Raw genomic sequence first — 72089 nt, forward strand, 5'->3', positions numbered from 1 at the left:
TCAATGGCGGAACGGAAAGACGTATTTCTTCCGTGGCAACAAGTACTGGCGTTTCAACGATGCAAAGCTGTCCGTAGCCAAGGACTATCCGCGCTCCAAGTCCAAATACTGGTCGGGATGCGGTCTTTCGGGCACTCAGGATCTTCCCGCCAAATTACAATTGCGTCCTGAACAACAACCTACCACTATACAGACTGACGGCCAGTAGAGATGTTTTGTTGTGATGATGCATTTTGACTGGAAAATGAAAATGGTTATGAATTTCCGGCTGCATATGTCAAGGAGAAACCAATGATGAGTTTTTATTAATAAACTGCTCTTCTCTTATTCATACTAAATCAGATTATTCATATAAAGTTTTATTTTGAAAGCTGCAAAGACCAAAATATTTTCATCAGAAGCTGATAACCTCCAAACGCTCACGTCAGAGAAGGAGAAAACAAGACTAGTGTTCATTTGGTTTTTGTTTTATAAAACTAAGTAATGTCATCTGTTTTTCTTATGACACATATCTATCAAATCATATCTGCAGTCGTTAAGCCAAGAATTTTGTTTTAAATCTTTCCTCCTTTTTCGGTTTGTGAAAAGGGATCATGAAATCAATGCATTTAAAAAACAGTCTCCATGCAGTGTCGCAATAACGATGTAATGTAATCACACTTTGCAGTGCTCTTAAAACACCGTGGTTAAGCATGTGAGCATCTGTTGTGAATTTAAGCGTAATAACTTACGCATGTAAGGTATCATAAACAATAACACAATAAATGACACGAAATGTGCCAAAAACTCGTCCAGAACGTATTAGTTTTGCCGAAATAGTAGGGTTCTCAGAAAGACAATCGCCCTTTGTTCTCAGATTGCTGTATATAGGGATTCTATGGTTATTCTTGTCTTAAAAAAAAAACACAAACTTGAAATCATTCTAGCTCGTAGAAATAAGTTCGTCGCTTATATTCTTGAACTGACGACCATGACGAAGCATGTCCAGGACACGTATAACTTTCAAAGTTAGGATTCACTCTGGAACACACAAATTTGTTATCATTGTATGAAATAATTCAAAATGCCTTTTGCTGTATTGAAAAAAAAAATGTCACTATATTCTCGTGCTTAGATATCTGATGCCGTAACACTTCAAACCCTGTCTTGTTTGTTAACCTACATGTGAAGTTTTACACAAAACAAAATTTGATATTATCATGTATTATTCTATCAAAATTATCATCATGAAGTTTCTCGTCATGTCAAAAACTCGTATTGAGAATTCATATACATATAATTATAGGCAGTCCGTGTTTCATCATGGATCATCTTCTGTATTTGAGCGAATTCTTTTTTATTTTTGTACATACTCGTTCTTGTGAGGCATTTCCACCAAGCTATCTCATATATTTATCCATTGCTGTTTGTATGGTTGTTTAAAATGAGGAATGGTGATACAATAAAATGGAAATTTATGTATAATAAGAAAACTTATTTTTTCAAAAGACGCAATTTACGATGTTTAATGCGTGCGTGCATGTGTGTGCTTGAGTGCGTGTGTGGTTTATGTGTGTGCGATTCAGGCACCATTTTGATTTTTTTTTCTTTTTTTTTAAACATCGCAACCTATTCGTTCCTGTACCTGCCAGTCAAAGTGAGATTTTTTTTTATTTATGTTTTATTGAAAAATTATACAGAATCACACTATTTACAACAATTAGCATGATTAAAATAACACAATCACTGAACAATGTAGAGTAATTATTGTAAAAAAGAACAAAAAGGCAGAATTTCGATGAGCCGTTTACGCGCTTGAAGTGTAATTTAGTACCGCTTTTGCCAAATGTTCCTGTAAGACATATTACTTCAGTAAAAGAGATCTCGTATATGTAATATGTATATCACTTTTGAGTAATATATACACACTTAACCCCCCCCCCCCAAAAAAAAGAGAAAAAACAAAGAAATGGATTTAATGGGAGACACAAAACTGCTCAATGAAGTATCAGATATAATGCTAAATTAGTTTGTTTTTTCCTTTAAATATCGTTTTGCTGTTGGATAAAGCGATTCTTTATTGTTATCATTAATATGTAATTGTAATGTCTTATTCTTAAAAATCATTTTATATACCTCCTTATATATTCATCGTTGTATCATTTGCTTATATTAGGGAGCTTTAGATTTTAGACGCGCGGACGTTCAAAGGAAAAAAACATGATCTGAGCTTGCGCAGTAGCGCGCGTAAAGTCAATCTATTTTTAGCTTGCGTCGCCTGAGTTGTTTACTACGCGTACTGGGCTGTTTTCACGTCCGCACAGTTTGCGACGTAGAGAGCTTCTTCATGCACTGATCATATGGGGGCGCGATTGCATTTTTTATACGTTGCGTCCCAGCGTAATCTAAAGCTACTTTTCGACACGACGCAGGGAGAGGAGAACGTCCAGCGCACTCGTCGTCTCAAACGTCCGCGCGTCAAAATCTAAAGCTCCCTATTAATACAGTGTAGCGGGGTGAAGAAGGAGGTCTCCGAATATACTGGGTTTAGTCGATCTTTGAGCATTATAGGGAGAATCATGAGGGGAAAAGCCATGCAGGAAGTAGGTATATAGGGAAAATCATGGGGTGACTGAGGGGAAAAAAGGAATAAAATGGAATGTTAAAAGTTCAGGAAGAGGGCTTAGGGTATGGTAGGACATCAGACAAAGGGAATAAAAAAGAGGGATATTTTAGAGACAGCAGGTGATATTTAAAGGAATAAAGAGATATAGAGAAAGGAGGATGTTCATAGGAGTTCATGTTTGACAAGGATTTGACGAGAATGTTGTGGTATCATGAGTTAATTTAGGAATCCCGTTGGAGGAAAAGCTTAAAGGACTCGTACATTAGCTGGGTTTTGTTTTTTAAAGGACAAGTTCACCTTCATAAACATAAGGATTGAGAGAATGTAGCAATATTAGTAGAACACATCATTGAAAGTTTGAGGAAAATCAGACAATCCGTTCAAAAGTTATGAATTTTTGAAGTTTTTTTGCAGTACCCGCTGGATGAGAAGACTACTGCAGTGTATGAATAACTTAGATGTCACATGCGTACAACAATATAAGGAAAATATAAAGAGAATTTCACAAAATTCCATCTTTTGAAAAAAGTACACATTCCCCTGACTCGTTACCGATAAATGTTATGGGTAATATTATTCCCCCTGCCTTTAGAAAGAGGCAAGTCAATTGCTCTTTTATTATGCGAAAAAAGTGAAAACATGTTGAATTTTCTTTTATATTTTCTTTATACTGTTGTACGCATATGACTCACAAGCTGTAGTAGTCTCCTCATCCAGCGGTTCCAACACAAAAATTTAAAAAATTCATAACTTTTGCATCGATTGTCCAATTTTCCTCAAACTTTCACTGATGTGTTCTACTAATATTGTTGCATTTTCTCAATCCTTATGTTTATGAAGGTGAACTTGTCCTTTAAAGAGTATAGGAAGAAAAGAGAGTATCAGATAGAGTTAAATTCGAGACACAGGTAGGTTATACGCAGGTAAGAGGAAGGGGTCAACCTGGGGACAGGTAAGCGGATTGGCTAGTAGGGGTGTCAATGATTGAAATGGGAGAAATTAAAGGTGATGATTGGGCAATAGAATTATTGGAGGGATTTAGAGATTAGTTTAAAAGAGATCTGATGTCAGGAGTTTCAAGAGTTTAACTTTTTGCTAGATACTAGAAACCACTCGTGAAATGTTACACATGTAGCATAAAACTATAATCAAGAGAGGAATTCAAAGTTTATTGCTGAAAATCGGTTTTGAAATGGCTGAGATATCCCCCCCCCAAAAAAAAAAGCAAGGTAAAACAAAACGATCCCAATAAAAAGTTGGTCCCATCTGTTATAAAGATCCCTTTGACTTTGATATCTCAGTCATTTCAAACTAATTTTCATCAGATACACTTTGAATTCCTCTTTCATATTTCTTAAAAAGGTTTCTCAATATCTCACAAAGAAATTGGAAACCTGAAGCCCTATCTCAACCAGGAACCATACCATCCCTTTATAATCCTACATTTTGAAGACACAAGCTGCTTAACCTTCTGCATGCCTTAATTACCTCTCCAGGAATGTGTGTGAATTTTGTGCACATTTGACTCAATGGCACAGAAAGAGTTAAAGGGACATTCCAGACGATTTTCATAATTTCACATCATGTAGTACATAAATCGACAACACCATGTATAGAATTGTGAAATCTATTGTGGTTCTTGAGCAGAGAAACAATTCTTTGAAAAACCTTAAACAAATTACACTGAACAAGGATGATGACATAGGAGGTTCACATATTTCAGAAATGTAGCAGTGTAATTCCATCACAATAACGCTTGCTTGCGGGTTCACCTGTGTATAATCTATGCATGCCCTCTTCTTTTGTTTTGCTTCCTTGAGCCCCAACTCATGCATTCTTATGGTGACTCTGCCATGTCATCATCCTTGTTCATTGCAATTTGTTCTAAATTTTGAAAATATTCTTATTCTTTATCCCAATCATCACAAATTCTGAAACTCTGTCCTCAGTATAACTAATTTATAGTTGTTCAAATGTAAAACTCTGAAAATCATCCGGAGGTCTCCTTTAAAGCGCTCCGCTATCAAAGGCTGCATTTAGTCAAGAGCATTAGCTATAACCTGGACATCAAGTATTTTTTTACAGATAAAGTCCATGAATATGTCTAAAATAACATAATAAAATGACGCCCCAAATGGCCACCATTTTCTGTTCTCTTACAACTTTGCAACTACGTATAGACATAATAGACACTTTAAATATCTACATTCATGTTTTAAGACACATGAATCCAATGAAATATACTTATTCAGTCATTTCGAAACACCTAAGTTCCAATAAAAAAAAAGTCAATGCGTGAGCTATTCACAAAATCGAAAATGGTCTCCAAAATAGCAACCATTTCCCGTTTTCTCACCTATACTTTCCATGGAAGTAACCCCATTACACGCTCTATATGTCTAAAATTATGTTTTTAGACGCAAGGAACTTACTACAAGATACTTATTCAGAGATTTTTAATCACAGAATTCAGGAACGTGTATGAATAATACCGCTTGAGTTTTCTCCTCGAAATATTTTCTACCCGTTAATCTGTATTATCAACACAGTGCATTCTTTGGCCTACAGGAAAATTTAACAAAATAGCAAAGTTATAGATTTAGTAAATCTGAAGTTTTAGCTAATAAATCCTTTTAAACGCGCTTTAAAACATGTATGTGAATAATTGTTTTGGGGTTACCTGCTTGCAAAGTTATTAGAAAAAAAAACAGCAAATAGCGGCCATTTTGGGTGCCATTTTTGGGTTTTCGGGAAGAGCTCATGTTTTATATACTATTTTGATGACCATTTACTTATGTTTCAAACTGTCCAGCCCTTTTTGGTATTTTATTTGCTTCCTTGTATCTCATTCGATATAGACATGCAATCAAAGTTTGTATTGAAGTTGCCTGGTTGAATTGTGAAAAAAAAAAAATCGGAAATGGGGGGGGGGTGGAGTTTGTGGTCTTGTTATGCCTCTTGTGCTCTTCGAAATGACTGATGGGGGTGGGGTGGGGTGGGATGGGGAAAACGCCTTATGGAGGATTTACGAGGACTTATTACTTTCAGTATTATATGTTATTGTAGACATATTCCTCAACTTGTCACGAAAAAAAAAAATAGCTTGTTACCAGAAATGTCAAGGTTTAGGTCTATTTTGACCTCCTAGCCGGGTATGTGCTCCAGTAGTATATATATTCTGGTGGGGGCTGGACAGCTCATAACTGGTGAAGCCACCACGGCTTACTTCGTTTCATCGGGTGATCGCGTTCGGGTCGGGTGGTCGCAATACACGACCTTTCGTAGATTATATGCCCTAATATACGAAAGGTCGGGTGGAGCATTTGAGAATTAGACCTCTATTTTTTACGAAGTATCGGGTACAGCTTACCCGAAGTTTCGAGAAAAAGCCAGTGCAAATTTACGAACGTTCGCGTGTTTTATCTCCGAATACGCGATTGTATTCCTATGTGTTTACACTGAAAAAATTATCACAAGCGTTTGTATACAAGGCTAGCAGCACAGAATACTCGCCGTGCATAACTATGGCAAAGCGATACGCTCGCGTGCGATAAAGTGATCATGCAGGTTTCAATGGACGACCATTCATATTGTACAGTATGTGCGGCGAAAATTTTAGTCGTCTCGACTCGTGGATTACAACGATCTGGTCCTTCCTTTTCTATCTGAACATCTTGACAACATTGTTATCGGCATTATCGTGGTTTCTGTCTCCACTCATTTCTTCACTGCTGGTGACAGCTAGCTCATACCTACTCCATGGACTTTATTGGGCTGAATCGTGATATCGGTCCCCTCTAAGTGCGTGTGTCTTTACCATGTGCAAAGTCTATGGAGGTTGACAGCAGTCACCGGCTGCACTATGACGAAATACAAATTATGTACACTTGTACGTGTAACTGAATGGCGGTGAATGGAGTGGGGACCTATTTCAGGATAAATGTCCTTTATTGTACAAAACCATATAGTATCGATATGGAGACATTCTTTTACATCACTGCGAATTAAAACTTTAGTTGTTTGACTGAAAAGACGGAATTCTTGTCAGATATGATCAGAATCTGGTTACCGGTGCATGAATAGGCCTAATCCCTTCAAAATTTGATAAGATTGTGAAGCCTTCATTTTTAATCCCTTTCTGAAATATTTTTCAAAACTGATTAGTTAGTTTGGTTGGTCAAGGTAGACTCACACAGAACTCTGATTAATTGGTTCAGTTCACGTTCTCTGCTTTACCTGCATGCAATTCTATGTTTTGTCGACCCTAAAGACTGTGCAAAATGCAAACTTTGGGATTGAATGAGCATAGATTCTGTGTAATAATAATAATAATAATAATAATTGCATTTATATGGCGCTTCATACTGACGTTTCTAAGCGCACTTCGCTACTCATACAAATAGATTAGAAAACACAATAACATTAACAAAATCAGCATTAACAGTAACAAAAGAAGAAGAAAGAAAAGAAAAGAAAAGAAAAATACATGTGATACAATGGTACAATAATTGATAACTGTGTGCGCCTCCAGGAGAAAAAAAAAAATTACAACTGATTAAACAGGTGAGTTTTAAGAAGAATTTTAAATGATTCGACAGATGAGGCATTCTGAATATACAGAGGGAGTTTATTCCAAAGAGTGGGAGCAATGGAAGAGAAGGCTCGGTCACCATAACGGGTTTTTGTACGTGGGCCATGAAGTAATTGGAGAGAGGAAGATGAACGGAGGGGTCTGGCAGAAGAGGAGGAGCGGAGAGAGACTAGGTTTTGAAGATATGGGTGCAAGATTACGTGTGATTTTGTACGTCAGAAGTAGGATTTTGAAAGTAATACGGGAATGGACTGGAAGCCAATGTAGTGAGCGGAGAACAGGAGATATATGGTCATGTCTCCTACTAAGGGAGACTAATCTAGCGGCTGAATTTTGGATACGTTGGAGAGGGGATATGTGAGAAAGAGGGAGGCCGGCAAGGAGGGAGTTGCAGTAGTCCAGATAGGAGGTGTACCGTCGTGATATTGTTGCAAACATTTTAACATAATTTAGCAATGTCCATTTATACATGTATCTAGTTGCCATAGCGAGGGTACACTGACAACCATGTCTGTAGGGTTTTTTTTTTTGCGTGTTTTACTGTTCCATCGGACCTAATAGAGGATATTTTCGGAAGTTTAAATGCAGTGTATTCATATTCTCCATCCTGTAACGTTATTGTTTTTATTTAGCCATAAAATTGTTTCTGAGGATATTTTATTCTCTTTCATTTGTTATTGTCATTTTTGTGCTATTTTGTGGTCTGTTTAATGTCTTTTGCTTTGATTTATTCACTGGTTTCGCCGTCGGCCCTGATTCACCCGATACTTCGTCACTTGAATGACACTTTTTTACGTATCGTCGCGTTAAACGATCAGCCTTATGTCAAGGATTATCTGTATTAAATTGCTATTATTTTACCCATCCTTACCCGACCCTTCGTAGATTAAGGCACCTAATCTACGAAATGACGGGTAACGCGACCACCCGACGCGAACGCGAACACCCGAAGGAACGAAGTAAGCCTCCCACCACAGAAGTCCACCCTTCCGAGCTCCACACTCTTTCGTACGATGTGACCTCTTGATCCTTGGTTGATCGAGTCTTTACTTACACGTTATGCAGCGTCAACAAAACGGGTTTCACTAAAGATCGTATTACAGTCTTTTTTCTGCACAACGTGCTCGACTCTGTGCGTGAACGGAAAGGGTGCAAAATTTTTACTCCTATTTGTGCAAATGTTCCCAAAATGAGCAGAGTCATCGTGAAAAATCTTCCAACCGGGGTTTGTATAGACATAACACTTCTTTGTAGATTACATGCAATATTCTCTCTGTCTTTCGCTTTGCATAAGTGCAAAGCGAAGAAGTGAAAGCACAACTGTGTCGACAGTGTCTGGTCAGTCCCATATATTGAAATTCATGTTTCTTCTTATATCTGAGTGCGTGCGCCTGTCTGTTATGTGCATCGTACGTTTCATACGAGCATAGCAAACGTGATGTGATTTGATGTCTGGTGCATGTGCATTGCAATACAATCATATCAGTTATCACTATCGGGGCCCCATTTCATAAAAAGTTGATATAGTCTAATAGCAACTCTTGCTGGAATGGCAATTGACAAGAATCCAGCTTCCTGATTGGCTGGTTGTGTGGTTGTGTTGCTCTTGCGTCTTGCTCTTGGTCTTGCCAGTAAAAGAGTAAAATTTATTGGATTTAGAAGTTGCCATTCGACGAATTCCCACATATTCCATTCCAGCAAGATTAGTATCCTAACATTTTTGTTTTATGGAGCCGTGCCCAGATCATAGATTTTCATGTAGAAATAACTTTATTAAGGAAACGGAAATGTAAAGCCAAAGCCAAAGGGGCAGGGCATAAAATTTATTCATTTAACTCTAGAGAGTCTATTAATTTGTTTTTGGCATTAGAGTCTATTAATTTGTTTTTGGCATTAGAGTCTATTAATTTGTTTGTGGCATTACGTGTGTAATGCGGGCAAGCTGCTTATGATTCGACTGCAACGCTGTCCAAAATGCGACCACCTGCTACACAACACAGTCACAAATGCTTTTGTGCATGGTCAAACTTTGGAACAGAACAGGAGGTTGAACCTTGGTGCGGGTGCACATATGTGCACAATTTGTATGTAATAAAGAGATGCAGGTACAGGCAGGTAGAAAGTAGAGGCCATACAAACAACTCTGTAAAATGCAAGAAAAATTACTGAAGTCAGTGCATGTGCATTACACATTATGCTTGCTCAGCAATTCAGCTTGTGACCAATGCTCTTTTGTTTGGTGGGGGATTGAATGGTTAATACAGTGACAATGAATGAGCTACATGCACATAATGTCAGATGGTTAAATCTGCCTTCAGGAGGCATTACATATGAGACTTTGCAAGATCGGTTTGTATTTTGTACCATATAGGGTGGCCATTTGCCGTGCAAGAACATTTTTCCAGTTAATTTACTCTTTTTGTTTGATCGCTGAATTTAATAGATAAGTGAGGATAGGCTGAGAAATGCATTTGCTGCCAAAGGAGATGTGACGGACGTGCAGCTCAAGTTTACCAAAGGGGGCGTCTTTCGGAAATTTGCCTTTGTCGGATTCAAGACAGATGCAGAGGCCCAGAGGGCAGTGGACTTCTTCAATAAATCCTTTATAGATTCATCAAGAATCCAGGTATGCCAAAATGTAACAATGCCCTCCACTCCTCCCCCCCCCCCCCCCAAAAAAAAAAAAAAAATGAATTAGTAAGCTTACATGTTCTGTTTTTATCATATGAAGAGTTTGTTTGCAAAAACCGATACGTCCATTTTTGAAGATTTTTAAGTATGGTTTCTGTCATAAAGTACAAAATAGTACCTTTTAAATGATATATTGGTCACTACATATAAAGGCACATTTTTGAAGTTATGGTCAAAAGAAGTAAAAATTTTCTTATTATTCTCCTTATTTTTCTTGACTTTTATTGGCAAATATCTCCATTTGGCAAATATGGACTTATCAGGTTTTGAGAACAAACTCTTCATATTATCATGTGCAAAGACGAGACAGTATTTATTTAATAATTGAAGTTGGTGCACTGCACCATTGACAGATGTATGAGTCTTGTGTCATAATAAAGAAAAAAAATCTAGTGTGGATTGATCCTTTTGTATATGAATTGTTTTATCAAATTGTAAACTAAACATTCTACCTACATATGTGTATTCATACCGTTACACATGTACTGTATATCTACACTTGTATGTGCATTGTACTAGTCTATGAAATGTTATCTGAAATACAACAGCTCAATAACTCTGGAAATTGTAACATCTTGTAAAAAATAAAAAATACACAGACATATGTGCACCACTTCTTTTACCATCCCATAGGCTCACCGAGTGATGTCCAAAGGATAAGTGAACTGCCCAACTTGTGTCTTGTAGCAAAATCATCATATAAGTTTTAGTATGCATGTATTCCAAATACTGGTTGACGCAAATAAAACTTTACAATACTCGGTGTCTGGAAATGTGAATCTTCACTCCACTATTGCCCATTAACTTTGCCATTCCACACACAAAACTTATTGGATTGTCTATTCAGGTTCCTATGCTTATACTTATTTGCAGGTGGAGGTAGCCAAGAATCTTGGTGATCCAAATCTAGCCAGGCCTTGGAGCAAGTACTCTGAGAAAAGTTCAGCCTTCCAGAAAAAGCAGAAGCAGAAAGAGGAGAATAACCCATCAAAGAAGCATGCTGAAGTATGTGTTAACTTATAGTTGTTTGCATGAATAGAGGTTTGCATGTAAAAAGTATCAACGCTTCTGTAAAGCAAGATATTTTTGCAGAGTGAAATTTTTCAGTCATATATAAAATGGTACAAAATGACAGTGAAGCATTTATAACATGATGTTGTGATTAAAGCAGTTACGCTTTCGTACCTGTTATCGCATACTAAAGAACGTGATTTGAATACTTTGTGTGTACATATAAATGTTTGTGTCGTTTTGCTTTTTATGACTCTGGAACAGGGAATTCCAGTGTAAGTTATTTTGAATGTCAGAGATCATGGTCCATATAAATGAAGATATCAAACACGTTGTTCTCATGATAGCTAGACTACTAAACCCTTATTCAAAAGGGGAGAGGTGACCCATGGCCTATCAGCACACAGTTTTTTCCAAAAAATTCCAGATTATAAAGTTACCCAGTAGCCTGTTCCAGTGTTACTTTTATTTTATACTGAACACTGCCCAAGAGCTGAAAGCAAAGAGTAACACAACCAACTTCACTGCATTGGATAGCACAACAGTGAAACCCCAGAGGTAGCTTGTGTGAAGCGGAGTAGTCAATATTTGCAGATATTCCTTTATGAAGAAACTTGTGTTCAAATATTATTTGGATTTTTTTGTTCTCTTTTATTTTTTTATTTTTTTCAATGTCAAATTTGATTTCATGATTTGATTCTTATGGATTCTTTCTTTGCTAGGAGAGTGAGGCAGCAGAGAAGTCAAAGAAGAAGGAGAAGAAGAAAGGGACAGGAATCCTAGGGGAGGTAATTTATTACCAGCTTTGTGGTTGTGTTTCTATTTCCATTTGCTTTGTCATTACCTTACAATAAGGTTCACATGTATGTATGTACTGATCCAGTACTATTGGATTGAAATTGTTTCTTTATCTTATTGTAACATGAATGTATATTTGATTTCAGTTATTAGTTTGTTACTCAAATATAAGTATTGGGTGGATGGATGGAGAGAGAGTCCAAGAAATGCATTGCTGAATTACATGCATTCTATCAGTCATTAATTTTAGGTGAACAAATCATTTGTTACAGAGCAAGTATACATAAAGGTTCTGCTTTTGTAGTGGGCTGAAAGGGGTATTTTATTGTGAGTTGTAAAGTTTTTCATCTGAAACCTGTGGTGCCTAGGAGTTGTGTAAATATGTATCCCATCTAGCAAACTTGAGCTGTAGTGAATGTTGGTAGTGTCAAGATTTGTTCCACTTTGATTCATCTTGCTATTTCCTGTGCATTTCCTTTTAATGTCATGTGGAGTTTGATTCCTCTTTGTACTATAGTTGGAAGAAGATCCCCAATTCAAAGAGTTCCTGGAGGCTCACAATGTGAAGGAAGGCAAAGGAATATGGGATAATGATGCTGGGCTGGCCAGGAATGATGAGGCCAAGGAGAAAACGGGAAATCTGAAATCCAAGTCCAAGGTCTCCAGAAGAGGTATGGATTAAACCAATAATGATTTTACATCCCATGTACTTTTGCATTGTACTTTTTTCATATGGCATAGGTAAATTAAACTGGTGCTATCAGAGAAGAATATTTGACTGGTTCAGATTTCAGCATGTTGCATATTTCATCCAAGATGTAGGATAGAAATGGACTTTTTACTGCTGCCAAACTGGGGCTTCCGTGTGTGTGTATGTGGGTATATGCTATTGAAATAACTTGAGGACCACATATTTTATTTTATTTTTTTATTTTTTTATTTTTTTACTAGAAATCCAATATGTAGGCTTTGTGTGTATCCATGTTCTTTTCAGCGTAAATGTCGAGGACGTAATAGGAAAGAAATATTGCAAAGTTGTGTGCATAGTTGGCCATAAAATTGCCACATGTAGTGCCAATATCTAATGACTCATGACTATTAATCCATTGAAGACAGTTTGATTTTGTTACAACACGCATTTCCCATAGACCCTTGCCCGAGTATACTCTGGACTCGACCTCAACAGGTTAAAGTTACTCTTTGTATTGAGAATGCTGTTTTCACTTTTGTTCTTCTTTTTCTTCTGCCATAGTTAGTGTAGATGGTGATGAAGATGATAGCAGTAGTGATAGTGAAGAGGAGGAGGAGAATGAGGAAGATGAGATGGAGGAAGATGTGGCTGCTGAAGATCAGAAGAACAAGGAGGCCAACAAGAAAGAATTATCAGACATGGATGTAAGTAGTATATTTTTTCCTTGTACAAAGTTTCCAAGTGCAAACAACATTCATACTTAGTAATGCAGTACTTTTGTAATCTGAATATTGTCTCTGCATGTCTGCATAGGAATGATAACCTTGTGATAGGTCAAAATATGCTTTGATTGCATAGCCACACATATTCATGTACTCCCGTTATATATGTGTGGTCAGATAGTCGAGGAATGCAGCTGACATTCAAGTATGACCTCTTGGCACAGTTTTACAAATGATGTCACCAAAGACAGAATAACATCTTTTTTGTTAAGGCTCTTCTATCAAAACTGTTTTGCTTGAGGTTAGTATGATAGGCTTCCAGTAATTCTTGGACTCCTGTTTCCTGTTGCCTCATGCAATAGATTTTTGGTGATCATTTCCAGAAGTGACTTTGATACACTCTGTCCTCTTCTATACCAAAAATGTCTTTTACCTTTGTGATCGATTACAGTGCACTCCTGATATAATGAACACGGTTATAACGAAATTCCGGTTACAACTAAGTTAAAATTCAGGCTGCAACATTATCCGCTCTATTTTTTTAATTGTTTATTTGTTCGGTTATAACGAAATTTCGATTTAACAAATGAAAACTGCCGGTCGCAAGGACTGCGTTCTAATGGGAGTCCACTGTATTTGAATCCCTATTAGTAGCAGCAGTGATGCATTTTGATTAGGCGATATTTCAGTCTCGTTTATCTGAGTGGTCAGCCATTATTTATTTTCTCTATGACAGTACCTAAAATCAAAGATGAAGAAGACTGATATGATGGAGGACAAAGAAACACAGGATGATGGTAGTGAAGATGAAGACTCCTCATCTGTAGATGATGAAGAAGAAGAGGAGGAAAGAGGAGAGAAGAAGGATAAAGGAAAGAAAACTGGTCAAGGGACGATCACAAAGAAGATCTCTACAGAGATAGAGAGAATCAGGAAAAAAAAGGTATGTTGAATTTTCTGTTTGTGGTGTTCGAGCAATCACTTTTTCTTTTATTATATATAATTTTTTTGTGCTGTATTCATGTAGATTTCATCTTTAGATGTGCATAGAAAATGTGGTACAGTATTTTCTCCGAACACAGTTGTCGCGCACGTGCAATGTGTGTTTCACAATGCTGTTCATAGAAGGATATCATGACCAAGTGTTAGTTCATGAGTTGATGTCGCTATTTGATGTCAATGCAGAGTTAGTATTCTGATTATATTTCTGAAGGACTGGTCAAAACTGGCAAGTTCCAGCTATATTTCAGTTCATGGTACAAACTGTAAATCTCCCTTTCTCCCCTCCCCCAACCCTGAAACACGATTTGATTCAATTCATTATTTAGATTGCTTTGATTTAAATCCCCAACTTTGCTAAGAACATGGGGAGATCCATTATTTGGATATCTGTGGTTCCAAATACTCTCCTGTTGAAAGTTGAACATCGATAAGTCTCAAATTACACATTGTTTTGGGTTCAGACAAAGCTGATGAGGAGCGTCAGGAAAGATGAAAAGTATGAACGTGGCGACTTCACCGTGAAGGTCAGAGGAGTTCCATTCAACGTCAAAGAGGTGAGGCACTCTGAGGGTGCACCTAAACTACCCTTTTTTAAAGTGTCTTTAAAGGTACTGTTTACCATTGGGTGCGATGATAAAAAAATATTCGAGATATCTCATTTGATGCATATGTGTAGGTCAGTTGTATCACAAAACATCCTACCATATAAAAATTTGCAATAAAGCCTAAACTATAAGGAGATATCACTCTTTTTCCGACTAAACCATAATTGTAGACAGTTTAGTCTAGGAACATTTTTATTTTTACTATTGTTCACATTTTGTTTATTTAACAATTGATTATACAGATTAAAATTTTTGCAGTGGTTGTTTCTATCCCTAACTCACATTTTAGAACTACTTTAAAGCACTAAAGCTGGATTTTTGTTTCATCTGCAAATGGTAAATAATCATAATACCTTAAAGGTGATTCTTTCAAACATGACATCATCAGATCTCCTTTCAGTACTGCTGGAGACATAGGACTTGTAGAGTCTGTTGGTTAAAAACTGTTCTGAACCAGGCATTTTGATTTCTTGCTGTCTTACCCCTGTTCATCAAGATTTGGTCTCTCTATGTTAGTTAGTTCTGTCTGTGAAAATGGTGCTAATCATACATGTACTTCGAAGTCTGTGACTTGCTTTTGGGTTTAAAAAGAATAAAAGGTTGTAATGTATCATCCTTCATTCATGAAAAGTCAAATTATCTTTTACATTCCTTATGCATATGTTTCAAATATTGAAGTGATGACTGCATGATAGAATGTTGGTGAGAATAAGTGCCATTTAATTTTGTTCCAATTCTCACATTAGGATGATGTGGTCAAGTTCTTTGCCCCACTGGAAATCCAGGCCATTCGAGCACCGCTCAATGACAGAGGGCAGCGTACAGGTGAGGAAAAAAATGATGATAATAAAACTGTGTATTTCTGTGGCTCTATGTTAGATGATTAAAAATCACTCCATTGTACTCTATTGCTTTGGTGTGACCAGGGCCCTGTTTTATCAAAAGATATAATCAATTTTAAATTTCCTTACCACACAGGCTGCTATAGACTTACAATAGAAATCAACTAATACGAGACATGAACACTCGTCACATTGAGGACGAGTTAGGTGATACGCTTGTGGTCATCAGATGACAGTCATCTGTGATCGACAAAGAAAAGAATGTGATATAGGCACCTTGAAGTTATATTGAGCGTGCATGCGAAACCGTTTCTGTAACCACTCGGCCACGGGTCATCCACGGAAATGGTAAGACAAAAAAAAAAACCAATGTATAGATATAACAGGGGGGAAGTGAATGCCCACTCAACCAACGTGGCCGTGTGAACATCTATTGCATTGCTAGACGGAAAAGCGGCCTTGTAACGACTGAGGTCGCTATGCCATTTCTGGCAACTTGGGAAAAATACGTCCCGCAGACATAAAACCTATAATCGGCTGGTTTTGATACCTTGCCTTTAATCACAATTTTCAGTGTAATGACGTCATCAAATTACAAAACAATGACATCGTCTTGAAAGACAATTGTTCAAAGTACAACACCTCAGTCGTCGTCATTACATACTATGATCGGTTTGACAAAGTCAACCTGCAAAATTTTGCTGCAGTCGAAGCAATGTGGTCTCCAACACACAAAAAAGAGGGATATGGCGTGTGTGTGTGTCTGTGTGTGTGTATAGGTGCGTTTATATACGAACGTGATTTCTACATGGACGAATATGTAATACAAAATTGAAGAAAAAAAAAGTAAAATAGCTAAGTATTTTGTTTCGTGATCTTGTGGGGTTTGAACCCGCAACCTCAAGTCTCTGAGACGTCGCCTTTATCCACTCGGCCATACGTCTCGACGAGAAAATATGGGGAACGTAAACTTATGTATGTGAAAGATACATGAGGAATCGTTTTGTCCACATTCCATTTTCATTTTCAGTTTTAAACTGCAAAATTGTCAATCTGATGAGAAGATTTCAAAGAATAAAATGCATGATTACTGCAGCTTATTTTCTCAGCTACAACATACCAAAGTTTCAGAGGAAATGAAGCAAAATCAGCTGAGATAAAGGTGCTTAAACGTTGTTAAGTCAATGCATGGTTTTAAAAAAAATCACCTCCCATAGACAATACACGTAAACTTGTCCGATTTTGCGTCTTTACCTTTAATCACAATTTCTAGTATGATGACGTCATCAAATATCAAAAGCATGACATGGACTTAAAAGGCAAATGTTCAAAGTACAACATATCTGAATTCCGGATAATATTGAGCTTAAACAACAGAGATACGAGTAAATGAATGTCAGAAACAGTACCTCAAAAAAATTAATTCCACTTTTTTTATTTCAGATGATGATATGATGACGTCATGAGTTTTCCTGGAAATATTGGTACTTGAAACGTTATTTCCAATTCATATGCTTTTGTAATATGCAATAGAAATATAGGGTCACAGGACGATTTAAAGAGCTATGGCGAAATAAACAAAGACATGTTTTTTCACTATATATGCAGAAAGACGCGCGCGCGGAATTTCAACTTTGACGCCAGTGCATTCCTTTGTTATAGGTCAAAATCGATCGGAAATCAATGAATATTGTTACTCAAAGTATCAGAAATCCAAATCAGTCAAAAAAATTGCATTTTCATGTTAGTTACGCCCTCTGCGCGCGAAATTGCGCGGACGGACGCGCACGCGAAAAAATGTTTGAAACGCTTAAAATTGTCTGAAACTTCGAGATTTCCCATTGGGAAGTCGTTTTGAGCCTTTTAAAATTTTGACGCGCGCGTTTGCGCGCGTAATGATGACCTGGGTAACTAGCGTTAAAATGTAAGATAGAGCGTGACCTGAACTTTATGTCCACCAAAAATGATACAGAAATGATATCTGGTTATGAAGTTATGATCGATCATGTGACAAGGTCCGAAAATCACAAAATGGCGCCTAGATGACGTCATAGATATGTTACTGTCATGAAAACCTTATTGTGGCTAGATATTGTTATGAGACATGTTAACTGAAAATGTCATGTTATTCCGTAATGTCATTGTTGAGATATTGACGACACAAAATGTGGCAGAAAGAAAGAAGAATAAAAAAAAAAAAGAAATTTTGACAATCACAATAGGTGATACGCTGATAGCGTATCACCTAATAATTATAACTCTTCATAAAACGGGGCCCTGAGCTGTGTATCTGTGCTTGAAAGGCCATGGAGCGCTTTCTGTACTCGTTTTCACTAGTGATTAGAAATAAATACAGCAAGACAAACTGTATGGCCAAACAAATACAAATAATGTCACAAGATGTATGCAGTGTTTCAATGAATGTGCCATGGATGTAAACTCATTTAAAGAATTTATGACCATCATGGTATAAGTACAATTATTTCAGTCTGTTGTTGAATATTGTTTTCAACATGTATATGGATGTTTATTTACTCTTGTCTTCCCCAAAGGTGTCATTTTTGTGGAGTTTGGATCTGAGGGAGATGTTACCAAGGCAATGAAGAGAAACAGAGACTACATGGGTAAGTAAATCTTCACATATTTGGTTGCAGCGTACTCTTTAGTATGCACTGGCATGTTGGAGAGGGTCACCACTCGTAATTTTTGCAAAATACAACTCTTATGGGTAGACATTTTCTTTATGAGAGGATTGTGTGATAAAGCTTGATATAAGTCTATGAATAGCACTGCAGAATGACTTCTTGAAAGCTTAAATGAGGAAATCTAGCATCGTTCAGTGCATATTTGACAAATGCATATTATGATAGAGATTTATACTAGATACTGAATGACATGAGAGGGACTGTTTCCTACACATAAAGCATGAATGTTACTTTATACATCATAGCTTCGGCTGCAAGTAAGAAGTTTTGCAATTTGTTTTACTTTGTGGTCACAGGGAGGAGGTATGTTGAAATCTTCAGGGAAGAGGCGTGGAACAAGAATGCTTACACCAAGCACAACGAAGAACCTCCGTGGGCAAAGCAGGTAAGACACTCTGTCCCATAAACTAAGTATCACAGATGTTGCTGCTGATAGAGAAAATATTACTAGCTGTAGACATTTATATATTTGAGATGCTGGTTTGGACTTGTAGAAATGCTGACAAATCATATATGTTACAGTTATATTATGTATTATAGGTCTTGGTTTATGTTCAAATATATGAATTTCTCCATAGTCTCTGTGTCAGAGTAATTTGTGTCCAGTGCATTTTGAAGCAAAATTTTCTCAACATCATGCCATTGACTATTTCAGTCAATTTCAGACATTGTCCACACTGTTAATTAAAATGTGTTCTGCATATCACAGTAGAGGAGTATTTATGAAATAAGTTTAGCATTGTTCCATTTATAAGGGTATATAAGACACAATGTGTCAGCAGCTTGAAATTTGAGAGAGAAAATGCTTCATCTCAACCATGGGGAATGCACCTCATGTGATTAAAATCATAAGACACCCCCTTGCCAGCAGTTGAAAAGCCTTTAGCACATCCCATATGATGCCTAGAAAAAGCTGTACTGGACATACATTGTATACATGTACTTTGTAAAATGTGATGGTACAGACCCAAAAGGTCTGTTGGACTGTCACTATTGGTCAAACGTTTATTTGTGTAATCTTTAAAAAATAAGTAACTGTTTAATGAAATGTAATGAGTGATGCAAGCAGTAGTGGATATGAATATAGGGGTGGTCAGTTGAAGGTGAGCTTTGGCAGGAGCAATGAAAGATGGCAAATGTTTGTTTTTTGGTCAAGCTTGATGCCATAGGCGATGGTGAGTTTTGGCTCGTTGTAAGTTTAGTCTGTAGATGATTTACCCAACGGTAACCCTTTGTGCGCTTGGACACTAAGCTTGATGTGCCAAGCTTTTTTATCAGGATCCTGTAAGCCACCCATACTTAACCTGCTTGTAAAGATTCAGCTCCCTCAAAGTATCAGGGAATCACCATCTCTGTCAGTTTTCCAGAAGTCGTTGAAGACTTTCCTTTTCAATAACTGATTGATTCATTATGTACTTTTGTTTTTCTTTCTCTCCTTGTTTGTTGTATTTTTTTTCTATCTTTCTTTTCTCCTACCTCCCGAGTGAAAGATGGATTTGTGAAGCGCTGTGATACATATGTACTATTTGTAAGAGCGCTATAGAAATACTAATATTGTATTGTATTGTATAAAGATTGGCAAGCCCACCCGGGTATTGCAATGTGCCTCGGTCCAACAAGAAGACCATGGTGACACAATACAGGGATTAGGGGGGATGAGAAAATCTCTATTCATCATTAAGTAGTTTCCAGGCATGGTGCAATCAGCAGAAAGGGTTAAGGGAGCACTAACTGGAGCAATGTGCTGCTACTGCTAAATTTTTGTTCACGCTGATCTTCACACTTTTTTTTTTTACTTCCAGGCAGCAGAACTTGCAAACTCTGAAGACACAGTTGCAGAGGTATGTAACATCAGGTTTTGACTTCACCATTTTGTATTGCAAGTGCAGGAAAATGGGATGAATAGTGTACGTTTCTGAGTCGTAAGGATTGAACTCAAGCGTGCTAGTGCCTTGTTTGATTAGTCTTCAGAATTGACTTGTAAATAAATGAATATAAAATCATGCTGTAGATGTATTAGTGAATCGTTGTTTCCCATTTTATTTCTGTTTTCACATGGTCTCTATACGTATCTTTTGTGTGCAAAGTTTTAAGGCATATCTTGGGTAAGCCTATTTGAGTGGAATTCACCATAGTGAGCCATTGAATATAATGTATAGGGATTGCTGTAGTGTGTGTGTGTGTGTACAAGTGTGTATGTATTGTATCTGTGTATGTATTGTATCCTCAGTGGGTATTTTCAGAAGTCGAAAAAATTACCTTTGATTTCTTATGGCATGGCAAAGACCGTATAAAGAGAAATATTATGTATCAAGATTATGAATTTGGGGGTTTAAGAATGACGAACTTTCGGTTATTTGTTAAGGCACAACGTATTATGTGGCTAAAACGCCTTCTATATGGAGAAAAAGAAGTTGGGTGGAAATTATTTTTTGACTTCTGTTTTAGTACTGTAGGAGGTAGATTCCTGTTTATGTGTGACTTTGATTCATCTATTATGACAGATAATGTACCACCTTTTTATTCGGAAATATTGAAGGTTTGGCTCGATATCTATAAATATAGACAATTGGAAAATGAGGTTGTAAATCCAATAATATTTAATAATAGGAGTGTACGCATAACAGGTAGGATGTTTTTTCATAGAGATTTATTTGATGCAGGAATAATTACAATACAAGATATATTAGATAACGGTCATTTGAGATCTCAGTCACATTTTCAAAGCTTGGGTCTTGGTTTTAAGGTAGAAGAATTGCTTAAACTGAATGATATATTTAATGCTATACCCCAGAAATGGAAGGATTCTATGAGAGCAGGTACACTTCAGCAAGTTGATTCCACAAACTTTGACTTAAAATTGATTTTTTCTGGTCAGAGAGTAAATTTGCAAGTTTTAAAATCGAGAAAAATATATGAGGCTATGGTGGAAGATTTACAGTCATCTTATGTTTTACAAATTAAAGATGACCACAGTAGCTATGATTATACAAACAAAGAAATAAAAGATCTTTTTATTAAACCGAGTAAGTGTACATTGATAAGAAAATATAGAGAATTTCAATTTATGATGTTACATGGCGTAGTTTACACTAAGGAGCGTTTAATGAAGTTTGGTTTTGTAACAGACAGCCTTTGTTCCTTCTGCCAACATGAGCCTGAAACTTATCTGCATTTATTTTTACACTGTGTTAAAGTGAAACCGTTATGGGAATTCATAATTAATTATTTTGATATAAATGAGTTAAGGAATATGAATTGGAGAGATATATTTGGGGGAATTTCTGGTTATTCAAATAGATCAAAATGTGTAAATACTTTGATTATTTTAACAAAATACATCATTTTTAAATCTAGAACGGGAAATAAGTTACCCACTGGAGAAAAGATGCAAAAGATTATTGTTGAATTAATAAATGAGGAAAAAATCCTTGCGACCAAGGCTGGGAAGCTACATGTACATTTACAAAAATGGGAATATTTTGAGACTTCGTTGAATAAACCAGTCTGAAGCTACGTGCAACGTCTGTGACTTTTAAGAAAATAGTAATGTTTCCATAGTATTCCACTCTTTCTTTTCTTCATTTTTTTCCCTTTCCTTCATTCCTCCTCCTCTTCTTCTTCTTCTTCTTTTTTTTTCTCTTGTGTTGTTTTGTATTTTCTCCCCCTCCTTTCCCATGCGTTCCTGTCAGCCTGTTGGCGGGCTGATTATATAACTATATTTACTATATTGTGATGTGTAGGCAAGAGCAGTTAACCAAATTAGGTGCATGTGTATGTGTGTGTGTATGGGTGTGTTTGTGTGTGTTTGTGTGTTGCATGTGTACAGATAGGGGTGGGGGAGGAAACAGGAAGGGAGGGAACTGGTGGGGGTGGTCATAGGGACTCAGTAAGGGATATGAGTTAGTAGGTGTATGGGCGGGTATTGGTTGATAAATAATATGGTTCCATTATTTATTACTGTATAATTTTGCTGCATAATTCATTTGGATGATTATTAAGATTAATGCTAGAAGAATTGAATTATCACTGTTAAATTTAAGCAATTTTTTTGAGAGCATAGGGGAAGTGACTGTATGTAAATTGATAATTGTTCATGAAAATGTAATTTTTGTTATGTCATTATGTACAGCAATAGCAAATTTGCTATTATGATCACAAATGTATATTTTCGTCATTTCAATTGTAGCAAATGAAAATTGTTATTTTTTTTCTATTACTTTGAATGGAACAGAATAAACATCGTTGAAAAACAAAAAAAAAAAAAATCTGTATTTTTTGTGTGCTGGGATATGCATACTAAGAGTCCTCTTAATGCGTCTGTCTCCCATGCTTGTCCGCTTCAGACTGGACGGCTGTTTGTCCGGAATCTTGCCTACATCTGTAAAGAAGAGGATCTGGAGCTACTGTTTAGCAAATATGGTAAGTCTAGATTTAGCATGTGTGTCCTAGGTAATTAACCCATTTAAGACTAGTCCCGAGTATTCTCCAACAGGTGTCTATGTATGTGTTAAAGGGATAGTACAGTATTGGTGGAGATGAGAATTGGGCTTTTAACTTTTTGCAAGATACCAAGAAAACACTTATGATATAGTACAGAGCATACCATTTTAAGAGGAATTCAAAGTTCATTTGATGAAAATCGGGTTTGGAATGACTGAAATATCCAAAAACAAAGTAAAACAAAGCGATCGTAATAAAGTGTTGGTCCCACACTTTATTAGAATCGCTCTTTTTTGGATATCTTAGCCATTTCAAAACCAATTTTCATCAAATAAACATTGAATTCCTCATAGAATTTCATGCTCTTTCACATTTCGTAAGAGGTTTCTCATTATCTCACCAAAAAATGTTAGAAACCTGAAAATAGGTCTCAACCAAAACTGTTCGATCCCTCTAAGCAAAATGAGCTTGCCCTCAGTGTTTCAACACTATCAGGAGGAGCATAGCTGAAATGCTCCCCTAGGAGTCTACTCAGCACAATCTACATGTAAATACAGTCAATCTCGCCCAAGTTGAAATCAAGAATGGAGAAAAGTTCATTGTTTTACCTGAATTTCAACTTACACAATAGAATAAACACATAGCTGCTATATCCATTCAGGGTAGAATTTTACTTGACTTAGCCAATTTTTTAATTATTTGAGGTTGACTGTATTTAAATTTGTTTTTCCCATTTCGAGGTAATTACACTTTATAGAGCACTTTCTGTACCAAAAGGTGATGAAGAAGTGTTCTGTAAAAGTTGTTTTCGTATACTGGTAGAAATACATGTAGTAGTACATGTAGTATCGTAATACTCATTATCCTTATATATGTTACAGGCTACATAATCATCATTATCACTGTCAGTGATTATATTTCAAGATTGGAAGTCGTCTGCTTATACCTTCTAGGTCCTCTGACAGAAGTGAATCTCCCAATCGATACCTTCACCAAAAAGATCAAGGGCTTCGCCTTCATCACATACATGATGCCAGAACATGCTGTAACGGCATACTCAGAGCTGGATGGGATCAGCTTCCAGGTACAGTTAAACCTGCCTTAGTGGCCACCTGTCTTTAAAGGTCACTCTTGTCTCTCTTGGGTGGCTGCTAAAGGTAGTTTTGAGAATAAGAAGCCGTCGAAAAGTTTGCTGGTTACTTTTTTTTGGGTAGGGAGAGGCAAGGGGACAGTTTTAGTCAATTATTAGAACCATTTGAGATTAAAGTAGCAAAATAAATTAATGCATGCATATTTTTTTTTTTCCTACTGGTCTCCAGTCTGCTCTAATTTGTTGTCCTAATATCATCCAGTCTGTTGATCCTTAAAAGTATAATGTATATAGATAAGGCGTTTGTGTTGTCAGGCAGCATTAGTGTAACTTAAATAATCCTGTGTTCTCCATTGATGTATATTATGTTTGCATGTGCATGCGCAATGTCTTGATTTTCTCTATAACTAAAGGATAACTGCATGTCTTGTGTGACATTTGAGGTACTTTGCTACTTGTTAATGTAAACATGTGCCTTCCATGGATGTTCTCATTGTCCTATTACAGGGGAGAATGTTGCACATCTTACCAGGGAAGGAGAAGAAGGTGGAGGAAGAAACTCACAGGGAGGGATCCTCCTTCAAGAACAAGAAGGCAGCCAAGACCAAAGCACAGAGTGCCAGGTACCCCCATGATCTCCTTCCTTCCTTCCATTCTAGCCTCCTCCACCAAGTCTGTTTGGAGAAGTTTGTCTCTTAGTTGTCTGTTCGTCTCCGTGTTCAGCTGTTTAGATGTCAATTAAGCATGCCTGCCCCATATGAGTCTGGCTGTCTGTATACAATGTTGATATTTATAAATCCTGCAAACAAGCTGATGTTAAGACTGGTGCAGGATATATTGGTCAATCATACATCGGAGAGTACCTTATCTTTGTAATGTTTGCCCTGGTCAGAACTATACACAAGTTTCTACAGCTATGAACCAGTGGGCAACTAACATGTCTTGAGGCAAATGTTTATTAACTCTTAATCCTAGTCTTTCAACTGGTAGATTTCACTTGCTTAGTGTAGAAAAAAACAAAAAAACAAAAAACACACAGACAGACAGACACACACACTTAGTATTATTAGTGACAAGGTGCTCATGTCTGCATGTCTCTTAATAGAAAGCTTCCAAGGCTGTACATCAGCAATGTGATCTTTTTGTATAATGTTCTTGACACATGCACAAACACACTGATCCATGCCAAGACGCAGGTAATGCAAGTATTTTATAAATGGATGGACGATTCTTGATGCATTATACTCATTGTTCTTGTTTAACTGTTGTTGTGATTTTTGTCTTTTCCTTATTCATAGTTCACATAACTGGAACACCCTCTTCATATCTGCCAATGCGGTTGCTGATGTAATGGCACAAAAGTATGAGATGACAAAAGGGGAAGTCCTTGATACGGTATGTATAAAGCCCACTGCACACTATACGACTCGTGACTATATGACCTAAAGACCATGAGACCAGGTCATACGACCTGGCAACACACACTATACGATCAGACTACACAACTAGGTGTAGGACCGCCCTGGCTTCAGTACATTTTACTAATGAGTATTGAAGCACGCGCATTGCGTGCGCTTCTATACTCTTTGCGTAATACTGTATCGTGATCAGCTGAAAGCCCACGACCAGTCATAAAAATTCAACACGTCAGATCTCGACTAGCACTAAGACCCAGTCGTACGACTGGAAACTGGCAAGGCTGGTAATGTCACACTTCCGGTCTTGAGGTGGTACGACCGGTCGGATCGTATAGTGTGTGGCGGGTATAAGGTAGGCCTACCATACTCCAGAGAGGTTACTCGTGTTTATGTGCCCTTGTCTGTGTTGTAATTATGGCTTCAAAGAGAAGATTGTGTGGTAATCAACAGGGTCATCACACGCATCATTCAGTGACACTGAACAAGAAAGCTGTATCATCACCAGACTTTGAGAAACAGCAACCGATAACTTGATTTCTCGCTCTTCAGCACCATGTCTGCTCTAGACTCTTTCCACCATGCCACATTCATTTACATATAACATACATATTCATGACAGTGTGGACACTGTATGAATGCATTTAAACACTACCTCTCCTTTCATTTGAAATGCCTGTTTCACCGGAAACTGAAGAGTTTGACTGCACAATGAATGAACTCCTTTCATGTTAATTTTAGATATATGTTCAATTTGAGCTGCTAAAAACAATAACAAAATATGGGATATTTTCAATCATCCAGGAGACAAGCAGTAGTCTTGGAGTCCGAATGGCCCTTGGAGAGACACAAATTGTGGCCGAGACAAGGCAGTTTCTCCTGGACAATGGCGTCGCTCTGGACTCTTTCAGCCAGGTGAGAGCATGTTCCTCTTTTTGCTGATTCTCATGCCAGGGACTGCATTCTGTAGTGTGTCTGGAAAATTTTTATAGTCATCAGTACTGTCAAACCAGAATTTTTGCGAGCATGAAACTTTCTTGATTTTCGCGAGAAGCCAAGAATCTTGAAAGTAAAATGCTCGCTGGAATACTTGACTACACAGTGCATTGAATGCCAGTGGTAATTCGCAAAAGTTTCTTATTGCAGAAAAAGCTGTTGGCTCAATTTCTGAAATTTTCATGCCGGAAGTGTTTCTAGTTTTACAGTATGTGTAGAGCAATGTGAATATAACAGAGCTTGTCAGATTTTCCACCTTACTGGCTTGGTATAGCAATGACAACTGTTTTAAAGTGTCCATACTGATTGAAAATATAATTGAAAATGGTATATTGATTATTTTTTCCAAAATCTACAAATACTTCATTGCATTGCCCTTTTCCTATTTCTATGTTTGATGTACACTTGTACATAAGGTATCCTGTTGTTGGAAAGTGCTTGTGATGGTTTTTTTTTTTTTTTCCATGCCGCATTAATATGCTGGTACTCAGAATTTAATGTGCCTTGCATAAAGTTTGTCATTTATTCCTTCATGATATCGTTTTGAAACCATTGTCTTAGGATTAGTCAAGAGTAAGATTTCAGCACTATAATGGTTTGCATAGCATCAGTTTTCAGAACGTGCATCATTCTCGTTAATATCATAAATGCTGATTTGCGATGCAGGCTGCAGCAGCAAGAAGCAAGTCCGTCTTCCTTGTCAAGAATCTACCAGCAGGGACGAAGCCCGAAGATTTGAGGGACATCTTCGGCAAGCATGGCATGCTGGGAAGGGTCCTCATGCCCCCCGCTGGGCTTACAGCCATTGTTGAGTTCCTGGAACCAACAGAAGCGAAGGCGGCGTTTTACAAGCTGGCGTATACCAAGGTAAGTGGGAGACTCGTGATGTCTGGACTGTGATGCCTCTTTGTTTTTTTTTTGTTTTTTTTGTCTTTGTTTAGTTTTTTTTCAGGAGCTGTGTAGTACTACCACATGTGTGCTTGCCTTCTTTTCCTAAAATTGTGCTTGTTAGAGAACAGTAGTCCCTGAGCTATGACCTTTAAAATAGAGAAATTGAAGAAAGAGAGAAGGGGTTGGACTGTCAGGCCAATCAGTCATTTCGTTGATGAAATGACCATTTCGTCGACAAAATGACTGATTTCGTAATGAAATAGGCCACGGGACACTTGTCCCTCCATACAAATTGTCCATGGTTTAAACCATGATTTCAATTGTACCACCTTCGTGAATTCGGGCCCTAAAGTCTGTCAAGTCTGATCCACAAGTTTTTATTCTGCATTATTTCACTTGTTGGCCTTGATACTGTGATGTAGTTTGTCATCAGCATTTACAGGAGTAAGGTCTATAATAGTAGAATACATTTTATCCAATTATCAAACATGAATTTTTGTGTAGTTGAACTAATCAAATCGGTTCTTACCCAATTTACTCTTACCCCTTTCAGTAACCCTCTTGGCTTGGACCAGGAGCGGACCAAGTCGAAAATTTTGAGTTTATGAATGGCTGAGGGCCAAAGTGGCCCGCGCCAGGTGCGGACTTTTCTGGCGCTGCTGCAGCTAGCACTAGGCGCGGACCAGGCGCGGGCCTGGAGCTGATCGAAGAGTTTATGAACGATAGCAGCGCCAGGCGCAGGCCAATATTCCTTTCACGCTCAAAGGTCACAGCTTATGCTGCTCAGCTCATAAGCGCGAGGCACGCACATCAAATATCGCGCGAAAATGCACTTCCGCTCTGTCCATGAGGTATTCAGTAACCATGGCAGTTATCCCTTACTTGATCAAGTTTATGAATGGGTCATCGCAAAAGTAGCGCAGCTCTGCTATAGTTACTGAACGCAATTTTTAATGCTTGGCGCAGGCTAATTTAGCTTGGACCAGGAGCCGGCCAAAAATGCATGAGTTACTGAAAGCGGTATTTGTCAAAGCAGTGCACTCTGTAAGTGATTAATTCTGCAGCTGTATTGGCCTAGTTCATTTTATGCCCATTAACACTGCGTTATACATGAAATGTTGCATCTGGGCCCTGTGTCATAAAGCTGTTCGTAAAGTTACGAACAACTTACGAGCGACTGGTGATCAGTTTTGATGTACTATACTTATCAGAATTTCAATAATTCAGCACAAGAACTGATCACCAGTTGCTGAATATAAGATATTATAAACAGAATGAATGTGCCGGTCTAGATAAGGGAGTAGTGACTGAATAAAATGTTGTAAACAGAATACACGTGCCGGTGTGGTGTGGTTAAATATGGATGGTGTAAACAGGATGAATGGACAAGTGTGGGCAATGACGTTCACCCCTAAATGCTGTGGTCATAATTTTTATCTATATATGCCCAATTGCACAGAACTATGATTACTGTACAATTAATGGTAACTACCATAGCAACACTTTTCAGTACCCAATCAAAGCCAAGAAATCACCCATGGTTACCACTGATTGCAAAATTACCATAAATATATTAAAGTTACCATAGTTTTATGAAACAGAGGCTTTGTTGTTTATGTTTTTGTTTTGATCTTGACAGAGGTTTATTCAAAATCATACTTAGTAGATGACCATAAGTCTCATGGCCAGTAAGCTTCTCCATGATCTGTTGAATGTTTTGCCCATTAATTCAAAACAAATCAGCCACCAAGAGAAGAAAATGAAAGAAAAGTTGGAAACACATATATGATTAAAAGCAACTGTTAGCCTTTTCAGATTTGATGAAGAAAAGGTATGAAAAATTGTGCAGCTTCACTCACTGCTTTATAAAGTTAAAGGATGCTATTCAGTTGCAATTTTTATACATTGCTGCCTGTGCAGAAGACTCTTTTAATTTAATGTTTACTGGGGGGTGTTTCACAAAGCTTTTCTTACTGTTTATTGTTCATTTCAATGAAATTAGATACTGGCAAAACAGTAAACAAGTTTGAATGAAGGGTTGAGGACAATGACATGGCATGAAATTTGATGACTAATGTAAATGAAGGACAAATTGACCTACATTTTAATAAGCAGTGATTCGATTCAGATATTAGATTCTTAGTTCTTCTGTTTTTTCTCAAATACAGTGTGCACTTTGCCTATATAAGAATTACAACAAAATTCTCTGTAAAACAAAATAAAATTCCGGTCCCCAAATTATCATCTGTATATCTTCATATACTTTACTGTTCGGTAAACGAAATTTCGATGTAATGGGGGGAAATAAACAAAACATGCTCATCTGGATGACTTCATTATAACAGGAGTGCATGGCTGTATTCCATTTGTAGTACTTGCGTACACCCCAGTCAACTGTGTGTGGTAAATAAAAGTTTGATAAAATTTCTTTCTCTGATCTCATTTTGCATCAGTTTAAGCATGTACCCCTCTATCTGGAATGGGCGCCAATGGACGTCTTTGGAACGTCATCAAAAAGTTTGGAGAAGGAGACTGAGGGAGCACCTGCCACAGAGGAAAAGATGGATACATCTTCTGACAGGAAGGAGAAAGAAATGAAAGCAGAGCCTGGTAAGCAAACCCAAGACTTTCTTCAAATTCAACTTCCACAGAAGAGAGTAATTAGTGCGTATTTGTAAAGAAAAACATTGACTATGAACATGCAAAATTTGATGTGGCAGCATCCAGAACCTGCAAAATAATGCAGCTAGGTGATTGTACATTCTGTCTTATCTAATCGACTAATCTTTGATGGAATGTGTGTGCATACACGCAATGTCTAAATGCATCCTAGTAGTTTTCTCTTGCATGTAATATTTCAACTGAATTCTCGAACAATGAGAAACAAGGATACAACCAGTTTTGGAAGTTACATTTGTGGGTTTTTTTTTGTTTTTTTTTTGCTGTATAAGATGGAGCTGCTCTTTATATGATCTTTTGTTCAATACATAAACTAAATATTACAGAAATTAACATAGAACAGGTAACTCAGTTCTATCCTCACAGAAAAAGATGGCATTTTATAACTGAGGGAACCAAACACAAAAAGAAAGTTCAAAGGAAACTTAAAAAAACCTCTTTTCTTGCACACCAGAATCTGATGATGACAACTCACCGGAGGAAGGCAGCGTCCTATTTGTCAAGAATCTCAACTTTGAAACTGAGGAGAGCACCTTGAGAAAGGTAAGAAGTGATAAGTTTTGTCCCATTCATTGTCATGAAGTGCAAGCAAGAGCAAAAATGAGAAACACAATACTGCTACAAAGGTAAATTAAAAGTGGCAATTCATTGGTAACTTTAGAAGAAAACAGCACCACCAAAACATTATCTGCTTTTCTTTTGCATTAAAGTATAATTACGTATACTAAATTTCCAGGCTGTACATTAATTTGATTCTATTCGAAAATGATATGAAGATAGTGATGTAGAATGCAACACAAAATGCTAAGTGCTATGCTAATAGGCGTTTTCACATCAGCCCGATGTTTCGAAATAGCGCACTATTTTCTGACTTGGGAAATTAACCCGATCACAAAATAGCGCTCTATTTGATAATGTGAATACAAATTAGCGCGCTAATTAATCGAGAAAATTTCTAGAGTCCAACTCGGGAAATTTCCAAAATTGCAGGATAATTAATGCGAACTAGCGCGCTGTTTTATAATGTTCAGGCTGATGCGAATAGGAAATGAAATAGCTCGCTAATTTGCGATCGCGAAAAATATCTCGAGCTCGGATTTTTATCGGGCTGATGTGAAAACGCCTATGGACACTGGAAATTGGAATGTTTTGAAACATTTGATGTCATTGTCTTGGCACGGATAGACCAGCCGTGTCATTTGCTTGTAATTTACTTTAGGCGGTTGTTCAAAGTATGTTGATTTACATATGGTTTGCTTACAAATGCAGGTTTTCAAGAAGTGTGGAGCATTGAGGAATGTTACTGTTGCCAGGAAAAAGGATGTCAAGAACACTGGTAAGTAAAGAAATGCAACATACTTTATGTTTTTTAAATTGTGAACAAGCAAAATGTTCAAAATGACATATCTTTGCTAGTATGATGCTTTCTAGTGGATTTTCAGCTGAAGTTGCGAATGTAAAACCAGTGCATTCAGATATAGTGCATGTACCTTTAGTCACAGTTACATCGTGCTGCTTGTATTTCCCTAAAGCCATGGTGCAGTTATTGGTTCATCAATGCTAATCACAAGATTTGGTGGAAGAAGTGTCAACTTAATAGTAATTTGTTTTCTCTGAAACATTGTGTATCGTATTGATTGACCTAGGTTAATTTATAATTCAAGAAAAAAATTATTGCTTGAGATAAGACCCAATGGGGTATGATGTGCAAGTGGGTAAAAAAATGAGATGATATAAAATACAAGATGATACATAGGTTTAAAATATTGTTTTATTATCTGTCTGCTGCACGAAAGAATGGAAAAAGAATAATTTCCTCTATGACCAAAATAAATGGCCAATATTGTAAGTATGAGTAGACATTTTTATAAAAATTGCAAATTTGATGTACATTTACTGTAGCGTTGCTTAAAATTATTTTGTGATGAAATGAATGTCAAATAATTAACTTCTCCCTGCAGGTAAGTTCCTATCGATGGGATACGGCTTCTTGGAGTTTGAGAATCAGGCTTCCGCCCAAAAGGCAATCAAGGAATACCAGCATGTGGAAGTGGATGGACACGCCTTGGAGCTGAAGGTATCCAACAGGACGACCACCCAGTAAGTAATCACCTCCATTTCAAGCGTTCTTTATCTTGATGCTATTATCATTTTTCATTCATTCATTTTTTCCATTTCCAACAGAAACATGTGAATATTTTACAGAAATTGAATGCATAAATTACATCACAATACACAATAAAAGATAAGTTTACAGAATATTTTTGATTATATAGAAATTCTGGAAATGGGGAGGAATGCTAAAAAGCAGAGCTTGTAGGGTGCATTCCCCCAACACATAATACAAGAAATTATATTATTGATATACTGTTATACAGTGGAAGGCCAAAGCGTGAAAGTAAGGCTTGCAGCACTTATGTGGTCAAAACACAGATTAATGATATGAAACTCACCTGTCGCGGGTGGACTGGGTAGAAGCAGGAGCTTCTTGTTGAAACGAAACGGGAGCTGGACAGTCGAACAGAACGGCTAAACTCGAACAGAGAACAGGAACAAGCTCAGGAACAAAATGAGCGAAGCTCAGGAACAAACAAATGAATGTGCCTTTTTAAATTCAAAGCATTTTGTCAAGTTGAAGATGCAATCAGTACATCATGAAACTTACTCTAAATCTGTAACATTCAAAATAGGAACATACAGAAAAATATCCTATTATCAAATAGATGTGTACTCTGTCTCTCTTTGTTCCCATAGGAATCAGCAAAGTTCTAGCAAGAGGAAACAAAAGGAGAAAAAGCAAACATCCACCAAGATTCTGGTCCGCAACATTCCATTTGAGGCGTCAGTCCGTGAGATCAAACAACTCTTTGTGTAAGTGGCTCAAGTAGGGAATGTGAACTCTTTATACTTGAATAAAACATGGAATGTTTGTTTTATGAATATGATGCTTGCACTGTCTTATGATATAGCTTCACGTAAGCTTGCTTGTGTAAGATTACTGCAAGTACAAAATTGAACAGTTAATAGTTGCAACACCAGAACTTCAATTTGTAGATGCAAATTGTTACTTTAAATGATAAGCTGCATCACAGATTGGTACTTTTATTCCTTGTCATTTCTCATGATTCGTGAAAATCTGGCATGTCCAGTTTGAGCTCTTCAGATATCAACCTGGGAAGGAAGAAGAAAATTAAAAGTGCTGTTCAAGTGAATGAATCTGAGGTATAATAAATGTATTATTTAATGTGTTTGTGGCTACTGGCGCTTCTACCGTCTCTCGTGCAGCACATTCGGTGAGGTGAAATCTGTGAGGCTACCAAAGAAGATGAGCGGCACAGGATCTCACAGAGGCTTTGGTTTCGTGGACTTTCTCTCCAAGCAAGATGCAAGGGTAAGATATCACTGTCTTTTGCAGTTCTGACTCGTATTCAACATTAATAAGGGTCATTTTCACTGTACTGTTACAGTATTTTTATCCTTGAGCGTGCATCTACTGTAATTCTAGAGTTGAAATTTTGGAAAATGAATGTCCCCCCCCCCCAAAAAAAAAAAGAAGAAGAATTAAATCAAATATGCAGTAAAATAATAGTGAGCAGGTGTGGTTGTGGTACTTATTTTCGGAAGAATTCTGCTGTAAGTTATAATGTCTGTATTTATATCAAAACTGTTTGAATTTGGCAGTAACTCAGCAAAATCATACATTTTGGGAATGTTGCCACACTCTCATTTTGCTCATTATGTTTACATTGCATAATCCAAATTGGTAAACGACCTCTCAGTGTTCCCAAATGTTTTCAAACCTTTCTTATCAGTGTCTAGATTTTGGTCACTAAATCCTGACATGGTGTCTGCCATTGCATTGTATCCTATGTGCGATATGCCATGTTTGGGTTGCACAGCATCTTGCTTCCTTGGCATTCCCCGGCATTCACAATCATAAGAAACAGCATGCACATTACTTAGAATCCTTTTGTGAGGTGCAAAAAGTTGTCTTTTTTGCATATGAGATTTTTATGCCCCTATTATCTTGTGTTTTGTCTCCAGAGGGCGTTTGACTCGCTGTGTCACAGCAGCCATCTTTACGGCAGACGTCTGGTCTTGGAATGGGCCGAGAGTGAGCAGACCATTGATCAGCTGCGCAAGAAGACTGCAGATCTCTACTCCGATGGTATGTGGAAATTCAACCTCCTCTTCTGCTTAAGTTCCTATCAAAAGTAGGGAAAAGCAAAACATTTCACAGTAGCAGCCCCATTTTTTAGACTCTTAGCATTTTCCGGAGCGTATAAACAAAGATAGTATTTGGCTATAAATGTGCCAGTTCAGAAATACAAATCTAAGTTTTCATTCATTAATCAATTCTTTGCCTCTGTTATATTCTCCAAAGTCTTTAGATATCTCATAGTCATTTTGAGATAAAATCTTGGAATTTATTCCGTCAGTGCCATGGTGTGACTCTGACTACCTGGTACAATTCTTTAACAATGCTGTGAGATAAATCCATTCATCAGGCCAGTAATAGGAGTCTCGAGGCTGGAATTCACAAAGGCATTTTAAAGTCTGTGGAATGTGCAAATTCTGATTGCATATTAATATTTGACATGTGTGACACATCGCATATGTCTACGAAAACCCAACAATAAAAATGTGCTGACACTTGTATGCAAGGCATTCGTTATTTCATGCTTGCTCAACTTACAGTTGCATTCTATGTCATTGATCCATGATGCACAGGTACATCAAGCAAGAAGCTAAAGAAGTCTGACCTCCTTGACCACCTTACACTGGCCGCTGCCGAGTGAAGTGGTCAAGCGGGAATCATTTAGATCTCGTCTCGTCGACAGCCTGAAGGTATTGTTGATAGCTTCCGCTGCGGTTGTGGTACGAGTGATCGTGTTTTTCGCTACATGACTGCCAACGAAGAGGGAATCAGCAGCACGCCAGTTCACAAAAAATCAAGTCTGCAGGGTGGAAAAGAAGCTAGAGTTCTTATTTGGCTTTCACGGAGCCGACATGTTTCGAGTGGACCTGTCAAGAAGTGTCAGTGACAGACTTGGGAGTTGTGGATGATGGAAATGTGCTATCAAAGAGTGAGATTTGGCTTTGCTGTTATTCATTGCCATTTGACTTCATTCCAGCTAATTTCCACAATTTTTTGTGCATGTTTCTACTAACAGTCGAAGTTCATGTTGCCCAAGTTTTAGAGAAAATGCATTGGTGCATTTCTCTCTTGCCAAAAGTCATCCTTGACACGAGATTATACAATGAGTGTTACACCCTGTTGGTTCAACTTCACTTGTTATGTGAAGTTTCAAGAATACTGAAGCATTTTATTTATTATTTTCTTAGATGTTCCTGTGCATTGAATTTGTTAAAGATCAGCTAGTACCAGCAGTGATTCAATTCAATTGCATTTTCTGTTGTCTTCATGTTACCCTTTTTCTCTACACAGAAGAGGGGTTGTTGATTTGTGTTTGATTATTATAAACCTTAATATAATGAAAATTAAAGGGTTGTCTTAAACCTACTCTTCCAAGTACCATGCCGTAGACACATTTGAGATTTTAATATGACATAGACTCCTTGGAGTGAGGGCTCTCTCCGATACGTCATTTCCCTCTTTTTAAAAAGAGAGGATACAAAGTAGCTGGCCTGTTTGATTCCACTCTGATATATTGCTCCTATTTGTTTTGTTTTGTTCTGTTTTGTTTGGTGTTTTTTTCTTTTGTGCCAAACTGAAGACCTAATATTAACTGGATTTGTCTTATATAAAGGTAAAATCCAGCATACAAATATGAATAGTTATTGAGTTTTATGATAATCTTCTGTAGTATTTCTCTCTTTTGTTCACCTCTTTTATGAATCGAACGTTGACTGTTCAATTCTTCTTTTTTTTAATGAAAAATTAATTGTGTGCCAAACTGTGGACAGAGTCAGTTGGACCTGATGTAAAAAGGTAACACCCAGCATGCAATTGTGAATATGCACAGAGTTTTGCAAGGACGTGATGTAAAAAAAAGTAATATCCGGCGTACAAATGTGAATACTCATGGAATTTTGCAATAGTCCTCTAATATTTTCTGTCTTCATTTAACCTCTCATTGATTAGGACATTGCTTGGTTCTTTTTGTCAGGTTAAAGAATATTAATTGTGTGCAGATAATCAATCAAATTAGGAGAATGGCTTCCATTCATTTGATTATACAATACTGTAATCCACTAAAGCTGCTGCTTTGCCTGTTAAGAAGGGCTGTAGCACGATGGTAGAAGTAAAAAGAGAGCTACAGTGGAACACTGAAACATGGCTTTGCCAGTTATAAATCAACACACATACTGCTGTAGATTCATATCCAACAAATTTTGATTGCCCCCCCCCCCCTTTTTTTTTGGGGGGGGGGGGGGGAAATGGGGATTGTTTTTGTCCTTCCCAGAAACTGCCAGTTTAGCATCAATGATCTTTCCTGATACAGTCTCTTTCTTTTCTATGGAGCTCATGATCATTTTCACCTTTAGGCATCCATGGTACCCAGTACAACTTGCTTGGTTCATGGAATTCTTGGTTTCAGTTTCTTATTTCTCTGTTTTTTACAGTGGCGACCTCACTATCATCATGAAATTTTTGTGTGGAGATAATCAGTTATGCTAGGAGAATGGCTTCCATTTATTTGATTATAACCCACTGAAGCAGCTGCTTTGAATAGCTACCATGACGTAAGGTTGATGATAAATGGGTAGTTCCGTTAGCAAGATTGTGCTGGAGAACCAGTGTGCAGCTCCTGTTGTTTTCCTTCCAGGTCTCGAAGTCTTGCGGGAGCTCATCCATCTGTAAATTACGGGAAGGCATAGTTTGTTTGTTTTTTCCTTGACATTTTTTTTAAAAACAAGTCTATGAACCTCAAGGAGGATGTCCTAGCAGATCAATAAAAGTGGTTTCATTAAAAAATACCTGTTTTCAAGGTCACCGCTACCCCCCATAGCTACAACTAACTTTACTCTTGAGAGAGAGAGTAGAACCCTAGATTTCTGGCATTTGCTCCATATGACGGAATGCAGGGATTCATTAACATTCTGTGTTCCTCCTTGACGGCATGGATTCAGTAAGCTCTTCTCACTAAGGTGGTCATAGATGTCCTTCAACACTTCTCCATTATCTGGTCTGAGTGGTGTTTCAATGTTCCCCTTGTGACTTCCAGCTTTGCAAGTGCACGGTTGTGAACGCACCAGTTATCAGCTGCACCTACTGGACAAATGATGCAAAGGTTTCTCATCTGATGACATGGAATGAAGCCATAATGCATGTATGGCCCTATTCATAACATCAACATCACTTGTATTGCTGTGAATCATTTGTCCACCCATAACAATACCACACTTGTGAGAGTCTCTTCTTGCATTTCGCAAAGCAGTCCCCATCCTTTTTTTCCACATGGTTAATGCATTCTTCTTTGATGATAGGGTGTTCATTTCTGTAGACATTCAGCTCAGTAAGTCTTTTACGAGTCTTTGCATCACATCACCAAGCACCGATGTGTGTCTTAGCTTATTCTTAGCTACTGATGTTTCCCACAAGATCTCTGCAGCTTTCATTTCCATTGACGTTGATGAGCCAGCATAATTGATGTCGCAGTCTGTACGTAACAGTACTTTGACATGACATGATAGTCTATAGCTAGTCCACTAAAAATATCCACACATGCACCAACCCCATACTGAGCTGAAAATCCTTGTTGCATCCAGGTGCCATCATAACTCACTGTTATATCAATAATTTCCTCGTCTTTCAGTGAAGGATCGTACGCTATGTATGCATTGTGAACGATTGCGACTGAATCTTGCAACGTAACCTCACTACGTTCATTACACACAACAGAAACTACCTTGGCACTAGTAACAAATGTACTCTCATTCATACATGGCATATCCATCATCATACAACATTTCTGAAGTCCAGCAAATCCGCTGCCAAAATCTGTGAAAGCTGACACAGCTCTGTGATTTACTTGATACGGAACACGGTTGGATTCAACGTTGCGGAGATGCCTCTGCATTTCCTTTACCCGGCAAACTCTTAGGTCAACTAGTTGGGTGATCTTTGCAGAGATCTCTTTGGCAATTGGCCCCAGCATTCCTGTCAACTTCACAATCGTTAATTTTCAGCATGCATTTCCTTGGTTGTCACTGCACGGAACCTTTTCTCCTTCCTCTTTCTTTGCCTCTGGTTGTTTTGCCTGTTTGGCTGTCTGGATCCTCTTCTTGTCTAATTTCCTGAAAAAAATTGAAGCATGCTCACCTGCTGGATAACGCAGTCTCCTAAAGATGTCTATAAAACCCCAAACTTCATTTGTGCTACTCACGGTACTGTGCGCGGAGTCCATTGTCCGTTTTTATAATTCCGAGGATGCACAAGTCATCAAATTAGATAATTTCAGCGAAACGCAAAATGGGAGGAGGAGGCGTCTCCATGGTTTGGATCCTCAATGTTAAATGGCGGCGGCGCTCCAGGCTTGGCTCCAAAAAGAGGTCTAGAGTGTTCGTCGGGACGTCCAATCTCCATCAAATTGTTCTGATACTCGGTGTCGACTTTGAATAGGCAACAGGAACATGGGCACGACACGATGTAAATCAACGTCTTTTGTTGAAGTCCAAAAGCATCAATTGTAACTGCTGATGCAACATAATCTGCTCCAGGGATCAGGAAAATCAGACAAGCATCTCAAGTGTACATAAGATGAAAATAGGAGCTATAGAAAGTTGGTACAAAGTCTCAGGAAGGTACCATATTGAAGTTTCACGTTGCGAGACTGATCCCTTTGAAAATTTGTAGAGAAGTTATGCAACTTTTAAGATGCTTGGAACATTTCTGCTCCTCGGGAGTCGTGAGAAGAAATCTCAGAAAGGCATTACTCGAAGTTAGCAGGGTTAGGGAAATATAATTGCTCCCTTTAGAGTCTAAAGGAAAAGTTGCTCTGGATTATAAGGATTTGGGAGGCATGACTCCTCCCTTCCGAGTCCAAAGGAGAAAATCACACTCTCATCTAATTTTCTCTCACCTCCACATCTTATTCACCTCCACCCTAAACAATCTTCATTAATATTAAAACCCTCTCTCTACAACCCATACGCTAATTGGTTAACTTTACATGTCAGTCACTGATGGTTGTCAAGTACCATTGGTTGATTACATCTTAGGGTGGGCAAAAAGGTATAAAGCAAATTCTGATTGGTCAAATGTTCTTTGGCTCTGCCTACCTTCCTTCCGGACTCTTCCAAAAAATGATTACTAAGCCACTTGCCTTGAACTGTCCATTGATGCATCTGGTTTATTTACAAACCCTTCGAAGTGATTGCTATTGTGGTTGGGGTAGAGGTCTGCATAATCTCCCATTTCTTTACCTTCTCTTACTTTGGGTTTATCTTTACTCTGACCTCAGTCATTAACAGTTCCAAGTTTTAGGACAAAGGTCCCTATTTACTCTGGGCTTGGCTGGTCAGTGGCCTAGACTACATTATTCACACAAAGAAGATAAACTTTGTTTTAAATTTTGCTATCTGTGTAAATGGGACAGCCTGTGGGAGTAATATGGGGGAATTCACATTGAAATATGATCTTTAGGTGTAGTAACAGACTGAGCTTACAAACACTATGTGAATGGGCAGTTCCTGTATGATTCATAGATAAGGGATGATTTATAGTTTCTGGCCCCAGTAGGGAGACCGCATGACCTCTAGTGAGAGGGTGTTGGTCCTGAATGAACATATTGAGAGATAGATGGGACAAAGAAATAGCTTAAGTCAAATAAATCAAAATGTGCTTCCAGTTTGTAAATGGGCACAAAGGATGGAATAAGATCAAAGGACTCCATAAACTGGTATTTGGTAAAGCCCCTTTAATAGCCAACTGGCTTGGCTACATCAGTATTCCTTTTAATTGAGATCCATCTTCTTCGCATTTGAACAGGCAGCACAGTACTTCGACATGACATGGTAGTCTTTAGCTAGTCCAGTAAAAATATCCACACATGCACCAACCCCATACTGAGCTGAAAATCCTTGTTGCATCCAGGTGCCATCATATCTCACTGTTATATCAATAATTTCCTCGTCTTTCTGTGAAGGATCCTACGCTATGTATGCATTGCGAACAATTGCGAATGAATCTTGCAACGTAACCTCACTACGTTCGTTACACACAACAGAAACTACCTCGGCACTAGTAACAAATGTACTCTCATTCATACATGGCATATCCATCATCATACAACATTTCTGAAGTCCAGCAAATCCGCTGCCAAAATCTGTGAAAGTTGACACAGCTCTGTGATTTACTTCATACAGAACACGGTTGGATTCAACATTGCGGAGACGCCTCTGCATTTCCTTTACCTGGCTCACTCCTAGGCCAACAAATGTGAATACTCATGGAATTTTGCAATAGTCCTCTAATATTTTCTGTCTTCATTTAACCTCTCATTGATTAGGACATTGCTTGGTTCTTTTTGTCAGGTTAAAGAATATTAATTGTGTGCAGATAATCAATTAAATTAGGAGAATGGCTTCCATTCATTTGATTATACAATACTGTAATCCACTAAAGCTGCTGCTTTGCCTGTTAAGAAGGGCTGTAGCACGATGGTAGAAGTAAAAAGAGAGCTACAGTGGAACACTGAAACATGGCTTTGCCAGTTATAAATCAGCACACATACTGCTGTAGATTCATATCCAACAAATTTTGATTGCCCCCCCCCCCCTTTTTTTTGGGGGGGGGGGGAAATGGGGATTGTTTTTGTCCTTCCCAGAAACTGCCAGTTTAGCATCAATGATCTTTCCTGATACAGTCTCTTTCTTTTCTATGGAGCTCATGATCATTTTCACCTTTAGGCATCCATGGTACCCAGTACAACTTGCTTGGTTCATGGAATTCTTGGTTTCAGTTTCTTATTTCTCTGTTTTTTACAGTGGCGACCTCACTATCATCATGAAATTTTTGTGTGGAGATAATCAGTTATGCTAGGAGAATGGCTTCCATTTATTTGATTATAACCCACTGAAGCAGCTGCTTTGAATAGCTACCATGACGTAAGGTTGATGATAAATGGGTAGTTCCGTTAGCAAGATTGTGCTGGAGAACCAGTGTGCAGCTCCTGTTGTTTTCCTTCCAGGTCTCGAAGTCTTGCGGGAGCTCATCCATCTGTAAATTACGGGAAGGCATAGTTTGTTTGTTTTTTCCTTGACACTTTTCTTTAAAAACAAGTCTATGAACCTCAAAGAGGATGTCTTAAAAAATCAATAAAAATGTTTTCATTAAAACATAGCTGTTTTCGAGGTCGCCGCTACCCCCATAGCTACAACTAACTTTACTCTTGAGAGAGAGAGAGTAGAACCTAGATTTCAGGCATTTGCTCCATATGACGGAATGCAGGGATTCATTAACATTCTGTGTTCCTCCTCGACGGCATAGATTCAGTAAGCTCTTCTCACTAAGGTGGTCATAGATGTCCTTCAACACTTCTCCATTATCTGGTCTGAGTGGTGTTCCAATGTTCCCCTTGTGACTTCCAGGTTTGCAAGTGAATGCACCAGTTATCAGCTGCACCTACTGGACAAATGATGCAAAGGTTTCTCATCTGATGACATGGAACGAAGCCATAATGCATGTATGGCCCTATTCATAACATCAACATTACTTGTATTGCTGTGAATCATTTGTCCGTAGTACAAAGTCAGCTGTTTACACACTTTATCAGTCAGTTTGCCATAGCCTTGTCCACCCATAACAATACCATGTAAGAGTCTCTTCTTGCGTTTCGCAAAGCAGTCCCCATCCTTTTTTTCCACATGGTTGATGGATTCTTCTACGATGATAGGGTGTTCATTTCTGTAGACATTCAGCTCAGTAAGTGTTTTACGAGTCTTTGCGCCACCATCACCAAGCATTGATGTGTGTCTTAGCTTATTCTTCGCTGCTGATCTTTCCCACAAGATCTCTGCAGCTTTCATTTCCATTGACGTTGATGAGCCAGTATGATTGATCTCGCAGTTTGGCTTGTGCTTCTCAATTCCGTTTCGTTCTGAGTATTCCTTTGAATTGAGATCCATCTTCTTCGCATTTGAACAGGCAGCACAGTTCTTTGACATGACATGATAGTCTATAGCTAGTCCACTAAAAATATCGACACATGCACCAACCCAATACTGAGCTGAAAATCCTTGTTGCATCCAGGTGCCATCATAACTCACTGTTATATCAATAATTTCCTCGTCTTTCAGTGAAGGATCGTACGCTATGTATGCATTACGAACAATCGCAACTGAATCTTGCAACGTAACCTCACTACGTTCATTACACACAACAGAAACTACCTTGGCACTAGTAACAAATGTACTCTCATTCATATATGGCATACCCATCAATGAAGTCTAGTGGAGGTTGGTTGGGATGACCGAGGAGGGGAGGTATCATCCCGACAATATGATGTGTCAAGAAATGAAGGGGTACGAGGGCGATGGGAATGCTCACGATCTTTAGGATATGCATGAGACTGTGAAGCAGTGGTTTGAGATGAAACCCCAGGAGAGAGTGTATGGGGGCCATATCGATAATGACTTGAATCATCATAACAATGATCGTAACCATACCGACTGGTTGAAGAGATGGAGCGGTTAGAGTAGTTAGAGTAACGATCAAGGGAAGGAGAACGCGAGTGATAGCGATGATGTCGGGAATAGGAAGAACTATAGCCAGGAGAAGGAGAACGAGGACGATAGTGTGAATGAGAATGGGAGTAGGATGAATGGTGCTCCGGGGAGGGAGAACAGGAGTGATAGCGGGAGCGATAAGAATGATAAGAGGGTGAATGGGGTCGAAAACAGTGAGATCGATCTTGAGAGTAGATATGATCCTGGGAAGAATACATTGTGTAGAAAAAAAGTATGGGGAATAGAAGGAATATCAATGTACAAAATCAATATAACCAAATGTTTACAGTAACAATGAGGGGGGAAAATTGCAAAGAAGAAAGAAGGGCCATGAGATATAGACTGAGAGAATGAAACAGGACACTGAAGGGAAATGAGGGGCACTACTACGCAGTGAGAAGTATGAGCTATAAGATGAAATGTAATTCGCTTGGTAAAGTGTCAGCCGACAGCACACAATAAAAACAATAGCTACAAAGAGAGGTAGCAGAGAAAGCAACTATATGATATACTACTTAAAGCTATCACAATACCTATATGCACATAAATGCAGTGACAATGACAGCTAACAAAAACTTAGAAAGAATAGAGCATAAGGTCCTATACGCACACAAAAATGCAATATAATTCATACAATAGAAATAATATAGAAAGAGGGAAATAAAGTTCGAAAGTAGACTTAACAATCTGGAGAGAAGTGGCAGATGAACAGGCGAGGTTTGCTGGGAAGAGTGTGTTGAGGAGCCCACGAAGGCAGCTTCCTTGCAGGCGCAGCTTCAGGTAGCACAAGTCCAGAGACAGGATGAGGAGGATGACCACAGTAGAGGGAAGACGATGGGTTGACAGAAGATCGTCAGGTACAGAAGATCGTCAGGTAGAAGCTGAAGGCAGACAGGAAGAAGATGAACAGGATCCCAGAAAGTCGATGAGAAGAGATGACCAGGGGGAGTTGAACAGGAAACACAGACAGAGTAGACTGAAACACTGACTAACCTGAGTTAGTCAACAGCAGCAGAGCGTTCAAAAATTATTGTACAATTGTACGACAGGCAGGAAACATACCAGGCTCATATAAGTTGACATGGATGAACAGCAGCACGACGAGTAGTCAATCACGCCAACGGGTTGCAGGTCACCGTTTTGCTGCTGCCACCAAAAGTAACGTCGAGCGGGTAGATGGCCCCGCTTTACCGCTGCCACCACTGTAACACTCTAATGTTCAAGATTGTTTGTTGTGGTAAGCGTGGACTTGTAGTCGAATGTCACTGGGGTGTACCAAAGTATCAGGATCACGACAATGATGATAAGTAGAATTTACGATGACACAATGATAAGGATGATGAAGAGACGCAATTGAAGTCCAGTTCAGCCACAAGGTATATTTTATTTGTCGTAACACAGAACTTTGGTGAACGTACAATCTCAGTATAATAAACACTTGACACTCCCTGTTGTGCTCCCAATCGGGGCTGGAGTGTATCGCTGATATCCCTCTGCCGGGTGGCAAGAGGCCTGGCCGAACCAGTGTAAGTTTGGCTGAACAAGAACCAAGAGTATGGATTTGCAGGGACATTTATACTTAAACTTGTGAATATATTATCTTTGGTACTTTACATAAAATGAAGGAGATTATTATTCACTAATACATATGCGAGATATTTCTAAGAAGGGCAATCCAAATTCGGGAAGGGGAAAGTTCTTATACCATATTTGGTCATGAGAGTTTATGAATGAACTCACTACTCTGTCCTAGTGGTCGTCAGCACAAAGGAATGTGCTGGTCTAGTGTTTTAGGGAGAAGTCTAAACAAAGGGGCTTATAGAGGAGGGTGGAATGGGTCAGTGGGGACTGACCACTTTCCAAATAAATCAGTGCGTCATGCGTTATAATGCACTGCAAGGATATCTACAGTGGGGAAGTGAGGAGTGGGGAGAAGGACATAATTTTGGGTCTTACAATAGTTATTCTTCAGCGTGCATTTCCTCGGTTGCCACTGTACAGAACCTTTTCTCCTTCCTCTTTTTCTTTGCCTCTGGTTGTTGTGCCTGTTTGGCTGTCTGGATCCTCTTCTTGTCTAATTTCCTGAAAAAAATTGAAGCAAGCTCACCTGCTTGATAACGCAGTCTCCGAAAGATGTCTGTCTTCGGACGCTCCCCTGCGTTGTAAACTATCACTGCATCATAGACTGCTATTTCAAGCCTCTTCCTTCCTACAAATGTTTGTTTTGGGCAACATTGCCAGATCAAGGTGTGAAAACTTTCATTTGTGTTTTGTGTTCCCCCATGAGCACAGGCTTCAAGCAATTTGTCCTTGGTCAGATTTTCATAGACTGACTTGATTGTGTCACATACATATGGGGCCAGTCTATTTTTGTTTTCTTCTTCTTCTGACTTACCTTTTTGGGTGGGACACCAGCTTCCACAGTCCTGGTGGTCACCTGTACGATGTTTGAATGTGGCCCAGATGTCTTTCTTCATTTTTTCTACATTGTTTGCATAGTTCCTGATAACTGCTCCGTAGTGACTTTGAATAGGCAACAGGAACATGGGTACGACACGATGTAAATCAACGTCTTTTGATGAAGTCCAAAAGCATCAATTGTAACTGCTGATGCAACATAATCCACTCCCGGGATCAGGAAAATCAGACAAGCATCTCGAGTGTACATAAGATGAAAATAGGAGCTATAGAAAGTTGGTACAAAGTCTCAGGAAGGTACCATATTGAAGTTTCACGTTGCGAGACTGATCCCTTTGGAAATTTGTAGAGAAGTTATGCAACTTTTAAGATGCTCGAAACATTTCTGCTCCTCAGGAGTCCCGAGAAGAAATCTCAGAAAGGCATTACTCGAAGTTCGGGATATATAATTGCTCCCTTCAGAGTTCAAAGGAAAAGTTGCTCTGGATTATAAGGATCTGGGAGGCATGACTGCTCCTTTCCGAGTCCAAAGGAGAAATCGCATTCAGTTATCATTTTCTCTCACCTCCACATCTCATATCACCTCCATCCTAAACAATCTTCATTAATATTAAAACCCTCTCTCTACAACTCATACGCTAATTGGTTAACTTTACATGTCAGTCACTGATGGTTGTCAAGTACCATTGGTTGATTACATTTTAGGTTGGGCATAAAGTATAAGACAAATTCTGATTGGTCGAATATTCTTTGGCTCTGCCTATCTTCCTTCCAAACTCTTCCAAAAAAAAATGATTACTAAGCCATGACTTGCCTTGAACTGTCCGTTGATGCATCTGGTTTATTTACAAACCCTTCGAAGTGATTGCTATTGTGGTTGGGGTAGAGGTCTGCGTAATCTCCCATTTCTTTACTTTCTCTTTCATTGGGTTTCTCTTTACTCTGACCTCAGTCATTAATGATTCCAAGTTTTAGGACAAACGTCGCCATTTACTCTGGGCTTGGCCGGTCAGTGGCCTAGACTACATTATTCACACAAAGAAGATAAACTTTGTTTTAGATTTTGCTATCTGTGTAAATGGGACAGCCTGTGGGAGTAATATGGGGGAATTCACATTGAAATATGATCTTTAGGTGTAGTAACAGACTGAGCTTACAAACTCTATGTGAATGGGCAGTTCCTGTTTGATTCATAGATAAGGGATAATTTATAGTTTCTGGCCCCAGTAGGGAGACCGCATGACCTCTAGTGAGAGGGTGTTGGTCCTGAATGAACATATTGAGAGATAGATGGGACAAAGAAATAGCTTAAGTCAAATAAATCAAAATGTGCTTCCAGTTTGTAAATGGGCACAAAGGATGGAATAAAATCAAAGGACTACATAAACTGGTATTTGGTAAAGCCCCTTTAATAGCCAACTGGCTGGGCTACATCAGTATTCCTTTTAATGGAGATCCATCTTCTTCGCATTTGAACAGGCAGCACAGTACTTCGACATGACATGGTAGTCTTTAGCTAGTCCAGTAAAAATATCCACACATGCACCAACCCCATACTGAGCTGAAAATCCTTGTTGCATCCAGGTGCCATCATAACTCACTGTTATATCAATAATTTCCTCATCTTTCTGTGAAGGATCCTACGCTATGTATGCATTGCGAACGATCGCGACTGAATCTTGCAACGTAACCTCACTACGTTCATTACACACAACAGAAACTACCTTGGCACTAGTAACAAATGTACTCTCATTCATACATGGCATATCCATCATCATACAACATTTCTGAAGTCCAGCAAATCCGCTGCCAAAATCTGTGACAGCTGACACAGCTCTGTGATTTACTTCATACAGAACACGGTTGGATTCAACATTGCGGAGACGCCTCTGTATTTTCCTTTTCCCGGCAAACTCCTAGGCCAACTAGTTGGGTGATATTTGCAAAGATCTCTTTGGCAATTGGCCTCGGCGTTCCTGTCAACTTCACAATAGTTATGCAACCCTTACCTCCTCTATGGGTTTAGGCTACAGATTTGGTTTGGATTATGGTTGTTCTGCTATTGTCCTAATCATAAAAATGTGTAAAGTTATATGTTTACACTTGTTGACTGGTCATCATTTATTTCTCACACATAGACCACCACCACATCCATCACAATCACTCAAAGACTTATAGCAAGGAATCTTACATACAATGTATGTGTTCATATCCACTTGGCTTGAGGTTTTTTGAGTGGCTGAGGATGAGGGATTTACTGTTTAAGTTTGAATTTGACTGAAATGACCTGGGAATATAAATGTAATTCATTTGCAAAATGTTTGGGTACCAAATACTAGCAACATGACTGTACACCACCTGATCGATTGGCACCTTGGCTAAGGATATCTTAGTGCCAGTCTGTTCACTTTTACCTTGTAGTCAACATACATAACAGCCTCCTTCATGATAAGTCTTGCAGGGCAGCCTTTCTCTCTTGATGCCTGGCATTTCTTGTATGCACACTTTAATGGCAGCGGATGATCTTCCTGAAAAAGAGAAAAAGAAAGTCAGAATTGACTGTACACTACCTAACTACCAGTAATTTGGACTCGCCATTTAGCATCACAGAATCCTGGCACAACAGTTAATATTTGCTTCACCTACTTTTCTATATCAAGTGTCTGGGACTGGGGCTTTGTTTGGGTTTCGGGCCCTGGACCGTTGCTAGAGGGATATTCAGTTTTTAGGATTAGATGGGCTTTTGGGATTTCTACGATTTCCAGCTTGTTTCCGTCTAAGTCTTTCCCATTTAGTTCAGTAATTGCTTGGGATGCTATATCAAGGCTAGTGAAAGCACAGTGGACATTGCCTGTGAATTCACCTCATAGTATATCTACAAGTTGCCAGGTTGCCAGTGACAGCGTGAAGTCTGTTTGACCCTGGCAACCCAGTGAATACAGGCAGTTGCTGGAAGTGGCAGTGCAGTGGCTGGTGGTTTAGATTTAGATTTTAGAGTTACCTAACAACATATACAGATACAAACAAGCTGAAATACTCTTCACTATCCTTATCTAACCCCTTCCTTGCACAATATTCCCTACAATATTCACACATGACCTCACTATCCAAGACCCTTCCCGTATCCATACTTATCACCACCCCAACCCCTACATTAGACATGAATCCTCTTTTGTGCCAGGTGCCATCAAATGACACACTGACGTCAATAACCGAGTCTTCTGTCAAGGTGTCATCTTCCTCCATCATCCTTTGCCGCAGCTCCTCCACCGCCTCCTTTTGCTGAGCCTTTGCTGCGGGTCTGGTAGGGGAACTTTACGTGATGAAGGTGGAGGCCTGGCAGTCTCTGCTGCTCCTTCATCCTGCTGCTTATCATTCTTGGGCATGGAATGGAAAGGGGTCCCAAGAAAACCCTTCCTTTTCTTTGTTCTTGAGTATGTGCGCGGCATTTTGAATCTATTTATGCAGTATGATTGTAGTATATGTATATATGTAAGACCACGAGCGAATCGATGAGAGCAGAAATGAAGAGGAAGAGGATTGTTAACCTAAAGTAGGACTGAAGATGGCGCTAGGCTACTTTAAAGCCTGGGAGGTTGTAGCCTAGTCTTTCCTCTTCAGACTCTAAAAAGAATTTTAAGATTTGGACTTATTTTGGAAGTTATGATTTTTTTTTTGTGCCACAAGTTTGAGTCAGTGTTTCAAGGTCGCAAGCCAGAAATGAAGAATGCTCATTAAAATGATTACCGGTAATTAATTACTTTCAAGGTGAAATTTTTGCTCCAAATTGTGTGATTTGGTAGAACAATGTATGCATATTCAGAATATGCCAAAATCTCATTTTCATATTTTTTTGTCATAATTTCACCACATTTGCTTCACGTGCCCCCTTATATAGATAAAAAATTTGAAATTAAAATGAGAGAAATCAGAGACTATAATGAAATGTACAGACTGGTAAATTGAAAATGAGGAAATGGATAGACTATAAGGAGTATGTACAAACAGGAAAAGAAATTCAATAATTACGGGATGATATTTAAACATCCTTAGCTTTTCCCTCTTTCTTTGAGCATCCTCCCCCACATTATGCACTGCATCCATAACCCTTTTCCTGTCCTCAGCTACAGCAGAAGAGGCTGTGTAAGCACCAACCTTCATGTTCAACACCTTGAACATCCTGTCGTGACTTTGCCGAGCTACACAATTGAATGCGAGTATTGCAAGATTTACTGCAATCTGCATAGCTTGTGAGCCCCTCCACTGGTACTTGGGACACCGCGGCCAGATGAGAGTTAAAAGCTCTCATTCTGTTTTTGAGTGTAACCAGGAAGGCACGTCAAGAGAAGATCATGCTCACTAAGTCGCTTGAAGGAAGGTAATAGACACACCATTGAGGTTGTGGTCCTGATTCCCCATGTTTTCTTTTCTTGTACTCACACCATGAATCAGCCCCATCAGGTCAGTACTGGTGATGGGTACTGTCATCCTGTTTGACAGAATGATACAGTACAGCCATTACTGCCTTGTGCATCTTTTCCAACCCCCTCTTCCTCACTATGAATTGCACTTGGGTCCCTATTGTTATGTATTGCATTCCTATATTACTTTCCTAGATTTACCTACTATCCCATCCCCCACCCCCTGTCATCATATTCTTCCTCCTACCCAGTCCCTTAACATCTGCCAAAGTCTTCTACTGTTATCCTTACATTATCTAGTGCCCTTTACATCCTCTTCCCTATGTGACTAATACATTCTAATTTCACTACTTCATGCCCCTCCCCGTACACTGTATGTATCCTTAACCACATTGTATGATTTGCTGTCCCCATCCCCGATCATGTACTTGTATCTTAATTTGTGCTTACTAATTGACCTACCCCACAGTTTCTCTGCTGCCTTACACTCCATACTGTTACTTGACCCCTCATGATCCACACTACATTTATCCTTGTGACCCTCCTACCATACTAAGTACTCCCCACTAGCCTTGTCCCAGCCCTCCCTCATTAAGCATTCCCTACAGTATTTACTCATTACCTCACTATCTGACACCTCCCCAGTATCCATGCTGATTACGACCCCCACCCCCGTATTAGAAGTATACCCCCACTTATGCCATGTCCCATCAAATGATACGCTAACATCTATAATGGAGTCTTCCGTCAAGAGTGCTGTCTTCCTTCACTCTCAGCTGACGGAGCTTGGCAGCTGCTTCAAATTCTTGCTCCATGCGGGCCTGCACATTACAAGAAAATGATGAGAGAAGAACAAGGAAGAGCAAATTAGTACTAGTGCTCATACAACTATAAATGTTTGCTGTTTCTTAGGACCTACTTTATATCATAGAGAGGAAAATCTGCTCTTTCTGATAGTAAAGATGGTCTTCTAGTCTACCTTGTAAATTGGTCATTGACTTGACCCTCTACTCATAGTTCACATGATAGGCTGCACTGATGTAGTATCACATATAATTTTGAGCATTTCCAATTTCAAACAAACAAGTCATGTAGCAATATGATTCAACATACCTTGCTGACCATCAGGACAGACGTGTAAAGATGACATGGCATCTGCCAGGATATCAATGTCCAGAACACAGTATCCATGCAGCTTCCCACACGGATCTTTATGTGTGGGACTGTGTTCTGGCAGGCTGATTTTCCTAACAGATGCATGCACTACCAGCACTAACCGTGGTACTTACGTGTTGAAAAGGCACACAGTTTTGCTGTAGATTGCTACTGAAAAAGTAGTAAGAAAGTCGTAGTTTTGCCGTGGTTCTTTGTGTTCGTGCCTTAGTGTTGAATGCGTCGTTGTTAAGAAGTGAAAGAGGCGTAGATAAATTGTTAAGTGGTTGTAGATCAGGGGTGGATTAGTGAGGATTTAGTCGTACGAAAGTCGTAGTTTTGCCACATCACAAAAGACGACTTCCGCATCTCCGCTCTCGCGACCGAGAACGCCGTCTTTTGTTATGCAGTGTGAAAATCGGACAATAGACCACTAGCTATTCACGGCGATAATCCGTCTTTTGATACCACTTCTATTTTCCTCAAGGGCAGTTCCCTCAAAACTACGACTTTTCTACGAACACCCAACTACTATTTCATGACTTAATTATCGGCTTAAATGATTCTCTGGACTACTAGTATTGTTCTAGCCATCAATGCATCGGCAGGTAAAATCCATTCGCGCACACAATGTGGCTTCGTTATTGCGGCTAGCTAGTATAGGGGAATAGCTCTCAGCTTTTTACTAATCGTGGCCGCGCCTCAAACGAGTACGAAATGGGGCCAAGTTCGAGCAAATCTGACGGAGAAGAATAGATTTCTTTTTGCGGTCGTATACCTACAGTTCGAGCTCATCTGGTCAGCTAAACGAGCTGGTACAACTGTTAATTGTATTAGTATACCGCAACCGTTTGTGCAGTCGATCGAAGTACAACAGACTGCATACATTCATAGCGCTGATGCACCTGATAAATTACATGTACCGTATATGGTCCGTCGTATACACACGGTGCGCACGTGTGACAGTCCATTTTTCCTCTTCGTGTGTCAAGGCAACAACGCACGTTGTGCATCCATAAACGGGGGTACTAGTAGTCACGTGAGAATTCAGCGGTGGTCGAATCTCACCCAGGGAAACGTCAGACGGGCAAAACTTCGAGATCTTATAAAGATCGCGATGTTAACCTTCTCGATCTTTTGCCAGTCTGACCGTGCCTATTTTGTATACACTGCATTCCAGTTATAAATAATCGAAGTCCTAGGGATCGGCAATTTCATAAAAAAAGTATAACGGCATTTCGTCTTATCGACGAATACAGTTCTGAGTATGTTATGAAGAAAAAAAAAAAGACGGCAACGATACGTATGATGCGTAATTCAATGCTTAGTAATATTTGGTCATATCAAATACGCTGCACTGGATGAAAAGGCAATTTGAAACAGATTTCAAACAGAGTATAGTTTGTACTTTCATGCTTAGTTTGAAAAAAAAAAAATATAAAAAAGTGAAGTGATGGTTAGGAATGTGTTCACAGGCCTGATTCGTTATTCCAAAGTTCGTCGATTACGAACGTTTACGAACGTTCATTATTCCCGACTTATTTCGGAGGATCGTTCCGAAGATTCGATATTCCCAGGATTCGTAATTCAAAAGCTTGGTTCATCCGAAAATGAAATAAGGTTCTGAAAGGCGTAACTTTGCTATAGAAACGAAGACGATGATTTAGATTTGTAATTCCAAAGTTGTGTCTGTGTACTCCTTTTTTTTCACGTTTAGATTCACGAATCTTAATTCATATTCCTATCGGCGAATCTTTGGAATAACGAAGATTCTTATCATTTTCGGATTAAAAAACCTGATTTCATTTTCGCAGTGATGAACCGTATACGAATGACGAACCTTTGGACAAACGCCATAAGATAATGTTCGTGATAACGATCCCTAATATTCACTTTCGATTAATACAATGCAAGTTATCCACGGGGAAAAGTGAACGAATAAAAATAACAAGCGTTCGCTCATGCAGTCTCCGTGAATTTCTTCTTGTACATTGTAGGAAAGCGAGGAGTGGCATCTCATTGGAACGGAGCATGTTTCTTTTGTGCTTTGCCAATGACGCTCGGAAATGACTTTGTTTCAACAAAAATTTTGCTGTAACCGTGTTCTTACAAAAGTGTTCGTAATAATTTCACACAGTTGTTTTTAATGTAGACAAATTTGGCAACTTTAATTATGAATTACTTCGTTATCGCAAAATATCGTAACCCTCTCCATTGCAACAGGAGTGAACGTCACACGCTTAAACATGAGCTCTTCAGAGAATTGTATAATTCATGCACACCATAAAATTTTTTACATTTTTTTACATTAATTATAGATTCAATCGAAATGTAAAAGCAGCCACCGATTGTCCCGCGGTTATTTCCACGTTTTCTTATACAATCCACGATTAGCAGAATGATTCCCCCAGACATCTTTGACACTTACTTTCTCCCTTTTTTTTCTTTTTTTTTTCTCGAGATCTTATATGCGACTTCTATACCTGATGCGGTTATCCCCTTATCAGTGACGAATGTCAACTACGCGAGTAAACTGTTTAATATACATCATTTTTTCTTCAGCTTTTTTTTAACAGCTCCATGACTATAATGGATGAGTTTGGAATATGTCGACTATTTTGAGAGACACACGTTCCAAATATGATTTCTACCAGTCGTATAGCGCGAGGGGCAAACAGTCTACGATTTCAATCATCAGTTCGAAAATGTGTATCTTGTCGGGCACAAATCTTTGAGGGTCCAGTGGAAAATGAATGAATGCGTTTTTAATTCATGTTTGCCTGTACACATTGTCATTTCATCTCTATATCCCCTTCAAGTTTAGTTCCAACTGGATTTCGAGAACATTTTGCTGTCTCCTGTGTCATGAAGTCAGTTTTCAGAATATTATTCATCAAAGTATAATATCAAATATTTTCATAAACAATTAATGTCGTCGATGAATCGATCATAGTCGGAAAAGCTTACATAAATTATTATCATAAAGGAGGGGTTCGTTATAATGGATTTTTTTTCAAATTTCATAGGAAAACACAATCATCTCTGTGAGAAAATTTTAGAGCTGTGTGTCCTCTTTGGTCTGTGCAGCTGGGGGTGTAGACGGAGTGGCAACTCTTCGTGTAATTCGGACAAACACAATGCATATTCAATGCATTTTTGTACCATATAAGATGTCCAACATTCATAGGCTACGTTAATGAAGTCATGCCCGACACCACTCTGTGAGACGAAAAACGCGCTTCGAATTTCATTGAATTACAAGCTATATTTTACCGGAAAATCTTAAATGAAATGCTCTATTTGGAATTCATAAACATGTATTTCTAGTTTCTTCGAAATGCCATTAAAACTAGATTTTTTTAGACATTTATATTTATCCATGATGCAAACTTTTTGCTTACATGTAATTTTTGATTGTTTATCATATCTGTATGTTGTGATTTTTCAAAGAAAGTGTTCCGCCGAAGTATGTTCTAGCGTGTTTTTAAAACTCTTTGGCGTCAAAATCGACAGTTTTACACTGCATTCTGATTCTCTACTCCAATTCAAGACCTGCTTACCGCATGATGCACTCTCTCTTGTCAAAGCACATGGCTACACGAAGTGTTGAACGCGTAACGTTCTATGGTGTCGAGCATGACTTCAAAGGAGAGTTGTTTCTTCTTCTCGGGCCACCTTCCCTGGTCGGTGTAAGCCACACGGCTCTACCTTGAAAGGAAACTATTCTCCTTTTGTTCTCAGGGAAGATGTAGAGATGAACAAAGATTACACCTGTCGGCATGTGCATCGAAGCGTATGCACGGTGGTATACCTTCGTCGACATAGTTATTCTGCTGTTGTGAACTCATTAAACGGAGAATTGGTTAATGAGTTAATACTCACCTCATGCAGAGATGAGTGATAAAGCTCAGGGGCGGATCCAGGAATTCCGCAAAGAGGGACGCCTTTACAAAATTAGAATGTGTCGGGGGACGAACGCGCCAACTCCATTTTTCTTTTTATTTCTTTTTTTTTAAACCAAAATAAGGGGGAGGGGGCACCCGGTGTGCCTCCGCCTGGATCCGCCACTGAAGCTGCACACATTTCCTTACGGGGATTATCGAATACACCTATCCAAGCTGGGCTGGTCTCAAGAGTCTCTCACTGAGCTGCGAACGTTTGCGAACATTGTGAATTTAAACTTTCGTCTGCAGGATTTGAAAACAGTTGCAATCAAATTCAAAGATATATGGCTTGCATTGTCGTGCATGTCGCCAAGAAATTCTGTAGACCTATACTCGTATATGACCAAACGTCTTTGCAGCAAGACGAAAAGAAAACACTGTTTAAGACGATGAGAATCGTTTGCGTATATACAATTTCGAATTGCAACTGTTTACGAACCTTGACTAAACCTTAAATTAGTTATACGTTTGTAAACAGTCACCGCCAAGTGAGATACAGTGTACATTGTATACTAGTAGGCCTATATAGGCCTACTCCGTACGATGAAACATCTTTTTGCCATCCCTTGCTTCAAAAAGATGAGCTGTAGGCCTACATAATACAAGCCAACGGGAATGCGCGAACAGAAATCGGCCAAACTGACCTATTGTTGAAAAATGAATGAAAATCAAATCACTCGACTTTTGTTTTACAGTGGTTTTTTTTTACAGTAATGATAATGATACTAATGATTAAAAAAAATAATAATAGTGGCCTCTTACAATACACTGAAGTCCATCAAGAATGATGCTCATGGCGCTGTTACATAACCAGCATGAACAGTATACCGTATAATACAACCATAAAATAATCAAATACGATAACTTATCAGAACAAATTAAATACAACCAAAAACAAAATGCTTATACATAACGAAATTGATCTAAAATATTGAGAAAACTGTATGAAAAAAAAACAACGTAGTATATACGTCTTTTGGTGAGACCGGGCATTTTCCTTAAGATAGTGCTCCTCGCCTATGTGTGATATGGAACTCCCTCCCATCTTTTCTACGTGAAATTGACTAACTGGATCACCTCAAAGCCTCTGATTTTTTTTTTTTTTAACCAGGCATTCAATTGCTAAGGAGTCTGCGCGTTTGAATGTTTCTATAAAAGATATATGGCGCCATACAAATGCTGTTGATCATCATCATCGTCATCATCATCATCATCATTGATTTCTTTCTTTATTGCGTTTAATCTTTTTCCTGTCCACTTCAAAGTAAAATCGTTATTACGAGTGTTCTGTGTTCATATTCGTAATTTTTTTTCCATTTTGCTGCAGTAATTTCAAGAAAGTTGTACTCATTTCTATATGCCCTATTTGTAGGTCGATAATGCTAATCGTAGTTTTGAAGGTTCGACAACTACCACCCCCCCCCCCCTTTTTTTTTTTTTTTTTTTTTTTTTTTGTAAAGGCCCTTATACTGGTACAGACGAGGACGAAGCGCGCTGGCTAACACAAGAATAACACCGAGGTTCGATGTGAAGTACTCACAATTAATACACTTTGTACATCATTTATAGGCAAGCAGAGAGAGAGAGAGAAAAAAAAAGATACAGGTGTACTGGACATTTCTTACGAACACGGGGGGGGGGGGGGGGGGGGGGGCGTTCAAACAGAAGAACACGCGCGCATAATTATCATTCTTTGACAAAACAGCCTGGGAAACAGCGGAGGAATGAACAGTCTTCCCAGCTAGTCTCGAGTCAAAGGCCTCGGGCATTGCAATACGAAATTATTCTATTCTCCTTTCTTTTACGTTTGTAACATAAACCAGCGAATACCGGTAGCCAATAATTCATCACACATAATCATATCAATCTACCCCTGCAAAAAGACTAGCATGTAACTACATTCCACATGACCAACGAAAATACACGTGGCCGTATGCTTATTATAGGCAAATGTAGCTTAGCGACGCTGCTGTTGTGCTAAATATACACAAGGCATGGCGCGCAAGCAAACCAAATCGGATTCTCTGTGGAAACATGCTGAATGTTTCGGGTGGTAGGCAGCGGCTCTGCGGCAGATAGTATTCTGCCAACTACTTTACACGGCATGATCGTGGCAATGCAACTCTCTTGTAATCTAATGCTCAGAAAAACAACAACAAAACAAAAACAAAATGTATATTACTTCTGAAAACTGAAAGAAATTCGAACTTGCAACCTTGCAGTATTAATCACAACACTATTCAAGTAGACCATCGCTATTTACGATTTCGGCAGAGGACTTGATTTCCTTCCTTATCGAACGCATACGAAAAATGAAGTAGCGTCCGTCGCAATGTTGGCAACGAAGCCAACACGTGGCGCGGTGAAAAGTGGAAGCACGTGTTTGCGAACATTTCACGCACAGCAACAGCGCGATAACGGCTAGGCCCTATATTTCCCCAGACAGATTTCAGTACGTAGGATAAAACGTCTCTGAAACAAACCAAAAAATAAATAAATAAAATGCTTTCTGTGAAAAAAATTAAAAGCTGAGTTTCTTTCCCCACGTGTAGTGTCACGATATATAGAGGAATGGTATAGGCCTACAGCCATGTTTCACCTTATTACGATATGCTTATAATTTCAAGAGTTTGAAAACATGCAGATAAAGGAGAAGATGAGTAACCATCAAAGTTTAAATCTCCTTAGCATGAGTCACTAGCTTGGGCAATTGAACTAAACAAAAGAATTCAAACTTAAGAATGGCAAGAAAGAGCGGATGTATGCTACAGACATCGTAATTGCTTGCTGTTTTTATTATAATAGGGCCTATTAGGCCTACAGGCCTGGCTCGTGTTTGGCTCATCATCACCACAGAAATCGGCACGAATTAAGGACAAAGGAATTTTTTCTCCTCTATGTGCGTATAAGCACCGGCAAGATTAGGGTCCAGGTCAGGACCGTTCGATGGGATGAAAGGTTTGACCGCTAAAAGAAAGATGACCTTTATACGGAGAGACAACACGTACGACAATGGGCCGCTTTCCAGAGTCTGTCCGACGCAACAACACTCAATTCGAACCAGGGTGGCCATTGTCAGAAAAGTGCCACAAATAATGAGTGAATGAAGTCGTTGTTAGAAAGTTCAAAAATAGTTGATGGTGGTATACTTATACCTATAGCTAGGAGGAAGGGCATCAGGAACAGATATCCAACCATTTGAAGTTCATGCAAGACGCAATGTATATGGCATAATGCCTGATGGCTGCGATAGCTTGTAAATCGTAAAGTAAAATCGTAAAGGTAAAAACGGACATCGGTGGCATGCGAACCCTTTTTTTTTTTTTTGGTCACTTTTGAATCAAAAACATATGTAAGAGTGGTGGAAAGAGACATAAAAACGTTGTTTTTGCTGTTTTCAATCTAGTAAAACGATTCAATAGTTTCAGTCACACGTTTTTGCAGAAAACTCAAACATCACATCTTTTTGTCAGTTATGTTCATATTTTGAATAGGCCGAACGGAGGGGGAAAAATGTAGGGCATCTTATGTCTTTTGATATCCATTTTAGACGATTATGGTCAAAGTCTAGTAATTGATGGCATTTTCTAATCTCATTCTAAACACGCATGCAGTGACAATTTCGTTATCCGACTTTCGTCACAAAAATCATTGATTTTTATCTTTCGGTGGCCCGAAAGAAAATTCTTGTGGAACGAAAAAAAATAAAGAAAAACATAAGAAAAACGAAATCGGTCCCACTTAACACAGACAAATGCATATTAAGTATTACTGAAGTGATACAGGTACCCATGTCTAAAATAAATGAATAGAACATTCAATCATCTTACCGATATTCTGAGTTCTAAGATTTAGCAAGTGAAGAGTTTGTTAGCAAAAACCGATAAGTCCATATTTGCGAAATGGAGATATTTGAGATTAAAGGTCAAGAAAAATAAAGAGAATAAAAAGAAAATGTTTGCTTCTTTTGACCATAACTTCAAAATTATACCTTTATATGTATTGACCAATATATCATTTAAAAGGTATTATTTTGTACTTTATGACAGAGGCCGTACTTCAAAATCTTCAAAAATGGACTTATCGGTTTTTGCAAACAAACTCTTCAAGTATAGGCTTATTGATCATTATAAAAATTGTGCCTATATTTAGGTGGTCAAAACATACGTTTGAAATGAGAAAGTGGGAGCATTTGCAGACGTTTTTAAACATCAGACATTTGATTTAGCATTGTAAAGAGCCGAAAGTTACTGTTATTCATTTCTGATTGTAAAAGCAACCATCCAACATTTGTATTTTAACACTTAACGGAGCCGAATGTTACCGTTCCTCATTTTCAAATGTATTAACCGACATTCATTTTAGCATCTTACGGAGCGAAATGCTATCCTTATTCATTTCCGAACGTGAAAGAAAACATCCGCTATTTATTTCAGCATTTAACTGAGCCGATTGATACCATTAATAATTTCCAAATGTAAAAACAACAATCTGTTTTTCATGTTAGCATCGTACGGAGCAAAATATTACCGTTATTCATTTCCAAATTTAAAAGCAAATATCCGACATTTATTTTATTATCTGAAGGAGCCGAATGTTATTGCTGTCCACTTCCGAAAGTGAAATGAATAATCTGACAATTATTTTAGCATCGTGTGCAGAACTGAATGTTACGTAAGGGCAGACATCAGACATTAACTTGGCCATAAAACGCAGCTGAATGTTACTGAATGTTACATTTCGAACTGTATATTATAAGAGCAAATATCTGACATTTTAGCATCATGAATATGGAGCAGAATGTTACTGCTATTCACTTCCAAACGTAAAATCAATCACTGACGTTTATTTTGGCATCTTCCGGAGCCGAATGTTATTGCTATTTACTTTCGAAAGGATATTAAAAGAAAATATCCGATATTTATCTAATCATCGTACGGAGTTGAATATTATGGTTATTCATTTCCGAACGTCATAGGAATTATTCGACATTAATTTTTGCATCTTCCGAAGCAGAATGTTATTGCTATTTACTTTCGAACGTAAAAACAAACATCTGGCATTTATTTTATCATCGTACGGAGTTGAATACTATTGTTATTCATTTCCGAACGTCAAAGCAAACATCAAACATTAATTTTACCATCGAACGCAGGTAAATGTTACTGTTATTCATTTCAAAATGTAAAAGCAAACGTCCGACAGTTATTTCAGCCTCGTATGGAGCAGAATATTACTGTTATTCACTTCCGAACGTATAGCAATCATCTGACATTTATTTTAGCATCTTCCGGAGTCGAATGTTATTGGTATTTACTTTCGAAAGTAAAAGCGCATCCAATATGTTTTATTAAATCATCGTACGGAGTTGAATATTATTTTATTCATTTCCGAACGTCAAAGGGATCATTCGACATTTTTTTTTTTATCATCTTCCGGAGCTGTATGTTACTGCTATCTACTTTCGAACGTAAAAGCAAACATCCGGCATTCATTTTATCATCGTACGGGGTTGAATATTACTACTATTCTTTTCCGAACGTCAAAGCAAACATTCGACGTTTATTTCAGCATCGTCTGGAACCGAATGTTATCCTTATTCATTTCCGAACGCAAAATCAAGTCTGACATTAATTTTAGCACCGTACGGAGCTGCATGAATATTGACCGTTATTCATTTCCAAAGGTATAAGCAAACATCCGACATCTATTTTAGTATCATACGGAGTCGCATATTACCGTTGTTCATTTCCAAAATTAAAAGCAAGCATCTGACATTTATTTCAGCATCTTACGGAGCCGATAGTTACCGCTGTTCATTTCCAAAAGTAAAGGCAAACATCCGACTTTTTTTTGGTGGCCGATTTTCCCGCAAAGAAAATATATCTTACTACAAAATCGGGATATTCCTCAACCTATTTCTGATGCAAACATATCTAAGTTTGAAAGGAAGCTGTAACTGCCCACCTGTCATCACATACGACGCCTTATCGACTTTATTTTCTTGACGTTAACAGACATTAATAATGTTCTACCAGCATTCGAAAGACACGAGATTTTCGCGCTGTTCAACAAACCCGCCGATCGGCGACCGCGAAGCATGGCTCCACAAAATTGGTGACACCGATAGTGAATCCTATTCCCATCATCTTTAGAAATTTACGCACACGTCGATGCACCAAGACAAAAGGTAATTAGGACACCAGAGTCTGCCCCTCTGCTGGAAATCGCCTATAGTTCCTATTGTTTGAATTTGTATGGAGCAAGCACAAAGGGAAGGATTACAGTAACAAAAGGTCTTGCTCATTATCGTCTACTATCAATCAACGGCAAAACTACGACTTTTTTACAACCTTTTCAGTACCAACCTACAGCAAAACTGTATGCTTTTTCAACACGTAAGTACCACGGTTAGTGCTGGTAGTGATGGCTGTTGGCCTGACATATGCTGGGATGTTGACCTCTTCTGTGGATTTTTCACCTGCCTTCTGAGCCAGAAACTGCTTCTGTACTCCAGCAAATCCTTTCCTTTTTTTCTGTCCCTTCCGTTTTGCAACAGAACGAGGCATTTTTACGACAAAATTGGCTGTAAGGTGTGTAGTAATAGCGGTATGTGATCGTATGTAGCAGGAACATGTGTGGAAGGTTTGGGGACTGTAGCATTTATGGCCACTAGATATGGCTAGACCTCAAAATTACATGTTAAGGCCTTTGGAGCATGCTTGGACCTATATCCAGCAACAAAAAAATCATGAAAATTGGTTGAAAAATAATGAAATTATGACATTTTTTGTGACAGCATTGTTTCTATATTGAATGGATGCTCAAAGATGCAAAACAAGAGCTAACATTAATTAATTAATTAGCTGTTTAATCACTTTCTGAATCTTGTTTTTCTCTGAAATTTCACTATTATGGAGAGGAAGATCCGCTCTTTCTGATAGTAAAGATGGTCTTCTAGTCTACCTTGTAAATTGTATACATTGTATTGCAAACCTTCACATATACATAGACCTTTGGGTCATTGACTTGACCTTCTACTCATAGTTCACATGATAGGCTGCACTGATGTAGTATCACATATAATTTTGACCATTTCCAATTTCAAACAAACCAGTCATATGGCAGTATGATTCAACATGTCTTGCTGACCATCAGGACAGATGTGTAAAGATGACATGGAATCTGCCAGGATGTCAAGAACACAGTAACCCTGCAGCTTCCCACACGGATCCTTATGTGTGGGACTGTGTTCAGGCAGGCTGATTTTCCTGACAGATGCAGGGCTGTTGACCTCTTGCGTAGAGTGTTCACCGGCATGCTTAGCAACAAACTGCCTCTGAACACCAGCAAAGCCCCTCCTTTTCTTTTGACCTTTTGGTTTTGCGATAGAATATGGCATTTTTTTCAAATTTTTGACGATAATTGCTAGTGAAGTGTGTGAAGTGTGAACCAACAGCAGGAACATGTGGAAGGTATAGGGAATTTACCATGTATGGCCACTATTTCACTATTACACGGCCTCCTGTGCCCATTTATCTGCACTAATAACCCTAGCCTTATCCTTCCTACATGCAGCCAACAAGGCATGGGATCCCATAGACAGATTGAGGCTTTGCAGTAGTCTGTGGCGACCAATCTCAGAGCCGCAGTTGAACACCATTACAGTCCTGTTGACTGCAATGTGAACAACTTTGGCAGTCCTCCATATGTGTTTGGGACACCATTTTCAGGTGAGCTGGTTGAAGGCTTCATTCTGGTTCTGGGTGTACCCTGGAAGATATCTTGAGAGAAGACTTTCATCACTGAGTCCCTGGAACACAGGCAAGAAGGGTTCAAGGTTTGTCTGGAAAAAATCTAGTAAAAATAGTGCACAAGTGACATGACAAATATTGGACATGGGTTTCCGACCATTATTGGTTGGGACGGGAATGTGTTCTCCAAGAGTACCAGTACAGTAATATGTAGTCACAACCACGCACTTCCTTTTTGTCTCCCCCTTCATGCCGTGACACTGCATCCAAACGTGAATGACAAAAGTTTCCATGATTTACTCTCGTGAAATTACATCCAATCGGATATTTTGTGCAGGTTTCGTTCTCCCAAAGGAAAGTGCAGAAAATTAATCTTGTGAAAAATAGAAATTCGTGGTTTCACATGTCAAATTAAAATTTCATGAAATGTCCACTATTGTTCAAAAATGGCCATTTGAATATTTCTGTACAGCAGATATACCGCATGATCATATCTATATGTGGGAGGAAAATAAATTATCAATTTCTTAAAAGTAGGACTTGCCAACTATCGATGCAACCACTTATGCATCTAGCCCAGGTGACCCTTTCGCCATTAGCAGCTCCTCATGCGTGTAAAACACGCTTAGCAAATAATTGGCGACACCAGAAGCTTTTTTCTTGGTAGCTGCCTCTTGTTTAGTATGCCCATACAGGTATACTCCTGATCCTGGGGTAAGTTCATGCGTCTGAAAGTTTGTAAAATTATCAAAAAGAAAATTTTTAGGTGGTATTTATTCCTACATGTCACTCATTACAAAAACAAAAGGAGCCATAACTGTCTAGTATACTGTGTGAAACATATTAAATTGATAACATGATGTTTTCAAATATAACTTAGAAGTAGTTTGTCATATCGCATGTACAATTTTCAAAGAAACCAGTTGGGTCATACAACTGAAAATTTAAGGTTTCTAATAATTTTGTATACTCAACAAGTGTAGACCAGAATTATATGTATCACATATGAAATGTGTGATATCGGTATCGTACTTCTTACCAGCCATCTTTTTATAATACTACAAAAATAATTTGTCCATTTTTTCAGAACTTGTCCAAATTAATAATTTTATAGCTACCTATTTTTGCATTTACATAACACCTTAAGAAAAAATTCCAACCACTCAAAATATTGAATTTGACCAAAAATAATATTTTAATTACTCAATTCTTACTTATAAAAATTAAATTATAAATTCATATTTCTCAATATGAAAATAGAAATATAGGCAGTTGCTGGAAGTGGCAGTGCAGTGGCTGGTGGTTTAGATTTAGATTTTAGAGTTACCTTACAACATATACAGATACTAACAAGCTGAAATAGATTTCTCTTACTAGCCTCCCCAGCCCTTTTATCTGCTTCCCGTAATATAGAGTTTTCCTTCCTTCGTGCAGACAACAAGGCATGAGCTCCAATTGAGAAATTGAGGCTAGTACGTAGCAGTCTGTATACAGCAACCTATTTTGGCACCGCTGTTGAATGCCATTACAGCCATATTGACTGCAATGTGAACAACTTTGGCAGTCCTCCATATGTGTTTGGGACATATTTTCCAGATGAGCTGGTTGAAAGTTTCATTCTGGTTCTGGGTGTACCCTGGAAGACATCGTGAGATAAGACTTTCATCACTGAGTCCCTGGAACTCAGGCAAGAGGGGTTCAAGAAGCCGCCCATCAAGATGGTGGTCCTTGTCCTCCATCTTGCCTCGTTTTCTGTACTCTCACCATGCGTTGTCAGGGCAGTACTAGTGCAGATCCATCTTATAGCTTACATTACTTACAACTCTTGGAGAGAATGCTAATGCGGCATTCAGCACAGTCAGGCTTATTATCAGATGTGAGCCCAAGATTCCAGAGCTGGCCCCACACAGATCTGAAGGTGTGGGACCAGCACAGTCAGGCTTATTATCAGATTTGAGCCCAAGAATCCAGAGCTGGCCCCACACAGATCTGAAGGTGTGGGACCACACTGAGAGGTCAGCTTTCTACTAGAAGCAGTGTCCTCCCCAATATGTGTAGCGGCTGCTTCACGTTTCATTCTCCTCTTCTTGTGCTCACGTAGTGGAATCCCGCTAAATCTTTTCTTTTTCTGATGATAGCATGCCTCCCTTTTGCCCGTGGTGAAATGAAATGTCGTATTTGCACTTGTAAGCAGTAGTGCAAATGAATAGCAAGCCACATAAGTACTAAACTGCCAGTGCAGTGATGGTGTGGCACAAGCATGACACACGTACCCGCATGCATAGTATAGCCGCGGGTATCCATTTTGTCCCACATATTAGGTGCGACAGCGTACGTACCGTACAACTTCACCTCTTGTTTTTTATGCATATTTATATTCCCCCTAGTAAACCTTACCAATGAAATTCATGATTCAATATTTTCCGCTTATTTCCTTAAGTGGCCCTTTCCAACAATATATATTTTTGGCAAAAAGATAATTCACAAAGTATATAAAAAGCTTCTTAAAAATATGATAGGAAATCGATTTGATAGCCTTTAAATATCAAGGTTATTTTTTGGTTGCCATGGTAACTTTTTTGCTCTTAACCGTAAGCCTAACTTGATTCAAAATTGTTCATTCTTCAAATCGGCCATAGATGTGTGCAAGTGAAGTTGGCTACTTTTTTTGCTAGGAGCTCTCGAAGTCGGGTGAAAAATATCACATGGTGACAGGGTGACATCCAGATTGTATGATGTGTCTTTCCCGGGGAAGAGAGGGATTACATGAGAGCTGCGTAAGCTGTTTGGTGAGTGCAGGTTGGCTAGCTGTGTCATCTTGAAGGTGTCTCTACCTTTATCCCCGCCAATCTTCACCCACCACTCCTTCATGTTTCCATCGCGGTCATGCTGCTCACCAAGCCTGTAATGGAGATAAGTTGTGGTTTTTTCAAATCAAATTAAAAATTATACAAAGCTGCATTGTAATAACTTAATGAGACAATAATGTTAATTGATTCAAAGTCCATTTTCACATACAGTAAACATTAAAGTACATTGATATATCTGATTGAAAATATTTATATGTATTTAATACTTTGTTGTTCATTGAAAAAAAAAAAAAAACTTTTTTACTCTTAACAAAATTTTGAGGTGAGATAGGTTAATAGGGTACAAAGCCCTACATGTACAATGAACATGCATACCTTGTCATGAGAACTTTGGTTTTCTCCAGGTCATATCTGATACACGCTTCGGTTCCAAACACTGCTTGCCTGCAAAAGCTGACCACGTACACTCCTGTGATGTACAGGCTGCGTTTTTGAGTCCGTTTCACCATGCAAAGTCCACCTTGAAGAGAAGTGCAGCGACGTAGTAACAAGATGGTGCTGTATCTGCATGAATATTGAAGGGATAAAAGAATACAAAAGTGTACAGTGAATGTAAGCTACAATACACTGTATTTCTCATTGATTCAGGCTATTTGAGACTTCTTGGATAACTTGGCCTTGAACATAAAACTTCGCAGTAAATTGTCAGTCTCACAGCATCAGTGTCTTCGTTATGTTCCTCGGGTATACAGTGTGGATGGTACATTTAGGGTGGATATTAGAGTTAGGGTTTAGGTATATTTAAGGCTAATATTACATTTAGCGGTGTTCTTACATTTAGGGGTGATACAGCACTGAGTGCCATCCAGGCACTGATTGGATATCAGCTATTAAAATGGAAAGCCTGGAAAGAATGAGTTCGACTGTGGATGTGTCTGTGGGAGATCTGTGTGATGTATTAGGAATTCAAGAAGACGTTCTTAGCGGAATTGTGGACGAAAGTCAGATTGAGTTGACCAATCTGAGTGATGTATAGATCTTTAAAAATCTGCGAAAGCTGACCACGTACACTCCTGTGATGTACAGGCTGCGTTTGTAAGTCCGTTTCACCATGCAAAGTCCACCTTGAAGAGAAGTGCAGCGATATGATTACAGGTGGTGCTGTATCTGCATGAATATTGAAGGGATAAAAGAGTACAAAAACGTACAGTGAATGTAAGCTACAATACACTGTATTTCTCATTGATTCAGGCTATTTCAGACTTCTTGGCCTTGAACATAAAGCTTAGCAGTAAATTGTCAGTCTCACTGCTACATTTTGGGGGCTTTAATAGTATCTCAGAAAAATCATGGGCTGAACATAAGGGATATAATAAGACCTAGAGTAAGAGCACATACAAACGATATGGAATAAAAAACATTCGTCTCTTCAGGAAACTACTAATTTGTACCTTTTGTTCATTAATTTAAGAATAATGAATAGTAATGTATGTCTGTTAGTTTTACATTCTTATCCTGCAAAAACAAAAAAGCACTCTGCGCTTCCCCAGACTTCTTGTTCACAGCGACCCACACATTTCATGGCTCGTCCCTGACTCTCTGAGATGGCCTACACTTCGTCTTCAGAAAGCAGTAATTGTTGTGATCATCAGTGTGATGATAGTAGATTTGTTCCATCCATCCAGAGGCAAAGTAGCTGTAGGCTTTTTGGTCTTTATAGTCTACATCAGTCTACGGTCTTTAGATCCATGGCCCTTCTTGAGGGCTGTGATCCAGCCATCTCGGGTCCATACTCGCTTGATGCTTGATTTCTCCAGTGTTTTTTTTTTTCACAAGATCTCTCCTTTTTGCCGTCAGATCTTCCTGCGTGAAAATGGAGCTCCCTTTGAAGCGCGATTTGGCCTGATAGACGGACTGACGGATGTTGTAGGAGTTGAACTTCACGATGATGGGTTTTAAGGTGTTTTGTTGTCGTAGTTGTTCCTGTTTTACTTCAGTGGCTCCGGGCAACATCCCTTGGCTGAAGAGTAATGCCAAGTCGATCTTCAACAGCTTTGATCATGACAGCGTCAGTGTCTTCGTTGTGTTCCTCGGGTATACAGTGTGGATGATACATTTAGGGTGGATATTAGAGTTAGGGTTTAGGTATATTTAAGGCTAATTAGGTGATCCGAGAATCCTCTCGGATCACCTATTGTATCTGTACGGATTCTTTCTTTCTTTCTTTCTTTCTTTCTTTCTTTCTTTATTTCTGGACAAAAGTTGTGCAGAGGTTAGCTCAGAAAGTGCATTGCCTACCAATGTCAAACTTATACCATATATGTATCATGTCGCAAAGACGACAGCGCAAGTAAAATCATAGTGATCAGTCGACCGTGACGTCACTATGACGTCATTATATGAAAACACATTTTCATGCATATCTCATTAATGAAATGGAATATTTCAATGAAATTTACGTCACATATATTTCAAGTCAAGCGGATTTTACTCATATTTTCAAAATTCATTTTTATTTCAAAAAGCGCGCGTACGCGCGCGTTGAAATATTTGTATGCTCGAATCGAGCTCAAATTTTTTTTGCACACGTTTCAGACCATTTGAAGCATTTTTTGAAAAATTGAAAAAAATGGACGGACGCGTACGCGCGCGCACATATTTGCACGCACAGCTAATATGAAATAGAAATTTTCAATTTTTTCACAAGAATCGGATGTCGGAAATGTCAAGGAATATTTCTACCAAGTTTCAAGTCAATCCGACTCAATATGACGTCATACGGGCCCGTCAAAGTTGAAATTCCGCGCGCGCGTCAATGGCGATATACAGTGCAACGATGCCAAAAAAACGCCAATTTTAAATCCGATTTTACTCGTCAGGATGGACGGTAACCCCCCATTTTCTTTACATATTCTGAAAGCTGATGAGTTGGACATGTTATTTCATGGGTTGGCAATGCTGGCAAAATGATTAAAAGATATCAAATTTCTTAATAAAGTAAAAAAAGTAAATTTTCAAAATAACATCATCAAATTTCAAGTTCACTCGAGCGTATCTCACTTATCCTTTGCCAATTTACACCCAGATTTCAGTATGTTGTAGCTTATTGAATGATCTTTCATTCATATCCTTACAACATTTTGATTGGATGACGGCATCACTTCGTAAAATTGGATTGAAAGTAATATTGTCAAATTTGACCAGTTTACGTGTTATCTCTATGGGAGAGCAGTTTTTCTGGCAGTGAAAATTGACATGACTCTCTTTTTCGAGCACTAGCTCACTTATGCTTCGGTGAATTTCTCCCAGATTTTAGTATGTTGTAGCTGAGACTTTGGGCTATCGTAAGTGTGCCCTTCATTTTTTCATACGACGTCGGCATCACGTCGAAAAACTTGGTTGAAAATGGCACGAGGCTTCGATGCAGCGTCATTTTGCTTAATACACAGGGCCTATGGAGAATGAAATAGGTCATTGCGTAGCGCATCCGACTCGTAATCCTAAGGTCCCTGGTTCGAGCCTCACCCCTGCCAATATTTTTTTTTTAAATTTTTTAAACACTTTTTTTCTTCTTTTTCTTTAGTTAATCTTAATCTCCCTTTCCTTACTTTATCTTTTTCTGATTTTTTTATGCTTCTCCTTCAAATTTCTATAAAATAACATAATTTTTTCTTTATTTTTCTGTCTTTCTACTACTTTCTGTGCAATAGATGAACAACAACAATGGCTATCAATCCCATATTTTGCACATGTTTAGTACATGTCAAGTACATTATTTCATAAAATAACAACTACTTGATCGGACACCATCTTGGGTATGTAAATTAGGGTCAAAGGTCATAAATGTTTCATCCTGTATCTTGGTGAATACATGTCCTATCTTTCTCATATTTTGCACACGCGAAGACCATGTTACAAGAATCATTTCATAAAATAATCACTTTTTGCTTAGACGCCATCTTGGGTGTGCAAAGTGAGGTCAAAGGTCATATATACTTCATTCTGTTTTAGCTTTCTCTCGCACTTGTCAATTATAGACCACAAAGCACAGTCGTTGAAATTATCTAAAAGCTGATCTTCGATGTATTGAGATATTTCTTTCTTTCTGCAACTTTCTTTGCAATAACTCACGAAAAACAGCCCTTATCACGCCCACATTTTGCACATGTTTAGTTCACATCACGTACATTATTTCATAAAATAACAACTACTTGATCGGACGCCATGAACCTATTGACTGTGTAGGCCTACATGGAATCTTCCTCGTCTAATTATGTGTGTTGTAATGAAATGTAAAATAAGTAGACTAGAAAAAAAAAATCATGGTTATGAAACATCAATTATTAAAAAAAAAAGTTTGTATTTCATTGTCTCTCACCTTTTCTCCCTATCTCTCTCTCTCTCTCTCTCGCCCTGTCCTTTCCATTTATACCTGTCTCTTTCCATTCCTAAAATGTAATGCTGATAAAGATATTTTCCTATGTCATAACAGGCCACGTGATAATGACTTCTCACATTCATGTCTAAGGGACTTTCAATCAGTGAACCCTTTGACACTATAGTAACAACTTCATTCGTAGATTTTTTTTTTCTCCCAGTATATTTCATTCTAAGCAAGTTCACTTTTTTAATTTGGTCTTAATTAAAATCATGTCTAGCTGTGGATAGTACATGGAACACACACACACACACACACACACACACACACACACACACACATCATGTGAAGATGGTTAGGTGTTGTACTTGCTGAAACAAAAATGAGGCAAAAGCAGTCATTGGTTTTAGGTCACTGGTTACACAGAATTTATTCCTCTTAACATGCACATCTGTACAAACTGCATACAGCCAAGGCGTATACATATGATAACAATACATTCTGAATACTTATGACATTCACATAGTATACTAAGTACACATCAATTTAACTCACTTCTGGCCACCTTGAACCAACTGACTTAAGTGTGGGACCCACACTTTATTACGATCACTTTGTTTTACTTTGTTTTTGGATGTTTCAGTAATTCCAAACCCGATTTTCATCAAATAAACTTTGAATTCCTCTTAAAATGGTATGCTCTGCACTATATCATAAGTGTTTTCTTGGTATCTTGCAAAAATTTAAAAGCCCAATTTTCATCTCCACCAATACTGTACCATCCCTTTAACTGTCTCTGAAGTTCAATGAGGGTGGTCAATTTCTACCACTTGGTATCCTTCATTCATTTTACATGACATTGTAATCTTAATAAGAACTGCGTATGTTATATAAAACATGATATACACATGTGAGTATCTCTTATGGCTATTCAAACCTTTCTTTGCTTGATTCAGCTCACAGTACGAACAGCACCTCTATCATAAATATATCAAACTACAGATGAGGACAACTTTTAGAGCAAACTAACCCTTTCCTGTTATTTAACTCACTCTGATAAAACCAGCAAAGTTCCATGTCTCATTATGCTCTTTTATGTATGCCTTTATGATCATGAAATATTCCTTAGAACTGTGCATACAGTTAGTGTGCATTCTCAGAATTTCCATATCCAAAAAGGTATGTCATGCTCAGGCAAAAAACAAAAAAACAAAACAAAACAAAAACAATACAGATACCATACACATTATAATCTCAGTGCATATTGCATGTAAACTTAGTAAATATTTGCCTGTATATACATACGATAGTATGTGTAATTTAGCAATATGAGAATGTTCACTAAAATCCTACCATATCGACAAACCATTTTATTTTCTTCGCATCTACTAATGTCACAAACAGTTCATCACTCATTATCCTACACATATTATTCTTTGTTCTGCAATACTTCTCAGATCACAACATGGCTGTTGGCAGTAACGTCTACATCACCAGTCCTTGTACCGAAATCCCTTTTATAGCAGTCTAAATTTTGATTAATAAGTCACACACCAAATATCCATGTCAACAGTATTGTTTTCAGGGAAACATCATGTTTTTGTTGTCAACCATTTCAAGTTTGTAAATGGAATATCAATGAGTGTTTTCTGTTTATGACATCAGTGTATTAATGATGATTACGAGCTGAAAAGCATGGCATAGTTTTGATTGAGGTGGTGATTCAGGTTGTAACCTTTTTTTGCATGATAATTAGCAGATGTAAAATATTAAAGAGCATGCAATTATAGCATGAATTAAAAATCTATTGGATGAAAACCAGTTTTCATATGGCTGAGATATCCCAAAATAAATAGGTTTTAATTAAAAGTGTGAATCATCTTCCCTTAGATCCATTGTTTTGCTTTGTTTATGAAATATCTGAGTAATGTCACAACTGGTTAACGGTCAAATAAACTTTTAGTTCCTATTAAATTGTATATTCTTCAACATTCCATTTCTGTGGTTTTTAATCATCTCACGAAAACTTCAAATCTTTATCATAAACTCAAAATCTATATCATAATCCAAAGCATACCATCGTTTTATAGTAGCCTACACTGTACATACCACAAGTTCATTCAGCATAAAGTAGTTATTAACCTTCTACATAGCGCATCACATTACAAAAAAAATATATAGCAGATTTATATTTAATGTTCTCCACTGCAAAGAACAATACCTGCATCAATGATGAAGCACATCATCATATAGAAACACAACATCAATGTATAATGATTATTATACTGACAGGGCTGCACAGTAACCTATTTTTTTACTGGTCCAACCTTTCTATCGGAACAGTACAACCACAAATTTAACAACATGCATGCAAAAATGTCACCATGCATCAGGATATTAGCACACTCCCTATAGTATCAGTATCAATTCATGAAAACATTATCAAGCCAAAGTGTCTGTGATCTTATAATTTGAGAATATCTATACAAGAAAACATAGCTTATGCATTACATGAAAATATTAAGTTATTTCTAATAAGGTATTACAGGGCTACGAAAATTTCACCTGAAATAAAAATTTGCCACATTTGCTTATTTGCAAGTTAATTGTTGATGTGAAGTTAACTTAAATTCTAGATATGCAAATGTTTTCCTGTAGTACATCATCTAAATCATACTAACAGTAATGTTAGTGTTCACTAAACATCTCAAATTTGACTGTGACCAACATGACCATCTTTTC

At 38.3% G+C, this 72089-nt stretch overlaps 2 protein-coding genes across 2 annotated transcripts in view; both read left to right on the forward strand.

The window, feature by feature from the left end:
• The window catches only part of LOC139737706 (interstitial collagenase-like), a 12925-nt gene extending 12616 nt beyond the window's left edge, over window positions 1-309 (forward strand). The window contains exon 8 of the mRNA XM_071648385.1: window positions 1-309. This exon is cut by the window's left edge and continues 235 nt beyond it. Coding sequence (XP_071504486.1) covers window positions 1-208 — 208 coding nt within the window. The 3' untranslated portion in view covers window positions 209-309.
• Window positions 310-8325: 8016 nt separating this feature from the next.
• LOC139737698 (probable RNA-binding protein 19) lies at window positions 8326-35584 on the forward strand. The gene is made up of 26 exons (XM_071648378.1): window positions 8326-8421; window positions 9640-9822; window positions 10761-10892; window positions 11621-11686; window positions 12214-12367; window positions 12949-13091; window positions 13846-14052; window positions 14573-14665; window positions 15463-15541; window positions 18111-18182; window positions 18560-18648; window positions 20066-20104; window positions 22610-22685; window positions 23660-23790; window positions 24304-24419; window positions 25095-25191; window positions 26016-26126; window positions 26874-27074; window positions 29552-29708; window positions 30232-30320; window positions 31047-31113; window positions 31739-31877; window positions 32532-32648; window positions 33063-33168; window positions 33822-33945; window positions 34509-35584. Exons 1-26 carry the CDS (start codon window positions 8386-8388, stop codon window positions 34574-34576), a joined length of 2892 nt encoding a protein of 963 aa, XP_071504479.1. The 5' UTR covers window positions 8326-8385; the 3' UTR covers window positions 34577-35584.
• Window positions 35585-72089: the final 36505 nt, after the last annotated feature.

Source organism: Diadema antillarum, unplaced genomic scaffold, assembly GCF_040938485.1.
Source record: "Diadema antillarum isolate AM-2024a unplaced genomic scaffold, OU_Dant_1.0 seq00000700_RagTag, whole genome shotgun sequence".
Lineage (NCBI taxonomy): Eukaryota > Metazoa > Echinodermata > Echinoidea > Diadematoida > Diadematidae > Diadema > Diadema antillarum.

What these genes read in the sequence shown, in the direction of transcription:
- LOC139737698 (XM_071648378.1), top strand. Translation starts at nt 8,386, where the DNA reads ATGAGCAGAGTCATCGTGAAAAATCTTCCAACCGGG. An exon ending in TTCCATTCAACGTCAAAGAG is followed by an intron (nt 14,666 to 15,462) that starts GTGAGGCACTCT and finishes TTCTCACATTAG; the next exon opens with GATGATGTGGTCAAGTTCTT. An exon ending in TGACAGAGGGCAGCGTACAG is followed by an intron (nt 15,542 to 18,110) that starts GTGAGGAAAAAA and finishes TCTTCCCCAAAG; the next exon opens with GTGTCATTTTTGTGGAGTTT.